The sequence below is a fragment of the Myotis myotis genome, unplaced genomic scaffold, assembly GCF_014108235.1.
Source record: "Myotis myotis isolate mMyoMyo1 unplaced genomic scaffold, mMyoMyo1.p scaffold_m19_p_7, whole genome shotgun sequence".
NCBI lineage: Eukaryota > Metazoa > Chordata > Mammalia > Chiroptera > Vespertilionidae > Myotis > Myotis myotis.
In genome coordinates, this window is record NW_023416379.1 from 42,126,465 (window position 1) to 42,198,553 (window position 72,089).

Here is a 72,089-nt window from a genome sequence, read left to right on the forward strand (position 1 = left end):
CTAACTCTTCCTTTTAAACTCCTCTCACTCTCACATTCTGTTTCTTCTTTATATTTAACTATTTTCCTGGCCTCACCCCATTTTAGCATCCTTCTCTTTCCTGCTTTCTTTCCCTCCCTTTCTTTGAACCCTTCGCAGCACCTCTCCCTCCCTCTCTCCTCCCTTCTCTCTCTTCATTCCCTGTATCAGTCTCCTTCTTACTCCTCCCCCCTTCCCACCATTCACCTTTCCCTTTTGAGCCTGAGCCCTGCCTCCCGTCCTCCTTCCCTATTATTAACCCTCCCCTCCCCACCCCCCACCATGTTCACTGGTTTCTCTTTTAAACCTTTCCCTTTCCTCTCTGGGACCTGCTTCCAGCCCCACCTGAGCACACGTTGATATTAAAGCTTCCATTCAGGGGGCATTAACCCCCAGTCTAGAGCCCAGCCCCAGCCAGGCCTTTGCCACATACCTCCCTTCCCCAGCCTCTCCACCACCATTCTCCTCCCATTTCCTGCCTGAGATACCCCAACTTCTAGTCAACAAAGTATACTTAATGCTCCACCAACCTAACCCTGGCCAGTGTCTTTGGGATCCAGTCCTTGGGGACAAAAGTGGTACCATCCTTAGTGTCTGACTCTGCCCCAGCTAAGCTGCGCCTCCCCTCCCAGCATGGGGTGCCTGGCCCAGCAAGGGTGGCTGAGGCCCATGTGGCCCAGGTGCTGCTGCTGTGGAGCAGGAATGCCTCCACCTGGAAGGCCTCAGACCGTCCACCCCTCCATCCCAATGGCCTACACTGGGGGCCAGAACCCTCCTCCTGTGTCTGGGCGGGGCTCCCCGCTCTGTGCCGCCTGCACCACGCCCCTTGCCAGTCCAACTGCTCTGCCCCCCTGCGGTCGCGCCGCCCCCCCCCCACACGTGCAGCCCCGCATTTTCTTCTCTTTTCCATTCCTGCATCTTTTTCTTGTTCCCTTTCTGTATTTCTGTTTCTCCTCTTGACCTGTCCGCATGCAGGCCTGCCTTCTTCTCCCTATCCTTTCCTATCTCCTCCTATTGTATCCTATCCTACTTACCCTGGGCCTTGCAGCTGCCTGAGCAGAGGGTGTGGACGCAGCCTGCTGAACACTTGTTATGTGATGCCATCCAGGTCAATTTGCATAGTTTTCTATTATTAGTATAGGTTGGCTAAATAACTGTAGGGCACTCCACAGAGATCAAGATAGGAATGTCAACTAATTTATTGCTACAGACAAGTAGTCCTAAATTGGCATTATCTTTTGCTTTTATAGCCCATAAAAATTCAGCTTATTCAACTATTATTTTCTATTAAAAAATCCATCAGTATCTTTCTTGTACAAAACAAGTAAGTACTTTATATTTTATAAATATGATGGAAGTCATGGCCTATCTAATTAAGATTTAATAAGGATCTTGTTTCTAAAGAGGAGCAATAAAAATAATTCTTATGATTAGATAATACATAGTTGATCATAATTCATACTTCTGAGTGATCATACATATACCTTATACAACCAGTAGCCTTCAAAAATAGTGATTGAATGTTTATAATTTCTCATGGCAATATCATTTAAATGTATGCCAAAAATGTATGTATTGCATGGATAAGCTATTGCTTCAGAAAATCCAGTGGCTTAATACTGAATTACTTATTATTATGGCTTATGTGACTCTGAATCTGTTGCTGATAGACTGAGTTATGCTATCCTGGTCTGGGCGGCTCTGCTGATTTTAACCAGGATTTTTAAACCAACGTAGGTAGGTTAGTTGGAGGTCAGAATTCTAGGCTGGGCTGGGTTCTGTGTGTCTCTCATTGATAGGGAAAATAAGACATTATTGGGAGCTAGAAAACTGACTTTGTGCTAGCAGCCTGAATGCACATTCCTGTTAGCCTATAGCAGTGATGGCAAACCTATGACACACGTGTCAGAGGTGACACACGAACTCATTTTTTTGGTTGATTTTTCTTTGTTAAATGACATTTAAATATATAAAATAAATATCAAAAATATAAGTCTTTGTTTACTATGGTTGCAAATATCAAAAAATTTCTATCTGTGACATGGCACCAGAGTTAAGTTAGGGTTTTTCAAAATGCTGACACTCCGAGCTCAAAAGGTTCGCCATCACTGCCCTATAGTCTAGTCACTGCCCCTTCCTTAATTATCTAGTCTTGCAAGACTTGTTTACCCTAAATACTCCCATTTTACAGAGGCCATAAACCATGAACAATACACAACCCCCAGAGGGGGTTATCAGTGCTGGTGCCAGGCCAGGCCTTTAGGTGTAGTCTCACGGCCCCCATCCCAGGAAAGACCACGAAAGGTCTGGAAGTTCCACCCATATTTGGGGAACAAAGAAACCAAAAGTGTATAAAGGGAGAGCTTCTTCCATATTGGTTTGCTCAGGATTTGGAGAGAAACAATCTCCCCTGAGTCACTGTACTAGTACATGCGAAACATATGAAAATAAATGGGTTTTTCCTGTGTCTCCAAGCACTGCGATAAATTTTTCAGGCGCCTGGTAAATTCTGTAACATCATCAAATAGCAATAGCATAATTAACAGGAAGCAAAAACATTTCAAGACTCTTAAGGCCTAGACTCAGAGTGAACACACCGTTATTTCTGCATCATTTTATTAGCCAAATTAAATTCATACGGCCATATCTAAAATGAAGTAGCAGATATACAGACTCCATTCTATTAGCAAAAGGAACTGCAAAGTTACATTGCAAAGACTAAATAGAGGAAGGGAAGAGTGGAGCCAGTAATTATACCTGAGACCTGGCTGGCCTGGTCAGTCATTATCAGTGTCATCTCAGAGGGGCTGGTTTAAAATACAGAATTCCAGGTGGTTCATATGTGTATTAAACGTGGAGAGGAGCTCATCTAAGAATATATCTATAATACTACTCAACTATCTCTCTCACTAGACTTCTTGTTGTTCCTTGAGTTCTGAAGTATGCTGTGGGCCCAGGGTTTTTGCTCTTACTGTTCTCACTGTCTAGATCATTTTCACCATGTATATATCCATGTAGTCTCCTAGCTTAAGTCTCTGCTCAATTGTCACCTTGTTAAGAAACCTGACCTAAAATAGCAGTATGTCTCCAATCTATCAGTCACTTTCCTTCCATCATCTTTTTTCATTTCCATAACACTTATTGCCACATCACCTAGTATGCATTTTTGCCTAATTTTAGTTTATAGTCATTAGGTTGAAGGTTCTAAGGGAGCAGGGACTTTCTGTTTTATTTTATGCACTGTTGAATCCCTGTTATCTAAAATAATTCGGGAATTTAATATGTGCTCAATAAATATAAGTTAATAAAAATGAAAGAACCATTTATGTAGAGTGAATTTTTTAATTCAAAAATATTTATTCTATAGCTGTAACTAATTATCAAACTTAACTGTATATCAGGATTTTATTTTTGGCTATAAATTATAGAAACATGCTCTGTTACTCAAAAGTAGCTTAAATAACTTATAGGTTTCTTTTCTTATAAAAAAATTCCATATTTTATCAGATCAAGGCTACTCTGCTGGTTCCATAATATCACCATTGCCCCAGGGTCTTATTTTTATTGTTTTACCATCTCTTTATCCAGATTTATAGCCTCAAGTTTGCATCCTGTTTGGAAATGGCCAGTGTAGTTCTAATAGTCATGCAGGATTTGCATGTAGGAAGAAGGAAGAGAAGAAAGCAAGACCTTGGCTTAGTCAAGTCAATTTTTTGTCACTTGCCTAAAAATTTCTTCCTATAATTGCTATTAATATTAATAACCAGGACTTATCAATGGCCATTCCTTACTTCTCTGGAAATGCAGTGTTTTCTTTGGACATTTTCTTTGGACATTTTGCCACCTCTAATATGTTATGATTTATTAATGTAGAAGAAGCTCTGCTATGGTGTTCTTGTTTTTAATGGTTATTGTTGTCTTTGTGGTAATTTGCAATTTTGCTCAAATTGTATATAAAACTGAATACATTTAGGTTTTGGGTTCTTAAAAAAATGTAAATTTGTTTTCTGGTGGACAATGAAACACTAGAATTAAAACTTGACTCATAGTAAAATCATTGTAGTCAGAAGGAATTGATAAGTTGCAATACACATTATATTCATATTGTTCAAAATTTTATGCAATGTTATTAGTTTTATAGTATGATTTTTCATTTCTTTCAATTGAGTAAGTTTTTTTAAGACTAGAAAAAAATTTAAAAATGTGCAAGTTTTGTAAACAGTGATGTTAGATAATGTAATTACTAGCAGATCATAGCTGCTAATTTTAATACTTGTTTTATGAAATTTTTATTCAGGTGAAATTATATGTGACTTTCACACTCTCTACTTAAAAATTGGCTTTCTCAGCTATACAGGGTCCTACATCAAGATACAGCTTTAACACTGGAATTATGTAACAGCACAGTCTTACCTGTGTTGTTACTACATATTCACTTTGATTCCCTCATTCTTCCCAAATTCCTCATGGTGCTCATTTAGAACTAGGAAGTTAAAGAAACTGGCTCTCTGCAGGTTTTCCAAATTTTGATCTAGAGAACCTCATCTATCTGGAAACAAAAGGCTTTAAATGGTCTAACTAATGAAGTGGCAAAGGCTGCTTCCCTGGGTGTGCATACTGGCAAAATGAATGCATCACTTAGGAGCTACTTGTCTTTGTCTTGCTAAATTTCCACAAGGGGCTATCTTGTCATGTTTTTATCCAGTGCTTGCACCAGACCACTGTTCACTATAAAAACAAAAATGTCAGCTCTTCTTCCCTGACACATTTCATTCTATTTATGTCTTACTCAAATAGGAGTATGAGTGAAGCTAGGCTCAAATAGAATGAAAATCAGAACAGATAATTTTTTTTTCTTTGCATCAAAGACTTTTCTTTGCTGAACATTTCAGCATAGTTCACTGAGATTTTGTATTTGTTCATTAATGATTGAATAGGATTTTCTAATGGTGATCCAAAGATATAACTATGAATGTAATTTCGAGTTCAGATCTTGGGTGAGGGATTTGAGATAGCCCCAAATACAATGGGAAGACTCTGTCGGCTTGTCTTCCTTTGCCTTTTTTCATTTAGGTCCTGCTTCTGAATCACAGCATTCTCTTCTACTTTAATTCCCCAAGGACTTGCACAGGTTTCTCTGGTTCTCTTAACACTTAAAAATACCTACATAGATGCCATAGTGAGGTCTCCTTCATTTCTGATATGGTTAATTCATTTCTTTTTTTAATAATATGTATACTAGTATATAAGATTTATAACTAAATTATATAAATCCATTCAAAATAAGATATTTTTATTCAACTGATTTTCTGTTGTTTGCCCATGACTTATTTTTGTTTTATCCTTAATGCATACCTCTTTTTGCCTCCGATGTAATTTGTTCTCTTTTAGCTTCTTAAGGTGCACAGTTAGCAGTGGGCTCCTACTCCATGCTTAAGGTTGATATTATCATTCCTTTTTTCAAGGTACAATCTTAAGAAGCATTCTCACATTGGTACATCCTATTTTCTTAGGAAAGGGAAAGAGCAAAAGAGATGATAGAAACATAAACGGCTTTTAAAGCATCTGCTTCTTTTCTACTCACGTTTTATTGCCCAAAGTAAATTGTGTGGTGAAGCTCTGCATTGATGGGTTGGAGAAATATATGCCTCCCATTGGAGGTGATCTAAGTCACATGGCCTTGGATAAATAACCCTTTAAAAGAAACAGGAAATACATTCTCTGACAGAACTAAAGCCTCTGATGATGCTACCATTGTATTAAAGCTGCGTTCAAAATTTAAAAAAAGACAGCTTCAGAAATTAATGGATGCATCTCAGTGCTCTGCTTTCTTTTCTGCACATTATTTCACTGTTGACTGTTAGCTTCTATTTGGAACTTTCTGTTTCCTTGTCTTCACTGATTTTGCAATTTTTCACAATAGCATTCCTGCAATGTGTACATAACTTCCCAGTAGGTTTAACTGTATTTTCTCTTTTGGTTATATTTCTTCCACCATACACAATAGCTATTCTTAGATTTTTTTTCTGATTATAGAACAAATTTTCAAATAATTAATATTTTCTACTTCACAAATAATATGATTTTAATCTAAAGTTCTTGAAAATTAGAGAAATACACAGACATGCTCTCCAGTTCCATCTATACTGTTGCAAATGGTGAGAATTCCTTCCTTTTTACCGCAGCATAATATTCCATTGTGTAGATGTACCACAGTTTTTTAATCCACTCATTTGCTGATGGGCACTTAGGCTGTTTCCAAATCTTAGCTATGGTGAATTGTGTGGTTATGAACATGGGGGTGCATATATCCTTTCTGATTGGAGTTTCTAGTTTCTTGGGATATAATCCTAGAAGTGGGATCACTGGGTCAAATAGGATTTCCATTTTTAGTTTTTTGAGGAAACTCCATACTGTTCTCCACAGTGGCTACACCAGTCTGCATTCCCACCAGCAGTACATGAGGGTTCCTTTTTCTCCACATCCTCGCCAGCACTTGTCATTTGTTAATTTGTTGATGATACCCATTCTGACAATAAAACTTAATAACTGATTTTAATATGTCTTTATAACAAATGATGAACATATTAACATATAATTACCCATTTATATTTTCTAATAAATTTTCTGTTTATTTTTTAAAAAATCCATTGTTCACTGGGTGGTTTTCCTTATATCCTTATATGTGCAAAAACTTATAAGTATAAATATATTTTCCTTTCTAGTTCAATTTTTGAATTACAAAAGTGATATAAGCTTTTTAGACATATTAGAATAATACAAAAAGTTTTAAAATAATACCAGTAGTCTGGATTTCATGGAAAATTTGACAGAATATACCTGAATCTCAGGGACTTTCTCCTCTAAAAAAAAATCTAAAGAGAAATGGTTGGAAAATATTTCAAATAACAAATAAAATAAAAGACACTAATTTTATGTCATGACTTGAAAACAGGAAGCCTACTTGAAACCAGTATCAGGACTAGAAATCTGACCATTTCTAATGCCTCCCAACATTTTCTAAAGTGGTTAAGCTACATCCTTGGAATCCTGAAGTCCCCTCTAAAATACACAGAAGTGAAGGAAAACATTTCAAAAACAGAAAAACTAAATGCACTTTAGAGAATCTGAAGGGAAGTGGAACAGACAATAACGTTTGTCATGTTACAGGAAACCACTAAATTTGAGGACAGAGCCATTAGTATTGGAAATAGCCTCACTGGATGGAGTATATACTGGTATAATTTGTTAATTAGAAATCTCAGGAGAGAAAACAAAGCCTAGATATCCAGGGAATACATGGATTATCAACAACTGTCTTCCCTTATGTTGTCCTATTCCCAAGCACATGCAATAGTGCTTTCATTCAAGAATGTGGTAGTTGATATAAAATGGGCAAATATATGGATAATTTAATTACAAGAAGGAGAAGATATGGTCTTTTTCTCCTTACTGATTTTTCTTTTAATTATTTCTAATACATCTTCTGCTTCTTTGCATATCTATCTATCTATCTATCTATCTATCTATCTATCTATCTATCTATCTATCTATCATCTATCTATCTATCATCTATCATCTATAAAAAGGTAACATGCAAATTAGGCCAGGACACCTAACGGGTTGCGATGGGACAGGAGGAGGTTGCACACGTAGGTGAGGCCCAGAGCGGAGATGGAGACAGAGACAGGGGGGCCTGCCCCAGCCGGCGTGGTGGCTCAGGCGACCCCGGAGCAGACAGAGGCAGGGCGGCCTGGGGACACTGGGCAGCCCGCACTGAGTGAGTCAGGGGTGGGTCCTGGCCATTAGCAGCACCAGAGAAGCAGGGTTTCAGATAAGGGGATGCAGCATTCCACTGCTATGTTGAGTTTGTGGTTTCCAAGGAAACAGCCAGAAAGGATGATAAACCCTCCGCAAGCCGCAAATGGCAAATGGCTCAGCCGGCGCCTGTTTAAGCAGGGGCTTCATTTAACTAGAGCCTTTCCCACAGTAAATGACCCCAACCTTCCCTGGATCAGGCAGGTTCCTGTGGAGCACAATCTCCACGCAATACGGGCCCCAGTTTTGTTCAGGCGATCTCATGCACGTTAGCTCCGGGCAGCGGGGAAGGAAGGGAAAAGGCATCAATGGCATCACGACCACAACCGGTCACCAGGAGGGGCATGGAGCACCTCTGGGCCCGGCGCCCCGGAAGGCAGGGCGCCTCCTCGCGCGATTTCAATTGCGCGCTGAGCCTCTAGTCTAGTATAATTTGACATCTGGACATTATGAGTTTTAACTTATTCTTTTCTTCTTGAAAGAATTTTTAATTTTTCCCCCCTTTCAGGCTGTTGTTGATTACCTGATGGCTTTTTGTTAAGTTTTGTTTGAGCAGGCCTAGTTTTATAATTAGCCTCACTGTGTGTCCCTTGTGTGATCTCTGATTTCCAAGTTGTCCCAAATTATTCTATGTGGTTGTTGAAAGAAGTTGAAAATGCTCCAGCTCTGGATGAGTTCTTCTATTTGTTCATCTTACAACTCCTCAATTGTACTTTGCTCAGCTTCATGGAGTATCACTTTATATATGTTCAGCTCACTGTTCATTAACAGAATCAGCAGAAATCCTGTGCAGATTTCTGCCCTACTCTTTCTGTGCAGCATCCTTCTCTCTTGTTCCCTGCCATAAAAATCGAGTATACTCAACTCCTTGAGCTCCTGTCTCCATTGCTTCAACTCAATGAGATTTCCAGGCTCTAACAAGGTTTTCCTGCCCTCCACCACAGTCCAGAAGGTGTCTTCAAACCCAAAGCTGGGGAAATTACAGGATTCACATACGCATTTCTTTTTTCGCAAAGAACAGTTTGCTTCTGCTTGTTATCTGTTTTCTGGAAACAATTAGTACATATAATTTTTAATTTTGCATTTTATCTCTGATAACAGAATAGCAGTAGTTCGTTCACCTCTGCTTATTCTGTAAGAGGCACAATTTTTAAGCCAGTAGGTTTATTCCCTGCCTTTTAAGTTCTGAGGAATCCATATTTTCTGGACTAATGCTCTGTGTTTTGAGTAGCTACTGGGAAATACAATTGGTTGTGAGTATAGACTTATTTGTTTGCTTGCATTGAGACAGGAGACATTCATAGTTTTTTTTTATTTTAATTTTTACTGATTTTTAGAGAGAGAGGAAGAGAGAAACATCAACCAGCTGCTTCCTGCACACCCCCTACTGGGGATCCAGCCTGCAACCTGGGCATGTGCTCTGACCTGGAAACAGACTAGTGACCTCTCGACCTCTTGGTGCATGGAACAATGCTAAACCTACTGAGCCACACTGGCCAGGGTGACATTCACAGTTTTTAACCCTACCTCTACCAGATACTATTATGGAAATTGCTCAAAGATATCTGCTTGTTGAAGGCTTCCTTGTTTTCTAGCACTCTTACATGGGTAAGCGTTTATTTTTATACTTTACTTGCAATGAGGATTTTGGAGGTAATTGAGATGTGTGAAATAAAAGTCTTCTACAGATTTATTAACTGATAAAGTCAATAAATACCCATTATATATAAGCATCAAGGAATAAAATTAGAATCAAACCCATGTAGTACCCAGAATTTATTTCATTGATTACATAAACAATAATGGGCAGCATGGCATTTTATAGAGAAATGTATAGTCTCGGTGGCAATTAAAGAGACGCATATTAAAAAATTTTTAAGATACAATTATAGTCCCCTTAAGCTGCCTAAACAAAATAAAATGTAAATACCACTTATTGGCTTTTCGGGTTCATGCTATTTATATGTCTCTTATGATACTTAAAATTTGTTCTTTCTAGAGTTAAATTTCACAATTAAAAAAGTGAACCAACAAAACTATCTGTATACATTAAAACTGTATTTTCCCACTAGGAATATTCTCCCAGAAAAGTATTTCTCAAGAAGACATTTTAAAGTAAATTAAGTTTAGTGTTTATGGTCTCAGTACCACTATAAAAAAAGTCAGAAATGAATTAAATGTCCAACAAAAATATAATTTCTGCACAAAGTATACAACGTTAACATAATGGAATAGTTTGTATATTTAAAATGTTAAATGTGTACCCCATCTCAAAGGATGAAAATCTTTACTGGAAGTGCTAATTAGTGTGAGAAACAAAGTAGTATAGATCCAAAGAGGTTAAATCATTTATATATCCAGATAAATATTACAATGCTTGCATTACATTTTAAAGACTATCAATTCATGATTAATATTCAAAAGGTCTGTCAGTTTATCTAATTTCTTAATGTTAAAGCTTAACATTATATATCTTTTACTAATATAAGAAACTTGTTTTCAAAAACAGAAATTTCCTTTTAATCATATTTGCTCAAATTATTACATACATTTTTAACACTGGACATGAATATTTATATAATAGTTTCCTTTTTCCAATTTTGTTATTTTGAAATTAAAAAAAATATATTTTCAGTAAAAAAAAAAAACAGTTGCAGAAAATTTCATGGGAAGAGGCAGATGTAGGGGATAAATCACTCTGAGCTGCTGTGTAAGGGAATTGCTGTGGCCTTTCACAGACAATAGATTTTCTCTTGCAATTACCATCATTTCCCCCAGTTTCTGATTATTTGCAAAACAATAACCATTTGGCCAACAGTTAATTGTTTCTCTTCAAACATTTGACACATTCTTCATTACTTTTAGTAGATGTGAGTCTTTTACTAAACCACAATTATAATTAAGACTGATGAAATCATTAGACTTGTTGTAAACATTCAGTTTATCCAAATAGAATTTGGCAAGATTGTAAAGGTTTTGTGTCAGGTTCATTCAATGTTTAATTATTTGTTGATTTTTGTCATTTGTCATTATTTTCTATTGAAGTAAGTCAACTAATTTTATTTAATGTTTCTGACCCATCTACATATAAAAAATAACAGCAAATACTACATTTTAAGCGTTAATTCATCTCTTTTTTTTTTTACTAATATAGTGAGTCCTATGAAGTGTTATTTTGCCCACTTTCTGATTAAGTAGGTATTACGCATTTGTTATGGAACAAGTCCCATTGAGACAAAATAATAAAATAACTGTCATCCTTGACCTCACGTCTCTTGTATTTTAGTTCACTGATAGTGTCATGTAGACAAAGTGGTATGAAAAACCCAAGAACTCTACCTATATCACAATCAAGTTAAGAGGTCTTGAGAGAAGTTTTGTTTCTCTAACTTTTATAGTATATGTCATAAAAATAGATTAGATTTTTTACACAATAAAACTTTGTGTTTGGAAGGTCCATTTGCCCTTGTCTAATATCTGTTTCTTGTGAATCTGTAAAGACTGCACAAGGAATATAGAAACTTGCTAGGAAATATTCCTTCTTTCTTAAACACATGTGGTATGCAAATTGTGGCAGCTTTAACTGTAAGTCTTTGCCTTAAAGTACTTTCAGACAGGCTGACTAATGGGTTTTATATCTCCCATGCAGGTCAAGTTAGTTTGAAGTTAATAAAAATGATAGTTAAAACACTAACAAATACTTTGATTCACTAAGACCTAAAATACTTGGTGAATTTGAGTACTTACTGAAGTTGGCATGTCTCACTTCTCTCAGTCGATGTTTAGATATTTTTATTTTTTAAATGTTTCACCTTGAGTAAAAATTCTATTAAAAAATATATTGCCCAACCCGGTTTGGCTCAGTGGATGGAGCATTGGTCCACGGACTGATGGGTCCTGGGTTCGTTCCGGTCAAGGGCACATGCCCGGGTTGTGGGCTCGATCCCCAGTACGGGCTATGCAGGAGGCAGCCAATCGATGATTCTCTCTCATCATTGATGTTTCTATCTCTCTCTCCTTCTCCCTTCCTCTCTGAAATCAATAAAAATATATTTTAAAAAAAATTATTGATTTTAGAGGAAGAGAAAGGGAAAGAAAGAGATAAAAACAGCAACTTGCTGTTGCACCCATTGATGCATTCATTGGTTGATTCTTGTATTTGACTTGACTAGGGATCAGTCCCACAACCTTGGTATATTGGGACAAAGCTCTAAGCAACTGAGCCACCTGGCAAGTGTGACAATGTTTAGATCTTTAAATTTCACAAAAGGGATTATAGCCTGGCGACATTAAAGACATTATGTAAAATATCTTTGAACGGTTAGTTCTTCCAAAGTATCCCTGGATTGATATAATTTTGCTATCCTACAGTTGTTAAAGACATTTTTAATAGGCCTTGTCTAGAGAAACCAAATTATTTTGTTATTAAATTTACAGGATCAACATGAAATGTGTTTTATATAACTTACTAGCAAATATTTATATTTAAACATAAAGAGAGTAATGTCATCTAAACTTACTGTGGATCAGGTAAGATGTTGATGCTTCATTCTGCTTATCCCTTAAGATCACCTAAATAATTTTTGAAAAATATACAGATGCACACCCACAACCATAGAGCAGTTAATCCAGATTTCTAGGGATAACGCCTTGGCAAGGGTATTTAAAATTCTTTAAATGTTTCAATTTACAGTTGGGAGTAGAAATCTCTTTGGTAAGTTAGCATCTCTGGTCAGGTTCCAGAAGACCACACTAAACCCTGGGTCTATAGACTAAATTTGGAGAAATAGAGTCTGTGAGATGAACACCAATCAAACCTTTTACATTAAATCCAAAAACGCACATCATTGACCATTATATAATCTTGCTCCCTACCCAAAACATGAAAATCAGTAGTTTTTGGTTTTGTTAAAGAACCAAGATTGTTTTAACACATCCACATTAAGAAAATTATGGTGTTTATTCAAATGTAAAAGGTGACCATAGTGGATATGTACCAGGCTCCTGAAAATAAGCTCCTTAAAGACTACAGAATGCATGCTTTACCTATGCTACAGGGGTATGGGAGAGGGGAAGGCACAGTTTGACACTATTCCATTAATAAATAATACTAATTACAAATATTAACTGTTTAGGTTGTTGGACTGTTAGTAATAATCCTATATAATAAAAGCCTAATATGCTAAGTGTCCAGCTATCTGGCCGTCCATTCAACCAATCAAAGCGTAATATGCTAATGATATGCCAAGGCACTCAACTGCTTTCTATGACATGCTTTGACCACTAGGGAGCAGACAGTCAACCGGTTGACCAGTTGCTATGACGTGCACTGCTGATAACCAGGGGGCAGACAGTCAACCAGTCGCTATGATGTGCACTGACCACCAGGAGGCAGACGCTCAACTGGTAGGTTAGCTTGCTGCTAGGTCCAGCTAATCAGGATTGAACGAGACGGCTGGACACACCTTGGAGCCCTCCCATGGTTCCTCCCTGGCTGGCCAACCTCCCGGCCCTGATTGTGCAGCAGTGGGGTCCCTCATCCAGGCCTGCACCCTCTCGTAATCCAGGACCCCCTCAGGGGATGTTGGAGAGCCAGTTTCAGCCAAATCCTGCTCCACACAGGAGCTGCCCCATGGTGGTTTAGTGTGCTCCCACAAGGGGAGTGCCGCTCAGCCAGAAGCCAGTCTCATGACTGGTGAGCGCAGCGGTGCTGGCGGAGCCTCTCCTGCCTCGCAGCCAACGCTAAGGTGAGTGGGCCTAAGCCATCAGACATCCCCCGGCTTCTCCTGGACTGCAAGAGGGCACAGGCTAAGCTGAGGGACCCCTTCCCCCGAATGCACAGATTTCGTGCACCTGGCCTCTAGTAATAGTAATAATCCTATATAATAAAAGGCTAATATGCAAATCGACCAAACGGTTGCTATTATGCACACTGACCACCTTTGGGCAAGCGCTCAATGCAGGAGCTGCCCCCTGATGGTCAGTGCACTCTCACAGGGGGAACGCTGCTCAGCCAGAAGCCGGGCTCATGGCTGGCAAGCCCAGAGGCAGTGGTGGCAGCCTCTCCTGCCTCCATGGGAGCGTGAAGGATGTCCTACTGATGGCTTTGGCCCTCTCTCCACAGGGAGTGGGCTGAAGCCATCAGTCAGACATCCCCTGAGGGCTCATGGACTGCGAGAGGGTGCAGGCTGGGCTGAGAGACACCCCCCCCCCCCGAGTGTACAAATTTTGTGCACCAGGCCTCTAGTCTATACTAATTTAAAAGGGTAATATGCTAATTAGACTGGATAGACTGGACTGGACGTTTTCTGGACATCCTTCTAGACCAAGGGTGGGCAAACTTTTTGACTCGAGGGCCACAATGGGTTCTTAAACTGGACCAGAGGGCCGGAACAAAAGCATGGATGGAGTGTTTGTGTGAACTAATATAAATTCAAAGTAAACATCATTACATAAAAGGGTACGGTCTTTTTTTTAGTTTTATTCATTTCAAACAGGCCGGATCCGGCCCGCGGGCCGTAGTTTGCCCATGGCTGTTCTAGACAAAGCCACGGTGGCAGGGCCCCAGGCAGAGATGGTTAGGGGCGATCAGGCCAGCAGAGGAGAACAGTTAGGGGCAATCAGGCTGGCAGGGGAGAGTAGTTAGGAGTGATCAGGCAGGCAGGCAGAGGCAGTTAGGGGTGATCACACAGGCAGGGGAGCAGTTAGGGACATCAGGCAAGCAGGCAGAGTGGTTAGGGGTGATCAGGCAGGCAGGCAGGTGAGTGGTTAGGAGCCAGCAGTCCTGGATTGCAAGAGGGATGCCCGACTGCTGATTTAGGCCCAATCCCTGTGGTATCAGGCCTAAACTGGCAGTTGGACATCCGCCGAGGGGTCCCAGATTGGAAAGGGTACAGGCCCGGCTGAGGGACCCCCTCCCCCATGCACGATTTTCGTGCACCGGCTACTAGTCTATATATAAAAGCTAAGTGACTGGACCAGTAGCTATGACACATACTGACCACCAGGGGGCAGACGCTTAATGCAGGAGCTGCCTCCTGGTGATCAGTGCACTCCCACAGCCAAGCTCCTGTGGTTGGCCAACCTCCCACAGTCCCTCCCACCCACCAGCCGGCCCCTTTCGGCTCCAGTCAAGACTGAATTCGTGCAATGTGCCTTTAGTCTTTTATATATAAGTGATTTTTAGCAGTTGAATTCTCTTTATATGTTCTTGAGCAAGAATAATGCCCTACACTATTTCCCCCAGAATTGAAAATGGTTATGAGTGCAGATGAAGATATAAGCTCTCTCGAGTATACAAATAGTAGGACAGTTTTTGTCTATGTTCTTGTTCTCTAAAGAGGACTCACAAATGTCCACATGGTGGTTTGTAAAGAGAATTGGTCTTGCAGGCAAACAAGCCTGTATTTCAATTATACCCCCATTTACTAATTGTGTGATCTATGACGAGGCCTGCATGTTGTAGTTAACTTCAACAATTATAGTTGCTTCTTTATAGCCACTGTTATCGTTCCTCCTTCCTTTTCAAACCCTTTAAAAATATCATCAGGCTTCAAAGTTTGTTAATTTTTTTTCTCTCTTTCCACATTCTGCCATTACATTCACCAGATCTTCTGGCTTCAGGTGACATCTCTAAACTGGAGATATGGTTACAGTTTTGTTATACCTATGAATACCTTTACTGAATAAGATATCTGATTATGTCTTAGACACATTTTCCTAAGTCACTTCCAGATATCTAAAAGCTCAACATATCCAATATTAAATGTGCACTGTTCCCCCAAAAGATTCCTTGTCATGTATTTCTATCTCAGTGAACAATACTTCTAATTTGATGAAAATTAAAAATCTGAAAAAGAAAAATATGCATATTCAACATCATCTACAGTGCTCAGCCAATCACCAATTCATGTCAGTCTTCCACCTAACATGCCTTTGATTATATTCATTTGTACTCCATTCTCATTACCAGTTTCTTATTTAAGGTTAATTATCTAAACTTTAATTTAGGTTAATTATTATAAAAGCCTTCTTAATAATTTTTCTGTCTCTTGCCTTGCAAATCTGCCTGAATTTTTGCTCTGTAACCATAATAATCTTCTTCAACACAACTCTGTGTCATTTTTGTGATCAACACCTTACAATAACTCTTTATGTAACTTCTTTCATGACCTTTTGATTTAGTAACCAACTGCTTCTTTTCAATTCTTAATGTTTTTCCATGAACATTATTCTAGCACATTAAACTCTCACTCTTACATGTGCAGATAATTTTTTGAATGTTTTTATTGGTTTTTACAGAGAGCTGGAGAGAGAGATAGGAACATTGGTGAAAGAGGAACATCATCAATCAGCTGCCTGCTGCACACACCCCTACTGGGGATTGAGCTCACAACCTGGGCATGTGCCCTGACCAGGAATTGAACCAGCAACCTCTTAGTTCCTGAGTCGATGCTCAACCACTGAGCTACGTCAGAAATAATTTTTAAGTTAATATATTTCTGGATTAAAAGGAGCCCAAACTGCATGCGAATTCAATTTTAGATCACAAGGTTCTAGATTTGAAGCCTGGTGCACTAGCTGCATAAGATTTTCCAGTCCTTAATGTAAGGGTGAGCATATAATTTGGGTTCACATGGTGACTAATATGACTTGAGCAACACAATGTGGTAGAAATGAAATTCTGTGAGTTTTGGACCCAGGCATTAAAATGCCTTGGACCTTCCTCCTGCTGCTTCTTGAGACCATAGAATGACATGAAAACAAACAAGACAGACTGCTGGAGGATTAGAGGACATGAGCAATACATATAAGCCATTTAAGCTGAGCAATGCCACCACCTCCACCACTAGGGAGCTATCCATCCCTAGGGGCTGACTGCAGACTCATGTGTGCAGCCATTCAGGATCAGTAGAAGAATCAACCAGTTTAGCCTTGCCAACCTAAAAGATTACATCATTCCTTGAAAATGCTCTCCATCTTACTCTGTGTAGAAGCCATCTCACCTGTGATCAAACAGTGACATGATATGGTCCCCTGCTATCACTCTGACTCACCTTTTTCTAATGATATTCTTGCCCTTTTACTGTTCACATTGGCTTCATTGATTACTCCTCAAACAGGCCAGACAAGGGAGCATTTACTGTAGTTATTACCTCTGCTCATAATACTTTTCTCAATAAAGCAAGGAACACTTTCACTGGATCAAGGTTCTGCTTTGTTATCACTTTCTGTTGTGGGCTACAATAATAACCTTTATGGAATTCTGCATCCTTTTCTCAATGTCCCTTTTCTATTCTACTCTTCCTCATAGAATTTCTGACTTTCTAACATAATTTATAGGTTTCTATTATTGATGTTTTACCGTCCATAAGAACCTAAGTTCCATAGAGCTTTGCTTGGTTTATGGAGATATCTCATGCAACCAAGACATAATAAGTGTACAACATACATTTGTAGAAAAAATAATAAATTTATATAAAAGGACATGTTCATAGCAGTGTTATTTACAATAGCCAAGATCTGGAAACATCTCAAGTGCCCATCAGTGGATGAGTAAATAAAAAATCAGTGGTATATTTACACAATGAAATACTATGCAGCTGTAAAAAAAGAAGGGTCTCTTACCCTTTGAGACAGCATGGAGTGCCCCAAAGGCTATTATACTAAGCAAAATAAGCCAGCTAGAGAAAGACAAACACCACATGATCTCATTTATATGTGGAATCTAATGAAAAAAAATAAACTGACATGTAAGATAGGTCCGGAGACATGGGTGCATGGAACAGAATAACAGATCTCGGTGCGAAGGGGGGTGAAGAGGATGGTAGAAGTTAAACCAAAGATCATATATGCATATATGCATAACCCATGGACACAGATAATAGTGTGGTAAAGGCCTGGGGTGGTGTGGGGGTTGGGTGGAAGGGGGGCAAAAGGGAAAATTAGGGGACATTTGTAATACAATACAAAAACATTTGAAAAATATTTTTAAAAAGGATATATTTATATGCACACTTATATTTTTACTTTTATTTAACATATTCTAGATATTTTGCCATGTTTTAAGATGTTGTTTAAGCATTTTAATATTTATAACTTTAATTAAATCACCCAATGATTATTAGAGTTAAGCTCTACACTATCAGATATAATGCATGATTGAAAATCTCTTAAATGAGTTTGTGTTTTAGAATAAACCCAATAAGAAAACGTGATGGATCAAAGGACATGAATATTTTAAAGTCATAATTTTTCTGAATTTAAATATAATTAACGCTCAATACTAATATTTTTAAAAGGTAAAAGTTAAATAGCAGTTAAGTGAATAAATGACAAGTGACTTTGTGACTGTTCTATAATTTATCTACAAAATAATAAAACAAATACAATCATTGAAATATATTTATGACATTATAAATATATACAAATATGACATCAAAATATATACATAAACTTTACATAAACTTGTGTATATTATAGGGCAGAATTTTGATTAAATTCTGACATCTGCATCACATTGTGGATAATTATGCCTGTAAATACTTTAATACATTCCATAAATAAGGAGCTGAATTACAGGTGGGATTCTGCATTTCAGTAATATTTTATATGAATATATTTAAGATAAAAATTTGGCCCAGAGGTTAGAGTTAATAATATTATTATTAAGTATTTTAAATTACATGATTCTATAGTGAATACATCTTTCTCTAAAAATTGCATTGGTTACTTTTTTCTCTAGGAATAAATGACATGGGTTGAATAATGAATATTCCATTTTAGCTTATTAATCAAAATATTAAATATACACTGCCTAGAATATTTATGTGACAATCTGGAAAATGTAGTCATAACCAATCATCTCAGCTTTTTTTAAAATTGCAGAACACCAACTATTAAAAGATAAACATAAAAACATTTTATTTTATTGTTCTTCGTAGTTTTTGATGATGTACATTTTGAAGAGATTTTTCTTTTCATAGAAGTGAAACCATTTTATTCATCTTGACCTGTCTCCTAGTTTGTGAGGCAATGCTGGAATATGTTTATGTAAAGGAGCTAATTTTTCCCTGATGATTTGATTCGCATTGATTTCCTCCTTCAAAAGTTCCTTTTGTAATTTTTGAATGAAACACAAAATTAGCAACTCATTACATGTTTTCATGTTTAATGATGGCTCCTGGAAAAAATGTGAGTTCCCTAAAGTTGTCTGACACCCTCCTTACCTCTACTTTTTATACACTTTTCCTACTTTGTAGGAGGCTTCTCCCTCAGATACTCAAATCTTTCTTAAAAATGGTTCAACATGAGTGTAAGTTATCATAAAACAATTATTTTCTTTTTTCAATATTAATAAATTTACCTTTTTAGGCAAAGTTTTCTGTTGCCTCAAACCACATCTTAAAGTAGGAAGTACTCAATGATCCCCAAATCATAAAATAGAGCTTTGCCTATTATTCCTTCTCCATAAACCAGATTTACAGATTATGTTTTTTCAGATAGTTAAGGTGTAGTTTGCACAAGCCACTTGTAGGTTCATAAGGAAAAAGAATGACTTTCTGCCTGCCTATGCCATATAGCACCTATTGTTTTTTATAACTCTAATGAAATTTATGTAGTTGTTTTCTAAGTTTAAGCATTCCTTTGATTTATGTTATTTTGTATTTTGAGATAGTATCTTTCAGTATCGTGGGTTTCTACAATACTTTTAAATAATTTTTGCACTAAGTGGATCCATATTTACTTTGAAAAATATCACAAAAATTTCATTTAATAAAATACTATTTTAATACAGTTGAAACCTATTTGTTTTATTGAAGACTTAGTGCCCACTCTATTCTTTTATTATTGTCATTTGACCACATTTTAAAAATAAATTTTATTTAACCTTTTGAGAATACATTTCTTAAGTAATCCTTAATTTTGTATGTATGCATATTTTTCTCACATATTTTTAAAGGACTTTATTTGGAATTATTTTTTTAGCTATTCATTTTTTTTAGTAATTTTTTATCCATTAAATAATTGAAATTTTCTGAGAGGTTCTATCTGTTTTTATAACCTGCATTATTAGAATAATCATCAATAATAATGTATTTTATTTAAAAAATATATTTTATTGATTTTTTTACAGAGAGGAAGGGAGAGGGATAGAGAGTTAGAAACATCAATGAGAGAGAAACATCAATCTGCTGCCTCCTGCAGACCTCCTACTGGGGATGTGCCCACAACCAAGGTACATGCTCTTGACTGGAATTGAACCTGGGACCTTTCAGTCTGCAGGCCGATGCTCTATCCACTGAACCAAACCGGTTAGGGTAATAATGTATTTTGTTATTACTAATAAAATTGCTGACCTGTATTTAATGTACTTGAAAAAACAATAGTCTGTTCAAATGATGTATCTTCTATGAAAAATTTTTAAAAAGTAATGTAATTTCTGGACAAATATTATTTCTATCCAACTATGCTTGCTTAAAAGATCAGGACACAAATTCTTTTTTATAGTGTTCTCTGAATGCTCTTCTTTGCCCAGAATCTTGAAAGCTACTCCATCTCCTCTGATGTGAGTTGATCCAGACTGACTTTGCTAATAATGACCTGATAATTTACGACTAGCTGTCTCCATGTTAGAGGACAATAATCCTATTTCACAAGTACTTCTATGTAGTTCAAGGAGATGACAATGCCAGGAGGTAAGAAGAAAACATCTTTTCTGATCCTAAGATTATAAAAGCTATCAATTTCGTTGTAATCTGAGTTTTGTATTAGAAAATTGAAATAAAATCTTGAAGTAAAACATCCAATTTATTGCTAGGTTACTGAACTGATAACTTTTTTGGTCAAACATCCCTGTAAAACACCTTAGCATCTGTTTTTTGCCCATATATTCAAGTGTACCTCAGCTTATTTAATTAATCTTTATGATAAATTGAAGGCACATGAGGAAGCCACCTGGACTCCCACACTTACCTTGTACTAGCAGGGTTATATGAAATTCCGCAATGCAGTTCTCTCATGCAAATCAGACCCTAAAGAGCAGTATTAAAAGATATCTCATTATAATTCAATAAAAATAAACAATAGTTGCCTAATTTTACTAATTTTCAAGATTAGTTTTTATTATTTGCTTTCACAATTACTATGTTTTCTAATTTTGGATAAATATCCCAAAAAGCAACTAAAAGGAAGAAAATAGAATCTTTACCATATCCTGATTCCCTATTTGTGTATGTGTGTGTTTTCTTGATAATGTTAGAAAAAGAGCTATATGAGTTTACAAATATTATTTTTACAATTTGCCTGATCATGTTTTTGTCTCATGTAAGATGACACTTATAGTGGATCATTTGATCCATCACCTCCTTTTTTCCTCCTAAGTAGGCAGTATTTTTGTTCTGTTTGCCGTTGCTTTCTTGAGTAAAGTCCAATCCTCACTATTCGGAACAAGGGCAGAAACTGCTGATGATCTCTCAACATTGATCTCACTCATAATAATGATAACATCACATCTTTTTCAATTGTCCTTGGCTCTTCTGCTTTTCTTTATGAAAACCTCTAAATGACACTAGTGAATAAACCTTCAGTCTGAACCTGGCAGTAATATCTCTGGATTTCAAGTTCATTATTTTTTTCTGGAAACACTGTCTGCACCTCTTTTTGAATGGCATTTGGGCAAACTTTCTATTACTCACAGTTAATTGCCATTGGAAAAAAACTTGTCTTTTTTCATTTTCTTTTTTGCTTAAAGCCTCTGATAGGAATAGCCCTTGTTTTTTAATAAAAACTCTATTTCCCATTTCAGAGACACTGAATGGGGCAATAAAGTATACTTAGATAATTTATACAAATAATTTTTAAAGTTTTCATTGAGGATATTTTGCTCATAAATGAGTTAATAAATTACCTTTCTTATACTAATTATTATACAATATTAAAGATTCTCACAGTGTACTTTGTTCTCTTACACTATTTCTCAAAAGTTTTGCTTAGCTGAATTATACTCAGTAATGCCAACTTAACTGATCTATTTAATGAACTAGCCAACTGAAATCCATTTAAAATTATAGTTTACTACAAATTGGTAAGCAGCTTTTCTTTTACTTTTAGTCCTGTATGAACCACAAAAATGTTGCCTATCAAATATAATGGAGATATGTTAAATAGCAGTAATTGATTTGTTTTTCTGAAAATGCAATATTACATTTTTACAAACTATCATAATAATGGTAATTTCTGTTCTGAAACAAATGTCCAAGTCTTTGGAAATACAAATTATATTAATTAGAAGGTAACTATGACTTTCCTTGAAATAATTCATTTATTCATAAATATGTATTGATCATCTAGTATATTCCTTTCATTAGGGGCAAAACTATGAGATAGGATTACTATTTATTCTCCGAAAATGTACTACTGAAGTGCCAATCACTCCTAGCCTCTTAATTACTAAAATAACTATCTTACATTGGGTAAGTTACTTAAAAATAGTTTCTTCATCAGTAAATAGGCATAAGAGTAATGCCTTCCTCATTGTATTGTTGTACTATATGGTGTATAATAATCCCTGATTTGTAAGTTTTATGATTGTTATACATTTGCCAGAAGTATAATGCTAAAGAAGTTAGATGAGGTTCTTAATGTCACAATGTTTATAGTTTATTTCAGGACACAGATAAAAATAATTTAAACACTAAATTAGTAAATGTGAGAAATGTAAAGAATAAAATGAATAGGGAGTTTTGAGAAGCCAAGCACGTGTGTGTGTGTGTCTGTGTGTGTGTGTGTGTGTGTGTGTGAGTGAGAGAGAGAGAGAGAGAGAGAGAGAGAGAGAGAGAGAGAGAGAGAGAGAGAAAGAGAGAGACTTTGACTCTAGGAAATAAGTCGTTCTTGGGAAAAGATCTTTCCTGTTGGATAAGAGAGGACTTCAAAGCTCAGGCCTTCTTTCCTAGATAGGAGCGCCCTTGCCCTTATCAGTGTCAGTTGCTTCTTAACTTAAGTTGGCATGGCAATCAGGAGTGCTAAGTCCTGACTTCTTTGACACCAGGACAGGACTGATGAATAGCCTCAGTCAGAATGCTTTGTTTATATGTTTTCATCAGTGCTTGATGGGTGGTCTGCAGATTAATTCTGATCACTATCCCTGGTATAGGGTGTGCTTGACCACTGATTTTATTTTTCTCTAACCGATAGGTTTTTAAATTGTTTGATTGTGATGATGTAAATTTCTGACCCCTAGAAATCTGGGGATATAGTCCATAAGCATGAATTGGGACTTCTTGTGAATGTTTATCAAGACCTCTGATTCACTAACCTAATCATTCCATGGCCTACTTCAAATGAGGAAGGGGAAGAGATTTTAAAAAAATTAACTGTTTTAATGGCCTGGACTTTACTTAATAGAGTTCAAACAACAACAGAAGTCCTATTTATCTCCTCTCTCTCTTTAACACTACTCTGTATCTACTCTTCTCTGCACTTGAGTAAAGTGTTAGGCAGGTACCATAGTTTTTCTCAGTAATGTTAGATAATAAAAAGTCCTACAGACATTTTGCCTCTGAAGAATAATCATATTATCCAGGGTAATTATAAAAAATGCAAAGCATGTTATACATCAGATATTTTCCCTCTCTCCCTAATTTATGCTAGAAAGGCTGCAATAGCATAAGAAATCATGGGATACTTCTGTTATATTTCTCCATCATGCATTTTTCTCCCCTAGCTTACCATGGATTCTGATCTATGGAGGGTTGGTGCTGGGAGAGAATAAAGGAAAGGACATATGGCTGCTTGTATAGTCACCATTGCCATGTTTAGATGCTAGCACTTGGCAGATGTTTAAGGTTAAGTATTTTATAGGACACTACATTTTCTTAGAGACTTCCCGAGGGAATATTCAAGAGCAATGCTTGTGGTATGGGCTGGCTGGTTTGTGATGCAATCTCTCAGGTTCAGAGAGCTACAACTTGCAAGATAGAATGGAATGCCACAATGATATTCTTGTTTGTACTTCACTATGTGAGTCTCTCTCTGTTGGAGCCTCATAGCTACCCTCCCCCCACCCCGGTAGGATTCTTGGGCAAAGTATTTTAGGAGATGACTTTCAGTGTGCATCTTTGCCCTTGTCATCTGAGGACAAGCCGTGTGCTTTCAATGAATCTCTTTTTCTTGGATAGACTGTCCTGGGCTTGAGTCAGACTTCAGTCACTTATAGATTCAGACCCTGGGAGACAGACACAGAACAAACTCTGTTTGTGATCCATGTGAAGCCCCTTTTACTAGACCTGAAGGAGAAGAAAGCAACTATCTCCTGTGTTGACAGGGAAAAGGGAAAATATTCATAATTCTACATAATTTCAAGAGGGAACATTCATAGGTTTGAACAAATTTTAAAAAGAATGATATACTCTATAAGGTAGGTAACTTTTATTATCTGAACACAAATATCAAGGTTTATTTGTATCATTAATTGTATAATAAATGTAGAGCAGAGGAGAAACAATATCAAGAAATAGGAAGTAGTCATAGCTGGTTTGGCTCTGTGGTTGGAGCATCTGACCACTGACTGAATGGCTAGGGCAGTGGTTCTCAACCTTCTGGCCCTTTAAATACAGTTCCTCATGTTGTGACCCAACCATAAAATTATTTTCGTTGCTACTTCATAACTGTAATGTTGCTACTGTTGTGAATCATAATGTAAATATCTGATATGCAGGATGATCTTAGGTGACTCCTGTGAAAGGGTCGTTCGACCGCCAAAGGGATTGTGGCCCACAGGTTGAGAACCGCTGATTTAGGGTTTGATTCCCAGTCAAGGCTATGTACCTAGATTTACAGGCCCCAGTCGGGATGCAAGTTGGAGACAACCAATCGATGTGTCTCTTTAAAATTGATGTTTCTCTCTCCCATGTCTCTCCCCATCCTTGCCACTTTCTATTAAAAATCAATGGGGAAAAAATATCCTCAGGTGAGGATTAACCAAAAAAAAAAAAGGAAGAAATGAAATACGTTTATGTTGAAGGATTAAACAGAACTATCCTATTTCCATAAGAGTATTTCTTAACATCACTAGATATATAATCATGTTCTTGAATTGAAAATACACTCATTTCCCTAATTCTTTCAAGTTTTTCTGTGTTTAGAGCCAATGGTAGTCAACTTCAAGTGTGATGATTATCAAAATGCACAGCTCAAGCAAGTAGTTCAAATTTGCAGAAAACAGAAGCTATGATACAATTTAAAGTAGGTAACGCTAGTAACACTTTGTTTCAGAAATTGTGTTTGAGATCTTGTGAAAAATGCAATTGAAGCTAAGGGCGGGTGTTTTTAAAAGTATATAATTGGTTTCCTTAAGTAATCTGGATAATAAAATATCAAAATTCCAAGTGATATACAACATAATTATTGGGAAATTACTATGGAAATGTTTTGAGAAATAAAAAATGCAACAAAAGAAAAACAGAAGATTTTGACATTGAAATCACCTTTATTTTTTATAATTGAAGAAGATGAATGCTGCAAAGTTATAAGCATAATATGAATTTTGAGAAACCCAAAGGATAAGTTATAAATAAGAAAGTCGTAAGCACTCTGAAATACAATCTGGGGTTGGATGAGATGATTACTACTCGTGGTTTTGTTGTTTGTTTGTTTGTTTTTTGAGGTTACTACCCTTATACTTGTGGAAAGTAGTGCAGGCAATTTGTATCTGTATTTTACTAAGCCATTTGACGGAGGCCTAGGCAATATTCTTGGAGCCAAAAAGAATAGTGATAACTTAGATTTTCTATATATTCAAAAGTGGCTGGCATATTATGTTTATCAGTCTCTAATTATCTGGAGAGAGGTGACTAATGGTGTTATTTTGCAATTACAGTGTATCTGTCCTGTTGATTTAATTTTAAAACAATAATTTATACAAACACATGGTTTTGTAAATAAACAGAATTTCAAATAATTGAATTTTATGAAAGAATAATAAATATTTAGAAGTTGACAATTTAATAATTTTCCTTGTATTGGAAAATAACAATAAAAAACAAACCTGCAGATTAGGAATCTCAACACTGTAGGTGATTTTTCTTTAATTTTGACTTTTATCCCAAAGTTAATAAAGTAAATATTTCACTATATTAAGTGAAAATAAGATTCACACGTCGATTATATTATAGTCTATTTATAAATGCAGTATTTACAAAAATTTTTTGAGTACACATATTTTATAATGTTATGCATTTTATTTAAGGATAAAACATGGTTATAAGAAAATATAAATATTTTAAATGAAAAATTAATTAAGTTACTAAGTTATTAAATGCAATATAAATTATTTTAAAAGAACAAGTAATAAATGTCTTTTATACTTGTAGATATTTTTAGAACACTTACAATACTGTACAGATAATAAATAAAAGTAAGAATATGTGGATCATTTAGATATTTAAAGGAGACTGTGAAAAGAAAAAATTTATTATCCTTGTGGGTTGAAAAGATTATCAGAAATGCTAAGATGCTGATACTGCAATATTCATTTAACTAATAATATATGTTCTCTCTCTCTTTTATCATAATGAAGCTATCTAACTACCTTTAGGGGATGTTATAAAGATTAATTACTTCATTTTTGCAAGAGTTCATAAAGTTTAATAATATTAAGTAAAAGGACAGATGAAAATTGAAGGAAGAACTATTAAACATTGTTACAAACCCACTGATTATTATTACTTATAGGAATGAAGGTCATCATTTCACTTGCAAGATCTATTAATGTACAGTCAGAAAATATGAAAAAAAAATCATTAAAAATTTTAAGAATCTACCTTATACATTATGTGAATAAAATGTGTATGAATATTTTAATTAAACCTTGACAAACTCCACCCTTTTTAATGCTTAACCTTTCTTCTCATTCATGACAGTGTGCTCTGCCTCTTTTTCTAGCTCTATGGCCCTTTTTCATTCTCTCTCCTTCTTTGACCTTTCCGTAAAAGAGGGTATTTCTCAGTGTTCAGACATTTTGAATTTATCTAAGAAGGTATGCATTCTTTACGGCATATCAGCTTTTATACCCATTTAAGTGACTTCAAATCTATATTATTAGGCCTTAAATATCTTTTTCATTTTTCTATATTTGTCTGATTATTCTTTTAGCTAAATTTCTGAAAGAGTTCTCAGATGTTTTGGGCTTTTGATCGGGTTGACAACTTGAACGCTCGGGGAAATGTACTGAGCTGCATCTGGAAGGAGTTGAATGAAGTGACAAAAATATTGTTCTAGAGAGTGGAATCAGTGAAATAAGTTGTACTTAAAATTATAGCTGAAGGGAGTAGGGAAAAAGGGGACATGACCTTAACCCAGAAATTGATTTCCTTGAAAAGTGGAAGCATACCGAAGTGGGAACCTGGAAAGGTGTGATGGATTGGACTGCTGTCAGAAATCGTGGAAGTTTGAGCTTTGAGACTAAACTCAACTGCCTCCTGGGAGATAAATGATATTAGCTGTCTGTTTAGATTGGGAATCTAAACTGGATTAGCTCCTGCTGCAATTCCACTACGTTTCAGACAACTCCCACCTCAGTGGCTCAGAATAACGCATGTTGATTTCTCATTCATGGCTGCAGGTCAGAACCAGTGACTCCCCTTCAGGCTGAATATGGGTTTCAGGGTGCAGATCTCTCCTGCACATCTTCTTCCAGGATTCACCCTGAAGGACCATGGGCTTCTGGAGCGTGACCTCATGGGGTAACCGGCAAAGCTCCTGCAGCTGGTGCTCGACCTGTCATGTGGACTTCTTTGTCCACATCTCATTGGCCAAAGTGAGTCCCAGGAGAAAGCCCACTGCTTGAAAAAGAGGGAAGCAGACTCCGGCATTCACTATGTACTCTTCCACTTAATCCCTTTGATTTCACTTGCTTTTAAATGATTTTTTAAATGTCATTGGTTCCTGAGGTCAGAGGTCTAAAATGAGTCACCGGGGCTGCATTCCTTCTGGAGGGTCTAGGGAAGAATCCATTTCCTGGTCTTCTCTGCCTTCTAGAAGCGACCTTTACTAGTTTTTCGTTTGTAGCCCCGGATCACACCAACCTCTGCGTCTTCTCTGGTTTACTACTACATTTGATGATATGCTCTGTAGGATCTAGACCAAAACTTATCATTGATGTACAGAATAGTGTCCAGTATGTAATTTTAGAGAATATTTGTTAAATTTTAATAATATTTAAACTCTCTGAAATGCTATTTGTGACTTTTCATAATAGCAGTTTAACAGATAAAATTCCTTCTCTCATAGATGCACCAGTCAACTGGAGGAAGAAGGGGTTGAACATAAACACAAAAAATACAATCACACTATGATAAACTTTATAAAGTAACATACAGAGTGTTACAAGACTCTATAATAAGAAGCTTTGGTAGCTAAGGAGAAGTGATATTTACAAGGATGAATATCATGGCGAAATTGATATTTAGGCTAAGTACTGAAAAATCATTAGCAGTTGGCCATGTGAAGTGGGTGATCTATTCCAAGCAGAAAAATCAGCATGTTTATGAATTTTTGCAGTCCCCCATAAACTAAAGTAGCTACAGAATTAAGTAGAGTGCATCTCTATTTCACTGATACATTTTAACATACATAATAGGGTCAATTTTCTACTACTTATGGAAGTAGTAAACATAGAAAATAAGTAACACCCCAGTGAATGAAGGCCCTAGGATTTCTTTCAATGTTCATATTATTTGCTAGACTTCAGATGGGAGAATATAAGACACTTATCTGAATAGTTAGCATAAGATTTTAAGTTCCCACATAAGGATTTTTCAGTGGAATAGAATATTTGGTTCATGTTGATTTAAATTCTAAATGAATCACTCAACATATATATATTAATGATTGGCTCATACAAGATATTCTGGACTTGGAGTCAATCTCTAAAATTTATTTACTCATAAAAACTTGCATATATTCAAGAAACGATGATAATTGTGAAATTGCAGATTCTGTCCCAATTGGCATAGTTCTGTGCTTATTTTTGTACCTCAAGACATCTTAAAATGTAACTCACGTAGGCAAGGAGTACATATTACAGGGAGGAAAGTAGAGAGGTTATGTAAAGCAAGGATTTTTTAATCAGACATATTCTGTATATCATGGCAAATTATTTAATTCATGAGTGCTTCATTTCCCTTTTAAAATGCAACTGATAACATCTGGCAACTCCTCTAGTTAATACTATTCTGGCCTTTGAAAAGTTCGTTGTTTTGGCTTAGGTCCCATTCTCTCAGTGATACAGTGCTTTTGGGGTCCTGAAGTAATAAAGAGAGCATTGTGAGGACAGAATTTTATGTTTTACTGGAGGCCCAGTGCATGAAAATTCATGCACAGGAGGGAGGGGGTACCTCAGCCCGGCCTGCCATCCCTCTGACAGTTCAGGAGCCCTTAGGGGTGGGAGATGACGCCCCCATCACACCTCTGCTGCTGCCACTGCCTGCAGTGCAAGCCTCAGCCGGCCCTGATTACCTGAGACTCAGGCAGCCCTGGGCAGCTGGGGGGCTGAGGGGACTGGGTGCCACCATCTTGTGGCTGTGGGCACCGCCATCTTTGAGGGCGGGGCAGTCAATTAGCATATTCCCACCTTATTGGCTATGGGTGCAACCATCTTTGTGATGGTGTGAGGGTCAATTAGCATATTCCCTCTTTATTAGATAGGATTAGTCACAGTATGTTTTGGATTACCTGAGAATCTGTTCAGTGCCAGTTAGAGCATAACTAAAAAATATTCACAAATCTGTTATAAGCCAAAATGTTCCATTTCTCTTCTTCAATTTTTCTACCTCTAACTCAAAACCATAATTACCAGTATTCTGTGCTTGGGTGAAAGAGAGCTGAAATGGGCAATATGTTTAACTTCATCTTTTCCCTTTGTCTGAGAGGTATTCTTACAGTGTAGTGCCCCCTTTAAAAATGTTATCATATGTAAATGTGTTATCATATGTAACATTAACTCTTAAAAAGCTTAAGAATCAAGAGTGGGTTTGAGTGTGGGTGGGTGTGTTCACCCGGAAGTGGGGTAATGGATATAAACATATACACTGAAACACAATGAAGCTTTTCTCTTTGTAGATCCCAGCTTTTCTCTATTTTTGAAACTGTCCTGAAACAAGTACATTTTCTAGCATTTGTTCCATTATCATCTTGAAGTTCAACTACCTTAAAGTTCAACTACCTTTATTTTAGGTTTTGAAATAACACACAGATAATAATATCAAATGAGAGTCTCATGGATCAAAGATCCCACCCAATGTCAAGCTTTAATATTACTGTGAAGAATATGATTAATCAAAAGGCTCAAAGCAGACAGTTGTAGGACATCAAGGGTAGCTCCTCAAACCTATTCCCTGCATTGGGTATGTACCTCTGTTCCAGAATAATACACAGGTTCTGCAGGTAAGGCTCATGGTATTCTTTCCCACTCTGGGAGTAATTCCATTGTGAACCATTTCCATTCTTAACCCCCCAGGGTTGTGTCGTTCCACAGGGAAACATGCCTAGTAGATTCTGAGTTCTATTTACCAAAGGGAATTCTTAGTCAGTGATATCTTGTTAAGGACAATTCAACTATAAAGTCTCTTCCTCTAGCAAATAGCATTAGTCTAAATTCCCAGAGATCTGGTTGACAAAAAGATTGCACCAGGTTATCTGCTTATTTCCCCCACCCTGCAAGTGTCACTCCTGTAAAAGAAGTGACTGGATCCCGGACCAGAAGCTTGGAAACTTCTTCCTACCAGGTGTTAATACCATTTTTCATTCTCATCCTCTTCTTTATTTTCCTCTGAATTTTGTGCAGTTTGCTATGACTGTTGTGCAGCTCAGTGTCTATAGTGCAATACTGTATCTGCTACTGATAGGAATTAAATATTGCTTAGTTTTTTCTTGCATCTTCCTCTTTATTTCTATGAATGAATCATTTCTTTTTTCCATTTGTTTAAAAATCATATTATGTAATTTATATTAAATATCTTAGAACTTATAGGCAGGTATCACTTCCTTCTTTTTTTCACCCTTTTCTTCCTTGAACACATCTTCTGCCAAGCAAACTCTTCCAAATTATCTTGCTACCATTTAATTTTTCTAAGAATTTTCACATAAGCTCCATAATATTTACTTTATTGTTAATTATATTTTAAATTATTTGTTTTACTTTTCATAGTATTTTATACAAATAGTTTTAGAAGTCAAATATTGCTAAACGTCTTATAATAAAGTTCACTGTATCTCTCTTTCTGTGCTCAGTCATATCCACTAATGTAAAAACTTGTCACTGATGTTGGTATTAATCTTCTAATTTTAGAAATGTATGTTTATTTATGTAAATGTATATTTGATATCTTATTACTTATTTTATTATATAGATCCTATTCCCATTATTACTTCATCCATTTATTATTATTTCTATTCAATTACTATGTTGATCTGGTATCTCTTTTAGGGAGTCCTCTCTTAAATAGATTGTATGGCTTCAATATCTAAACCCATGCCTGTTATATTTCCTATCTGTATTTAGAAGTTCTTATTTCTCTTTTCAATTCTAAGCAAATTTTCTTCTACATCTGAAATTTTAGTACCCCATAAATCACACATTTATTGTGATGTCTAAATGTCTTTGGTTTATGGTAAAAAAGAATCTGTTTCCTATCGTGGCAGTTACTGTGATGCTGTGAGCTAGCCCCTTTCTTGGACCCCCACTCCAGGGGAATATTTACAAAGCTGAAATTTGCTTGTTGCAGATTCTGATTGTCAGGATGAGCTCAGAGGTTCAGGTTACCTGCCACAGTGCCTCTCCAGTTTTGGTGTCTCTCACTCTGGGAATGAGACGTGCATCACTGACATTCTATATTTTTCTGGAAGATAACTGCAAGAAAGTTCTTCCACTACATCCATGTTTCTTGTGATGATAGCTCTACCTTCTAAGACAGTGATGGCGAACCTTTTGAGCTCGGCGTGTCAGCATTTTGAGAAACCCTAACTTAACTCTGGCGTGTGTCACATATAGAATTTTTTGATATTTGCAACCATAGTAAAACAAAGACATATTTTTGGTATTTATTTTATATATTTAAATGCCATTTAGCAAAGAAAAATCAACCAAAAAAATGAGTTCACGTGTCACCTCTGATACACGTGTCATAGGTTTGCCATCACTGTTCTAAGATCTAAAAAGAGCTAATTGCTTTACTTGCATTATTTTACCTATTCCTCATAACACACTCATAAGGTGGATACTTTTCTAGTGATTCCAGTCTTATATAATAAAAGCCTAATATGCTAAGTGTCCGGTCGTCCATTCAACCAATCAAAGTGTAATATGCTAACGATACACTAAGGACACTCAGCTGCTCACTATGACATGCACTGATCACCAGGGGGTAGACGCTCCGACTGGTAGGTTAGGTTGCTGCTGGGATCCGGCTGATGGGGACTGAGCGAGATGGGCCAGACACATCCTGAAGCCCTCTCGCAGTCCCTCCCCAGTGGCCAACGTCCCACACCCCTCCCTGGTCCTGATCGTGCGCTAGTGGGGTCCCTCAGCCTGGCCTGTGCCCTCTCGCAATCCGGGACCCCTCGGGGGATGTCAGGGGCTGGTTTTGATCTGATCCTGCAGGCCAGGCCGAGGGACCCCACTGGTTACAAATAAGAAAACTGAGTTTAAAAATTTAAATTGCTGTCTGGCTGGAGTGGCTCAATGAGTTGGACATTATCCCGTGCAGTGAAAAGTTGCTAGTTTGAATCCTAATTAGTACACAAAACTGAGTTGCAGGTTCTGTCCTTAGTTCAGGAGCATGCAGAAGGCAACCAATTGATGTTTCTCTCTCATCAATCTCTTTCTCTCTCTCTCCTCCTTTTCCTCCTCCTCTGTCTCTAAAAAATAGATAAAAATTTATTTTTAAAAAGTTAAACTGAGAATCACTCTGTAGACAACAGAATTTGGATTCCAATCTCAACTTGCCTTATTGCAGTGCCCTGAAATAGTAGGTGTTCTATTAGTTTGGTTGTAGGGTTATAGGCCTGACTGTAGAGCAGGTGTGGGAAGTGGGAGGGGCGGGGGAGGCGCTTGTCTATAATATGTTGGTTCATTAATCATCCACTTTCACCGGAAGCCTTGCCCTGAAGGCTTTTTGCTTACTGTAGTCATTTTCTTAATAAAAAAATTGTCACACAACACTTGCTAGTTGCTATTTCTTATCCTGCATACTCCAGAGCTAAGCTCACACTTCCAAATAAGGGTTCAGGATATGATTTGTTAAGGTGCCCTTCCTCTTTTCCAAGACCTTCTTTTACCTCAGTGAAAATGAGAGTTTATCTTATGTCTCTTCTACTCTTTCCCTCTATGTATTCTAACAACTAAATTATTAATGTTTCTGTCATATATATGAAAATATTTCTACTTTTTGTGTGGATGAAAATATGTATCTATTTATGTGCTTGGTTGATCTTGGATATCCTTCAATGGTAGAGTTAGATACCAGTTTTCATATCACTATTTTAATCCACCTGATGTGTGTTTCATTAGGAATGGTTGAAATGCGGCAAGGGGCAGATAGACTCATCTGGTTTTGTCACCTTATTTACCTGTTTGTTTCATAATTTTCAAATGCACATACTCTAGTCCAACTTGTCTACTTCTTTTTTATAATGGTAAGTTAAGTATAGTCAGTGTACTTGTCATCTGTCACTATTATAACCCTAATTTTTAATATCTCCTTCATCCTTCTCTGAATTTACCCAAATCCATTCACAACATCCAGTCAGATATTCTCTATAAAGCCTCCTCAGGTTCCCAACTTAATCGATTGTGTAACCAAGTTTGAGAACCCCTACCATCACATTATGTTGAGAATTTGACAGTGTTTAGTACACTTGTGATTAAGTATGCATCCCAAAACATCCATGGATAAGGAAAGTTTACAAGGAAGCACATTTTAGACATCATCATGAATAAGTGGGCCATAAATTGTGACGGTAGCTGATTGAAGCAAAAGTCACAATTGAAAGATAATTGATAAAAGAGGTCTAATAATGGAGACTTTCATGTGTTTCGAGTAAAAGAACTAAAACTAAATTGGATTTTTATAAACATAAAATAAAAGGTACCATAGATATAAAAGTTAATTCAGACTGTCACTTTTGACTCATCTGAGTAAGGAAAAAGGGAAATATGCCATGTTGAAGAGTAAAAGATTGAAGTGTCAGAATATGAAAAAGGTCTTTAATAATTACATGAAAATAATACAATAGAGAATAAGTTGTCAAATGAAGAGCTTATTTAGGATAGCTACAGGCACCTTCTCCCCCTTGGATAATTGGAGGTTTAAGATGTTGGAAGGAGTTAAATGGAATTTAGATAATTGTGGCTGAAGGAAAAACTCTGTACTGATCCTACTCTCTTTGATGAATTTGGCAGGCCCAGCTACTGGTAAGCAATACGATAAAGAATTTAAAAAAGCAAACTTTCCCAAGAGAATGAGGAAATCAAGAAGTAGACTTGCTCTGTCTTCAGGCATTTAGGATACCAGGCTAAGATGCAATATTAATTTGATACCCCACCAGAAAGAAGCAAGAGGACTTTTTTTTTAAATGTCCTTCCTGCATTGTTCAGGACTCACTCAGGTCCTGCTGGAGCTCATCCTGGCCTGGCTGCTCATGTACAGAAAAAATAAAAACTCATACGTGTCTAAATTAGTGTGCTTGTTGGAATGCAAGTCAAGGCACAAAGTAAGTGAAGGGGCTGCGATAGAGCTAAAGGCAAACTTGTATAAGAGAAATCCTTGGAAAACAACATAGGTAATACATAATCATTTCCTTTCAATGTAGCCAATTTTATTACACAATTATGTCTTTCATTTGTAGACTTAAGATTTAATACATCTAGTTATATTGTTAGTTTGCACAGATATTATACACACACGTATGTGTATATACACATATAAGCACACACTTTTTTTTTTTACTTTTACAGAAAAGTAATCCATTTTTGTAAGAATAAAAATATTTTTTCCTTCCTGACAGTGTAATCTGCTCTTGATATTCATTTTTATTATATTCTGTAACATACTGATTGTCTCCACAGTATAGCCTTAACCAAAGAACAAACCTTCAGGGAGGAAAAAGACATTAGAAATATCTCCACATCTGCTTTCAGCCTCTCCATTATTACCAAGAATGCTCTAAGTCACCTTGTGTCTGATGGCATTAAATCAGAGAGACCAGGCAAAGGAGGCCATGCCGGCACACTGACAGCGCATCCACTGTACTGCCTGGTCGGTTTGTGCCCTGTCACTTTTCATTTAAAGGGCACTAAATAGAGCAATTTTTATCTAGGACAAGTTTGTAAAGTAATTCCACATCTTGTGTTCTCCTCTGAAACAGCAATTAGTTTAAAATGACAATTGCAATGTCATAAATGTCTGACATTTTTCGTTGAATTCATTTCATTGTTTACTTCTTTCATACTTATTTTAAGCCTTTTAGAACATACTGCATTAAACTGGGATGACTAAAGAAATTCTCCCAAGCTAAGTTTTTTAGAGTTAAGATTCTCAATATGGTTTAAATACACTGGATACATTTTAATTTGCTACCTTTAGGAGAGTTTACTAATGCCTTCTAAACATTGTTCTCTGTTTTCAGATTTTATAAGTAAGATGTTTGTTGTAAAGAATTTAGACAATAGAAAAAATACAGAGGAGAAAATAGAGGTCATCCTAAAGCTGGGCCTCTAGAAATAGTTACTGCTCTCTCAAACATAACTTTCCAATCCTGCGTGTGTGTGTGTGTGTGTGTGTGTGTGTGTGTGTGTGTGTGTGTGTGAATAATGTTCCAGTCAGGTGAGAGAAACTTGAGTTTCTTTCTAATCTGAACAAAGGGAAAGCTACTATAAGGATTAAATAATTATTTATAGGAGATCACTAAGAGGGAATAAAAGAGAACTGGAATGAAAGGCTTAGTGCTGAGGGAGAGTAACCAAGGATGGCATAAACTTGAAAGGGCCCCAGATTTCTAAAGGTGGGTAGAAATTACCAGGCATACTATAAAGGAGGACTGTCGGAGACTTACCATGGTCATGTCAAAGGAGGCCGTAATAAGAGTAGGAATTGAAATGAACCTAAGACCGTCAAATGTGCTTACATTCATTGCATAATAATATTGCAAAAAATAATAATTGGTCACCCTTTTAAAATAAGTAACAAATTGATTATATAAAAAACTGGTTAAATAAGTATTTATTCTCCTTTTAATGGTATCATTGAGTAACTAAATAGTAGACTAGAGAAAGCATTGCCTTGTAAATTCATTAAAACAAAATGAGGTAATTTGAATATTAATATTTCAGAACCCCTAATATTTTAATAGATCTATGTGTTGAGGAACAGTGGATGCTAACACCATAAAAGAAAAAAAAGTGGAAAACAGACATTAATTGTGAAAGAAGGAGGTCACCACTATGGTCTTGGTAAAGCAATAGAACCCGATTCTGATCAAGCATCCGGATCCCAGTTGTCAAGATGCAGGAAATGTAGATAACAAATGAATATAGTGAACCCTGAAAAAAGTCTATAGTCTGAATTCTTCAGGATCTTCAAGAGACATACTGTAATTAAAGAAAAGGAAGGAGGGAAAATCTGTAGTTTAAAATAAATGTAAAAGTAATATAACCTTTTATTATTTTTTTCCTTTATTAAGGTATTACAAATGTGTCCTTATCCCCCTATTGTCCCCCCATCCCACCACTCATGCCCTCACCCCCTGGGTGTCTGTATCCATTGGTTATACTTTTTAAAATGGAGGAAAGTACTCTTGGGTGATAAAATCATAGGGAAAAGCAAGGAAGTAATTATTATAAAAGCATATTGGGTAGTGCTTTTGGAAGAAGAAGAGCCATGATTAAGACAGGAACTGAAGGGGCTTTGGGGATGCTGCTAAAGTTTCATTTTTTTTAATGTGGGTGATGGTTATAAGAATATACACTGTATAACAATTCATTACTCTCCACTTTCATTTTTTTGTGTTTTATTTTACAATAAAAGGTCCAAAAAGCTTTCATGAAAATAGCTGATATATATATATATATATATATATATATATATATATATATTTCATTTTAGATAAAATTATGCTTATAACAATATTTGAAATAGTATGCCCTAAATTGGAGGTTGTTTGGTGGGGGGACAGCAAAGGAAAATAATTGTTCCTTGTATTTTCCATTTTTACCATTCTTTTATGTTTTAATGTGTTGGAAAATTCAATTCCATGTCAAGAAAAAATGAAAATGCAAACCATTATACCTAAGTTACTACCAAGCAAAGCTAGTTTAAATTCTCTTTTCACAATGCAGTTTTAAAAAATTATCTTGACCAAGTGTTATTCTTCCAAAAGGAAATACCTGAGAGTATAATTTTTAGTTGTTAAGGGTGGTCAGATGTTAGTCAAGAATATGTAGGGATCCTGACCTCTATTTTTAAAAATATATCTTTATTGATTTCAGAGAGGAAGGGAGAGGGAAAGAGACATAGAAACATCAATGATGAGAGAGAATCATTGATTGGCTGCCTTCTGCATGTCCCCTAATGGGGATCAAGCCCGCAACCCAGGCATGTGCCCTTGACCAGAATCGAATCTTGACCCTTCAGTCTGCAGGCTGATGCTCCATCCCCTGAGCCAAACCAGCTAGGGCCCTGACCTCTATTTCAGGATCCCTTTCTTAAATGATGAATTCCTATTTTAAAATAATTTTCTTTCCTGACTTCAATAGTGGCAAATAAAACCAGAACTCTAAGTCATACTGGGGTTTTCCAATATTAAGTAATACCGTAGACTTCATTCCAAGAGAATTAATACAGCCTCTTTAAAAGAAGGAAATATCACAGACTGCATCCACAGTGCAAACAGAATGTGCTCATAAAGAGCCATTTTCAGTATAGAAGGAGAATAATGTTGTAATATAGATTCAAAAAGTAGGAAAACAATTTTTACATTACTATTCAATCCTGATATTATTATGACAAAAAAAGGATAATAATTGACAAGCATCCTTCAGAAGTTACTAAGCCTGCATTTTATAATATTAAATTATAAATATTAAAATAATTATAATTTAATATCATAATTAAATATTATAAAATATTTAATTTTATAATAAAACCCTAGCTGGTTTGGCTCAGTGGATGGAGCATCAGCCTGCGGACTGAAGGGTCCCAGATTCAATTCTGGTCAAGGGCACATGCCTGGGTGCGGGCTTGATCCCCATTAGGGGACATTTTAAAAAGTATAACCAATGGATACAGACACCCAGGGGGTGAAGGCATGAGTGGTGGGATGGGGGACAATAGGGGGATAAGGACACATTTGTAATACCTTAATCAATAAAGGAAAAAAATAAAAAAAAATAATAAAAGGTTATATTACTTTTACATTTATTTTAAACTACAGATTTTCTCTCCTTTAATTACAGTATGTCTCTTGAAGATCCTGAGGAATCCTGGATCAAATATTAAAAAATATTCCTTCTACACATTTTTCAAGTTTAAGAGTTTTTTCTTTCTCTACATCTAACGAGACAACAATATATACTGTGTACAGTTATGGAGGCCGTTCTACTATTTTTCTGCTTCTCAAACTGAGATTCAAATTCACATCTTTACAAAATGTGCAACATGCTGGGATCAACACAACCTCAGTATTAATAGGATTTATCTTCCCAGAATGCAACTTTAGGTGTTTACTGACAAGTAGTTAAGGGATTTGCTTATACCATTTGTCATGTGCCTTCTCCGTAGGTGGTAGTGCGCTAAATACTAGGGATACTCTATTGCACAAGGGGCATTGTCCTTATATATGCGCCTTTCATTCCAGTAGATGATACTAATACATAAGTAAATAAATTAATAAGATATATCCAGACTGTCATAGGTGTCGTGAAGTCAATGAAAATGATATCAGTATTAAGATTGGGCATTTAGAGGGAGTAAAATTATGCGCTGTCATTTAAGCTGACACTTAAAGAGTGAAGAACTAGTCAAGTGAAGACCTGTGCAAGCAAGGTCCTAGGGAGAGGAGGTGCATGTCAAAAACCTTAAAAACAGTGGGACTGGAGCTTAGTGAGCAGGGGGAGAATGTGATGACGAAGGAGAGGTTGTCATAGATCAGATCATGGGTGTTCTTTTTTCTTGTTTTGTGCTAAAGGAGTGTGACATGATGCTACACTCCCAGGGTACAGCAACTCATTTCTAGTGAACAATAACTTAATGTTATATTTATACTAAGATGCCACAATGTTTAAGTAATAATTTATGTGATTCTAGTAAGTAATTGTTTACTGTGGAGTTAGAGATTGGGTAAGCAACACTCCCTTTCTCATCCCCCAAAGATTCCCCACCACCAGCCACATACGTTGCCCTTTGAGTCCCAGGCTCCTTCAGGCTTTGTATCATAGAAGTAATGAGTTGCCAATCCACAGAATAGTATATATTTAGCATTTCTAAGACAGTGAGCAAAACCAGACCAAAACCCTAATATGTATTCTCTCTCATGAATTAGTAAAATATATTTTCTCACAAAATGTATGCATATATACATATATTCTAACACATGAAATATACACACACTCAGATAGGGGGAAGGGGAATTGGGGTGAGGGGCAGGGAAGTGGAGTGTTTAGAAAAAGCTTTACTGATGGCAAGATGCATAAGAAAAGGTATGAAGAAAGTAAAGTTACAAATCCTGAGGATACCTAAGGATCATAGGGCAGAACAAGTACAAAGACTAGGAGGTTAGATCATTCTTTATATATGGAATAGGAAGGTGTGGGGTGAGGAAGTGAGAGAGTAGGACATGAAGTCAAACAGGTAACTAGCTTTAGAAGTAAAGGGTTTGAGACATCAGAGTATATATAAAGTTCTCAGCCAGAACAGCAACAAAAAATAAATGAGGACATTATTGGTGGTCAAGATTTGCTTTCATTCAATATAATTGTGTTTTTTACATACCAAAGTGAAGGTGCCAAGTAACCATTCTGATTTTGCCTTCTTTCTCCCTGAAAATGAGCACCAGGCATGTTTGGCACTGAGGGCTGTGGTAAGGGAGCAGTGATACACTCTCTGGACTGGGGTTGACCCTGAATACATGTTTGTGCTTAGGAAAATCATACCTGAGTTAGTCGTAGATGAGCTCTGGGCCAACAGTGTCCAAAAAAAATACGTAATTTAAGTTTTCTAGTAGCTACATTTAAATGTGTAAAAATAAATGGGTGAAATACATGTTAATACAATTTTTTATTTCACTCAGCTTATCCAAATATTATCCAAAATGCAGATTCACACCTTTTTGGAGAAATGTCTATTTAGGTCCTTGCCCATTTTTTAATTAGATTGTTTGTCAACCTGGTTTGAGTTGCGTTTTTTTATATAATTTGGAAATTAACCCTTTATTCAGTATGTGATTGGTGAATATGTTCTCCCATACAGTGGATTCCCTTTTCATTTGGTAATGGTTTCTTTAGTTGGATGTAGCCTCATTATAAAAAAATTTTTCCATTATTTCCCTTGCCCTAGGAGACATATATCGGCAAACATATTGGTACCAGAGATGTCTGAGATTTCACTACCTTTGTTTTCTTCTATGATTTTTATGGTTTTGTGACTTTACATTTAAATCATTTATCCATTTTGAGTTTATTCTTGTGTACTCTTTAATTGTATAAATCCCTTGATATTTCTGAAGATTTTGATTCAATAATACTGATGTTCAACTTAGTTATCTGTATATTTGAAAAGACTCAAAATTAATGTTAATTCCCAGGTAGATTGAGAAACACAGATCAAATAAAACCAATTGTACATGTGTGTCAACCCTAACTATGCTCTTTGATGCCTCAGGGTATTTATTCATGATGCTTCTGATGCCCATAATTCCTCAAATCAGACACCTGTGAATATTTAGGTGGACTTCAGTTTAATACCAGGATACTTACATAGTTCTAGCTGGCTCAGCTCCATTACCTGATCATAGACTTTTGGTTTGAAAAAACTCTAACTTTTTTAGCCAGAAGACAAAGGGGAAATGCTTGAATATGTATGGTTTCTAATGATTCAGAGTAGGATCCATATTTATTTATTATTTTTTATTTAAAAAGTAGTGGCAATAAACTTTACAACATAATTTTGTTGACTAAAATCCCTAATACACCTGTATTAGTATGCATGTGGTATCTCTGGATTTTCTGTGCCATTATATACCTATGCCATCTGTATCTAATTTGTACCAGCTTAGAATTACATAAACATATTCACATCGGTATTTCAATAAAAAATGAATACCCTCTATTAGAAATAACTCAGTTTAATTTTTTAAATTAAAGCATTGGGTATATACCATAATTCTAAAATAAATCTTTAGGACAAGTAGCTATTATCACATTATAACTGAAGATGTGTGCCTTGAGAATATTTTTTCATGATTCATTTATAATTAATTACCTTCAAACATTTCCCATATAATGATTATTTAACTTTCTAAGATATTGAAACTAGTCAATATAATTTTACCTCATAATACTCAACTGGTTCTGAGAAAATGCAAATTAAAGAGCAGAGTATTAGGCAAATTGAATTTGCATGAATATGGTGTATATGCATAAAATGATTTAGAATATTGGATATCATTACCCAATTATTACATTCACAGACCATAATAACGAACAAGAGGAATTTGCCACATAAAAGATATTAACAAAATGGGAAATTTTATAGGCATACAATTTATATCCTAAGTCCTAACATGGACCTGAATGCCAATATCTATACAGATAAGAAAATAAAGGTAAAAACATTTCTTTCAACGTTCTGAAGAATATCTCTATAGGGAATATGCTTAATGAGGTTGCATATTTTTTAGATCTCTTCTAAAGGACTTGAAAGTACACAACTATATTTTCTGCTCTATTTAAACATTGGGAAACTCACTAAAGTGAATATGATTATGCAGTATAGTAACTTAGAGATTAAGAACACACTTTTCAAATTAGATAGCGGTACTTTGATTTGTGGTTTTGCTAGTTATATCTTGCATGTATTCTTTAACCTAAAGCTATGCTTTTCTTTCTACAATATAGAATATTATATATTATAGGAATGTTGTTAATATAAATACTATAATAATTAAAATATTAATACAGTGTCTGCATATATGTGTACTGAGTGCTAAGTACACATCACCTATTATTTTTTTCCATTGAAACAAATAGAAACACACCCTTTCAAATTATTTTTTAAAATATAGTCTAAGCTTAACTCTTCTCATCTTAAATGATAAATACATTTACTGAAAAATCTTTCATATGAACAAAATACATTTCATAACTGAGATATTTAGAATGCTTGATAAATTCTACTTTTAATATTTTTCAAAAGTAGAAGTATTAGAATACCTAATGCTAGAATACAAAGAAATCACTTAATATTTATTGTTAAAAAATCAAATGTGTAAAAAATAATCTACAGCAAGTTTGGAAAGAAAAAGTTTTGCATTTTGTCTTGGAATATTAAGGTGAGCCTTTAATTTCAGCTCCTGGTTTTTACTTTTTGTGTAATTTTGAACAACCTCTTTAAGGCTTAATTTCCTTATCTGTAACCTAGAAATAGTAACAAATTATAGCTTATAATTTTTAACTTACCTTAATTATAGAAATATTTGTGTTAGGAGAGCTGTTTAAATATTACCATATACTTTAAATGTGCTCATTAGATATATAATAAAATATACATTATTTTTAAAATTTATCTTTATTGTTGAAAGTATTACAGATGTCAACATTTTTATCACCATTATCCTCTTCTACCCTACTCTTGTTCCCACCCTAGACCTTCCCCACACTATTTTCTGCATTCTTTTCTTGATCTACAATTTATTTAATTTAAAATAGAAAAAAAAAAGAAAAGAAGAAACAAATGTAATGCTGGAATTCCCTTCTACAATGGAGGTATATTTCATTTCTACCTTAAACTTTTCTAAAGGCTTTGTATCATGTTTGTTTCAGAAATTCAATGGAGTGAAAATATTCCTTGTGTTAAGATAAAGTTCAACTTTAATATATACCCATGTGTATGGAATATTATATGTTTCTAAAAATATCTGAAGTCATTGGTAAGTGAAAAAAAGAAAACTATCAGATTTTCATAATAATATGTTCCATATGAATTAATCACTTAAAATATGCCTGTGTATATAAATAATGCTTATGCCACTATAGAGGAAAAGAACATGAGGGATACACACCAAACTATTGATAAACTACCTCTGAGATAAGGACATAAAAGGAAAGAATTTTCACTTTTTATTTTACATATATCTAAACTGATTGATATTTTCACTGAGAATATTTACATGTATTATTTGCATAATCTAAGCACCAATTCAGAGAAAAGTAAAATCACTATTAAGGAAGAATAGTCATTTGTAGTTAATATCTACATGATGGAATATCAAGCCCAAGCTTCTAATATTTGTCAGACTAAAATCTCTGATAGACCTGAAAAATCTAACCTCAAAGCTGAGCAGTCAAATTAAATATAGATATTGAAGAGTTTAAACATTCCACTAATGAATCAATATCAGATCTTAAAAAATAGAAACTGATTATTTTATTATTTTTCCATGTCTACATGAACACTGTGGCAGGGCCAGAAGCAGTACTTAGTGTTGGAACTATTAAACATTAAACTATGTCTACTTGCAAATGGAGCATCTGATCACATATCCTGATAATAATTGTTTTACTCCAGCTCAAATATGTATCTGCAAACATATGATTTCCTAATTCCTTGATGTTTATCTACCTTTGAGTCTGCAGATATATTTGTTTTTATAAATGTATGGTAGCTATACATCTAGTATAATATATACATATGCATTTGATACATATTATGTGTGCATATAATATGCATCAAATATTTTCTTAAACAAATTATTACCAAAAAAGTAAATGGTGATCTGGTTTACTTTGTATGTGATTATATATCAAGTTCATTAAATTAAATGTAGTTCAGGTTTTCTGCCTCTCTACATAGGTATGATTTATGTATGTGATTAAGTGCATATGTGTATTGAACTTTTAATGTGTTTCTACCTAAAAATTGAGGTAGGAGAATGAAAAATCATAGAAGAGAGATGGCCTGTTGGATAGAAATATGAAAATGATGCTTTAATAATCCTATCCTCCTATCTAATAAAAGAGAAACATGGTAATTAGCCATACCTCTGCTACCCTTCCCATTGGCTAATCAGGGCGACATGCAAATTAACTGCCAGCCAAGATGGCGGCCGGCAGCCAGGCACTTGAAGCGAACATGAGGCTTGCTTGCTTCAGTGACAGATGACTCCAACGTTCCCCCCCTGCCGCTGCCGGCCTCTGAGCTTGCAGTTTGAAACATTGTTACAAATATAGAAGCTAAACAAAACCCCAGAAACCTGCTTTCAGCCAGCCGGGATCTCAGAGCTGGAGTTGAAACAGTCTTTTGATTATAGAACCCAAACAAACCAGATACCTGCTTTCAGCAGCGAGGCCTAAGAACTGGAGCCAAGCTTCAGAGCTAAAGCTGGCCCAGAATAAAAGAAAAAAGAAAGAAAGGAGCAGTTGGGAGCTTCAGTCACCCGCCAGCCTGAAAACAGCCCTCAGCCCCTCACCCAGACAGGCCAGGCACCCCAGTGGGGACCCCCACCCTGAAGGGTGTGTGACCAGCTGCAAACAGCCATCATCCCCTCACCCAGGCTGGCCAGGAACCCCAGTGAGGACCCCCACCCTGATCCAGGACACCCTTCAGGGCAAACCAGCCGGCCCCTACCCGTGCACCAGGCCTCTATCCTATATAGTAAAGGGGTAATATGCCTCCTGGCACCGGGATCAGCATGACAGGGGGCAGCGCCCAAACCCCCTGATCGCCCTGCGGCTCTGTGTGTGACAGGGGGCGGGGCCACAACCTCCCTATCTGCCCTGCTCTGTTCCTGACAGGGGAAGGCGCCTCAACCCCCTGATCAGCCCTGCTCTGTGCCTGATGGGGGGGGCTCCCCAACCCCCTGATCATCCTGCGGCTCCGTGTGTGACAGGGTGTGGCGCCCCAACCCCTGATCGGCCCTCCTCTGTGTGTGACAGGGTGTGGCGCCCCAACCCCACCCCCCATGGGCCCTGCTCTGTGTGTGATGGGCTAGAGCCATAACCTCCCCATCGGCCCTGCTCTGTGTGTGACAGGGGGCAGTGCCCCAACTCCCGTATCGGCCCTACTCTGTGCATGACATGGGGGAGCTCCCCAATACCCTGATCGACCCTGCTCTGTGCATGACAGGGGGCAGTGCCCCAACCCCCTGATTGGCCCTGCTCTGTGCATGACAGGGGGTGGCGCCGCAACCTCCCCATCGACCCTGCCTTGAGTGTGACAGGGGGTGGTGCCCCAACCCCCCAATCGGCCCTACCCTGAGCGTGACTGGGGGTGGCATTGCAACCTCCAGATCCGCCCTGCTCTGTGCATGACAGGGGGCGGCACCCCAAATCCCCAATCAGCCCTGCTCAGAGCCCGACCAGGGGCTGTACCTAGGGATTGTGCCTGCCCTCTGCCACCCAGGAATAGGTCTAAGCCAGCAGGTCATTATCTCCCGAGGGGTCCCAGACTGCGAAAGGGCACAGGCTGGGCTGAGGGACCCCTCCTCCCCCCCCCCCAAGTGCACAAATTTTTGTGCACCTGGCCTCTAGTATATAATAAAGAGGTAATATGCAAATTAACCCTCACATCTTCACAAGATGACTGCCTGTGACCAGGCTGGCAGGGGGTTAGTGAGAGATGACCAAATGACTGAACAAGCAGGCTGCGTGGGACGACCAGGCCAGTGGGCGGGCCGTGAGGGGATACCAGGCCAACAGCGGGGGCAGTTGGGGGTGACCAAGTCGTCAGGCAGGGCATTTGGGGGCAACCAGGCCAGCGGGGGGGGGGGGAATAAGGGGTGACCTGGCTGGCAGTGGGGGGCAATTAGGAGCGACCAGACCGGCAGGGAGGGGACAGTTAGGGGTGACCTGACCTTGGATCGGGCTTAAACCGGAAGTCAGACATCCCCTGAGGGGTCCTGGATTGGAGAGGGTGCTGGCTTGGCTGAGGTGACAGCCTCCTCGGGCCTCTAGTATAATAAAAGCCTAGGTGGTGTCACGCGTGACGTCATCACAATATGGCCACCACAAGTTGGCCACCACAAGAGGGCCACCCTCATGTCGTCACAAGATGGCTGTCACAAGATGGATACCACAAGATGACCGGAAGGGGAGGGCAGTTGTGGGCAATCAGGCCAGCAGGGGAGGGCAGTTGTGGGAGACCAGGCCAGCAGGGGAGGGCAGTTGGGGGCGATCAGGCTGGCAGGGGAGCAGTTAGGCATCAATCAAGCCAGCAGGGGAGCAGTTAGGAGGTGATCAAGCTGGCAGAAGTGGTTGGGGGCAATCAGGCAGGCAAATGATTAGGAGCCAGCAGTCCCGGATTGTGAAGGGGATGTCCCTGTGGGATCGGGCCTAAACCAGCAGTCGGACATCCCCCAAAGGGTCCCAGTTTGGAGAGGGTGAGACTGGGCTGAGGGACACCCCCCTCCCACCATGCATGAATTTTGTGCACCAGGCCTCTAATATATATATATATATATTTTAAAGCATCATTTTCATATTTCATATTGCTGACAGATTAAGCAACTAGAATAATTGTGCATATGTAAAACCCTGCCAGAGGTAGTTTTCTGATAACTAGGGACTTGCTGAGTTGACATCATGACATATGGTAAAGAAATTAAAAATTTTAAAGCTTCTAGGAATCTCGCCTTGTGTCACTGAAATAGACCTGCAGCCTTTTTAAGTGGTAATAAACATTTTGATTAAATTATTAAAACTGTAATTAAGTTACATGTAAATTGACTTTTTACTCTTCCCAAAGCACTTTTATTAAAGTTTCAGTGCAAAATTTCAGAAACTAAGCTCAAATATTGATAGTCTCCCTATTTGTTTTTTTCTCATATTCATTCACCCATATATTTTTTTCCTTATTCAGTCTCCAAGATAAAACATATTCTTGACTGTGTCCATGTGCTAAGAACTGCTTTACTTACACAAATTAAAATAATCTTTTAACATTTCTGCATTCTAATAAAGTTAGGCAGCCACTGAATATAGTTAATTTTTTAATTATAAGGTAAGTTAAAAGGAAACAACTACAAAGAAAAACTATACATATAAGCCTAACCAATGGACACAGACACCAAGGAGTTGATGGCATGAGTGGGGGGATGGGGAGCAATGGGGGTTAAGAACACCTATGTAGTACCTTAATCGATAAAGAAAAAAACCAAACAAACTAAAGAGCCAGGTGTAGCCAAAGAGTCCTGCATTGCAATTTTAACTAGAATGATCAGGATATACTTCCAAAAGAAAAGGTGTCAAATGAGCAAGCCTTGAAAGAAGAGAGGAACAAGACATATACATATCTGAAGGAAGATATCTCCAAGTAGAGCAAGAAGCCAGTGCAGAGATCCTTGAGACTCGAGCATGAATGTATGTTAAGAGAACTCAAGGAAACCTTGTGTAACAAGTGTCCTTTGAGAGGAAAGAAGAGTTAGCAGATGAAGTTAGCAAGGAAACTGGAGCTAGTTAACGTATGCTCTTCAGGACATTGTAAATAGCCAAGCATCACTTAAATACAGGGATACATTCTAAGAAATGCATTCTTAGGCGACTGCATCATTGCACAAACAACATGAAGTGCACTGGTTGCTGTCTACGGGGTGATCAGTCAGGGCTGGGCCCCCTGCCAGGCTCCCTCAGCGCCTGGGAGCCAGGTGGTGCCCCTGTTCCCCGCCACCACTGCTGGTCGCTGTCTGCAGGGCAGTTGGGCCCCCACTCGTACCTTCTGTGACCTAGTGCCGCCGCTCACCTGCTCCACTATCCCCCAGCAGTCCCACTCTCATCAGGGCCCATTGGGGCTGGCAGCACCTCCACTGCCACCAGCTGCCAGCGACCTGTCACTGATGCTGATGTTCTGTGCTGCCCTCTGGTGGTCAGCGCATGTTGTAGTGAGCAGTCAAATTCCCAGTTGAACAACCACCCGAAGGGACAATTTGCATGTTAGGCTTTTATTATATGGGATATGATTTATAGTCTACTTCATACAAAATCTCTGAAAATGTATTTTATTGGGCTTTCAACATTACAGATAGAATTTTTTACTGTTTTCAAAACAATTTATAATAATGTAATAGGCCAACATTTCATTTAAAATTGTCTCCATTTTCCAATGTTCCTTACAGACTTGCTCTTCAGAAATGACAATTGTTATCAGCTTCTTTTATTTTTTTGTGTATATGCAAGAATATATGTATATGCAAGCATATATATCTGTATGCTTGAATGTTTCTGTGCATATTATTTCTGAGTATATTCAAGCATATGTTGGTGTAGTTGATGATATCAGATTATATCTATTATCATGACACTTTTAAAATCACTTAATTTTGTAGAATTTGTAGAATTTTGAACATCCATAAAAGTAGTTGATAGTACACTGAAGGCTTATATAAGCATTGTCCTATTGTCACCCATTCACCTCTCTTCTTCCCATGTTATTTTGTAGCATATCCCATACACTATGCTATTTTACTTACAAATATTATAAATATTTCAGCATGTATCTGTCTGAAAAACAGGGATTCTCTCATGTTATTTTTTAATAACACAAATGCAATACTATTAGTGTATCTTGAAGTAAATGGACAGTAATTTGCTATTATTTTAAATACTAGAGGCCTGGTGCATGAAATTCGTGCACTTGAGGGGAGAGCCCTCAGCCTGTCCTGCACCTTCTCACAGTCTGGGAGCCCTCGGGGGATACCCAACTGATGACTTATCCATCAGTCGGACATTCTTAGCGCTGCAGCAGAGGCGGGAGAGGCTCCTGCCACTGCCACTGTGCTCGCCAGCTGTCAGCCGGGCTTCTGGCTGAGTGGCGCTCCCCCTGTGGGAGTGCACTGACCACCAGGGGGTAGTTCCTGCATTTAGCGTCTGTCCCCCGGTGGTCAGTGCACATCATAGCGATTGGTCGTTCTGCCGTTTGATCTATTAGCCTTTTATTATATAGGATTAAGTGTGGTTTGACAGCTGCATCACAAACATTATAACTTCATCTTAATAATTAATTTAAAAAATCAATATTGAAATAATATAAGCACAGATCAATTGGTTAATATTGCCTATGAAGCCATTAAAAATCTAATGAGCTACACTTCATCTTTTATTATTCTTTGTACTTTATTAAAGAAAAGAGGCCTTCAGTATTAATTTTAAGCAGCAGTATTATCTGGCAGTTTTTACAAACTGAACATAGGCTATGAGATCCAGCAATCTTGCTCCTAGGTTTTTACCCAAATGAGGTGTAAACTAATATACACACAAAAACCTACAATGAATGTTTGCAGCAGTTTATTCATAATTGTTAAAACTTGGAAGCAACCAAAATATTATGTATGATACTGTGGACATTGTGCATCTGTCAAAACCCATAGAACACAAAGAGTGAAAAGAGTGAAGTCTAATGTAAATGATAACTTTAGTTAATAATAATGCACTGATATTGCATACAGTTATAGTAATTGTACCACACTAATGCAAGATGTTAATAATAGTAAATGTGGGGGGCTTGTGAAAGTTTATATAAAACCCTGCAAATTCTTCATATTTTTTCTGGAAACTTAAATTTTTTCTAAAAATTATTCTAGGATTTAAAAGATTAACATAGAATTATAAAAATATTAAAAGAAATGGAGGGATTATTTTCTGATACAAATAGAGATCTTTACTAACAGATGGAAGATTCATGCATTCAGAGTAGGTGCTGGTAGATGAGAAGGACTCTGGATGGAAGATAGAAATTATGTTTTGATTGTTTCTTATTTCTTAGTAAAATAAGAACAAAAGTTTTAATTTCAGAGTGAGGATATTTAAGTGTTAGAACTTTTAGATAAAAAGACTGTATATGTATATATTCAAATATTTATATATATAAAAAACCTAGCAACCAGAAGGGCAGAACAGCCAGAATGACCAGAATGACTGGTAGCTATGATGCACACTGCAGCAGCCAACCAGCCTGATCTGGGCCCTGATCAGCCCTCCCAAATTGGCCCCCAACACCCTGATCAAGGGAGGGGCCAGCCGCCAATTGCCTGTAGCCCCTCTCCCTGCTGGCCCAGTCCAATGGGCCCCCATCAGGGTGGCCGGCTGGACTCTACCCATTCATGAATTCATGCACTGAGCCTCTAATTATTTATATATATATATATAGTGGTAATATGCAAATTAGCTGGGCGTCACGACTGGCTCAGGAGGAAGCTGCATCACGACCGCTCAGAAGAGCTGCACATGCAGATGGGTGGGAGGGGACTGTGTGCTGTCCTCAGCCCCAGCGGACACACACCAGGGGTGGGGACGTGCCGCAGCAGGGCTCAGAGCACGCCCTCGGTGTGTGGCAGTGGCAGCTGGAGCGAAGCAGCCTAGGTCCCGGATGCCTGGCAGGGGCAGGAGGGAAGCAGCCCGGGTCCTGGGTGCTGGAGGGAAGCCGGTGCCAGCAGCCAGGGGAAGGAAGGCCTATTCTTGCATGAATCTTCTTGCATTGGGCCTCTAATGTATATATAAATATATTCAAGTATTGGTTAGCCATAAAAAAATAAAATCTTGCTGTTGGTGACATGGATGGACCTTGAGGGCATTATGCTAAGTGAAATAAGTCAGAGATAAAAAGAAAAATACCATATGATCTCTCTTACATGTTGAATCTAAAAAAGTCCTCTAAGATTAGAAACAAGTTAAGAATGTCCACTCTTGCCTTGAGTTATTTATATATATAAAAGCCTAAGTGACCATTGCAACTGAACGGACGACCGAACAGGCTGCATGGGGCAACCAGGTCAGCAGGGGAATTAATGAGGGGCGACCAAACCACTGAACAGCAGGCTGTGTGGGGCGACAAGGCTTGCAGGGAAGGCAGTTGGGTGTGACCAGCCTGGCAGGAAGACAGTAAGGGGCAACCAGGCCAGCAGGGGGGGCAATTAGGGGTGACCAGGCCAGTAGGGATGGTAGTTGGAGTCTACAAGTCCAGCAGCAGGGGTAGTAAGGGGTGACCTGGCCGGCGGGGGGTGGGCAGTTGGGGGCAATCAGGCAGGCAGGCAGGTGAGCAGTTAGGAGTCAGTGGCCTCGGATTGTGAGAAGGATGTCCAACTGCCGGTTTAGGCCCAATCCCCAGGATCAAGCCTAAACCTGCAGTTGGATATCCCCCAAGGGGTAAAAAATTGCAGAGGGTGCAGGTTGGGCTGAGGGGACCCCCACGACCCCCGTGCACGAATTTCATGCACCAGGCCTCTAGTACTCTAGTATATACATATTCAGTAAAGGGATTGACTAAAAATCCATGTTCTGATCTAGATAGCCTCCATTCTCCCAATGACACTATTTTTTTCTGCAAATCTCTTTTTTAAATTTCTCTTGCTGTTTTATTACACATGTATCTGTTAATAGCTTTAACCATCATTCTCCCCTATATTTTTCTAAATAGAATAATGAGAGGGGAAACTCCAGTAGAGAATAATAATAGGAACAGTGAATATGTCTTTCTCCAGATTAATTCTAACATTTTGTAAGTATTAAGTTTGAAGAATTAGACTCATTATATTAATCTACATAAATATTTCACATTCCACTCATTATTTTGAACCATGAATTGTTTTATCTAGAAATTTTAATATAGTATTATTCTAGTAGTACAATTAATATTCAGTTTTAAAATTTTTACCCTTTATGAAATTGCTGTAAGTTGCAATTACATGGCTTGTGTAGAGTAATTAATTAATCAGCTGCTTTTGAATCCATATTATAGTATTTGACTTATAATCTCTGATAATGATTATTCTATTATCCACCATGAACAATGTTTTCTTCTAGGTCTAATTTTACTTTTATTGAAATTTACTCGAACTCTTCATTATTCTATTGTAGTATACTGTAATAACAAACATGATAAATTTTTATTATAATTTTTAGTAACAATGATAAAGCCTTTGCACTTTTTCAAATAACATAATCAAATTGCCCTATACAGTATTTTTAACAGAAAAAAAAGCTACTATGATAGAATGAGATATATTAAAACAGCTCCCAGAATATTATTTTATTGTATTATAAAATTCTGAGCACTAGTGAACTCTCTCTACCATAGAATATCTTCCCGGGGCATTCATGTCCATCTAACCATATATAAAGTCAAATTGAGTCCACAGAGTCTTATCACATGGCTTGCATTATTCTTTTGATGTTTTTGTATCCACACTTAAAATAAACTAGAATAATATTAATAATAATATCAAATAGCATTTTTGTGAGCCTACTATGTACCAGATGGTGTGTTAAACATTTTACATTTATCATTTTACTAGAAGCCCGTTGCATGAAAATTCGCGCAATAGGCCTTCCTTCCCCTGGCTGTTGGCACCAGTTTTCCTCCAGCACGGGACCCAGGCCTTTGGTCCGGCCGCAGTCTTCAGTCTTCAGTCTTCGGTCTTCACTCTGGCCGGAGCCTTCAGTCTTCGCTCTGCGCCTGCGTATGCAAATTAACCGCCATCTTTGCTGGGTTAATTTGCATAGTCACTCTGATTGGCTGGCGAGCGTAGCAGAGTGAAACTAATTTGCATGTTTCTCTTTTATTAGTGTAGATTATAACACCTACTATGAAATAGGTCTTGATAATATCTCTATAGTGTAGAGAAGAACAGGAGCCTATGATCACATAACTGACAAGTCATATATAAACGGCATTAAAACTCAGGAGTGACACTGTGTTCTGTAATTACACCTACCCTTTATAGCCAGGATGCAATCTAGGTGTCCAAGTATTCATTTATCATCTAACTAAGTCTAATTCTTAATTTTGGCCTTTGAAATTTTCAATGAGATAATAAATTTGGTTTAATGAAAGGAAACATTTAATGAAAAGAAAGTTATGTCTGGATAACTCAGGTTTTAAGCACATAATAGTAATGACGCTATTGTTGATTTTTGGTTAACAAATGAGTTGAAATTTGTCATTTATATATTACACAGAATAAAAATGTACATCATTCACTGGGTTTGGATGAATCACTAAATTCATCCTCGCAATTGTAAAGTACAGTTTTTATTGTTACTATCATGACAAATCAGATTACATGGAATTTTTAGGAGTGCATGAAAAACGTTCTGTTGCATAAATTTGTGCATTTTTGTACCAATATTTGGTATTCAGCATTCCTACAGTCATGAGGATCCTTGGAATAAGCTGTCATGACAATATTCAGAGCTTTCAGTGATTTGAATTAAAAAAACCATTCTATTATTAAAAAATAAACATTGAAGTGGCTTATTTATTTCAATCCTGTCATGTTTGGCCACCTCCAAAAAGGAAGCCTTTTTTTCCCTATCTTCTTTCTCACTTCTTCTGTACAATGTTATAGGGTAGGTAACATTATCTTCATTCTACACTGAGTGGCCAAATTAGCTATAATTTCTCGCTGAAGTTGCTAGAGGGCCAGACCATTATAAATAGGGAAGCAGGTTGTTTACCATGACAGTAGAGTGATTTTTTTCTGAAGATATGGGTAAACAATGCAATTTAACAGCCTTTGAACATGGGGTACACACACACACACACACACACACACACACACACACACTCTGAGTGGCCAGATTATTATGACTACACCATAAGTACTTCGTTGGGCCATCTTTTGCCTTCAATACTGCGGTGATTATTCTTGGCGTTGACTCCAAGAGATGTTGAAAGGTGATGCGAGGAATCTGACACCATGCCTGATTAATAGCACTGTCCAGTTCTGAGTTTTGATGGTTGTAGAACCAGCTGCCTGATGGCTCTTTTAACTTCGTCCCACAAATGCTCAATTGGATTGACATCTGATGATTGTGGGGGCCACCTAAGCAAGGTAAAGTCTCCCTCATGTTCTTGAAACCACTCCTGCACAATACAAGCACCGTGGCATGGCACATTGTCTTGTTGGAAGAAGCCATCTCCATTGGGATACGCCATCAAGATGATAGGATGAACTTGACCAGCAACGATACTTAGGTATGTTGTGCTATTCAGACGTTGTTCCACACGAATTAAAGGGCCCAAATCATGCCAGGAAAATATGCCCCAAATTATAACACTGCACCCACTAGCTTGAAGGGTTGTACTCATGCATGTGGGGTGCATCCTTTCATGCTGTTTCCACCAAATTCTCACTTTGCCATCTGCATGATGCAACTGGAAACGTGATTCATCGGACCACATGACTTTTTTCTAATGCTTGACTGTCCAATCCTTGTGTTCCTGTGCAAATGGGAGATGTTTTATCTTGGTAACTGCAGACAGCAAACGTGTTCTAACAGGCCTTCGGCTTCCATATCCCATACAATGCAGTGTATGGTCAATTTGCCTACAAACATCAGGTGGTCATAATAATCTGGCCACACAGTGTATGTATATCCCATGTTCAAAGGCTGTTAAATCGTGTTGTTTACCCATATCTTCAGAAAAAAATCACTCTACTGTCATGGTAAACAACCTGCTTCCCTATTTATAATGGTCTGGCCCTCTAGCAACTTCAGCGAGAAATTTTAGCTAATTTGCCTACAAACGTCAGGTGGTCATAATAATCTGGCCACTCAGTGTAGAATAAAGAAATTTTGGGTTTAAAATATGATGTGCATAAAGCTTTCCAATATTTCCAGAACCATTTATTGAAGAGGCTTCCTTTTCTCCTTTGTATGTTTTTAACTACTTCATCGAAAGTTATTAGCCCATATACATATGTGTGTTTTTTTCCCTGATTTCTCAGTTTTATTCCATTGGTCTTTGTGTTCTTTTTTTCTGCCAAGACCATGCTGTTTTATTATTGTTGTTTTTAGTATAATTTGAAGTCAGAGAGTGTGATACCTCCATTTTGATACTTTTTTCTCAGGAATCCTTTGTCTATTTTGGGTCTTTTGTGGTTCCATTAACAACAACATGGATAGATTCTGAGAATATCATGCTAAGTAATATAATTCAGACAGAAAAAGTCAAGAACCATATGCTTTCACTCATATGTGGAATATAAATGAACAAAACAAAAACTCATAGACATAGATAACAATATTGTGGATACCAGAGGGAAGGAGAATAACGGGAGAGTAAAGAGTAAAGAGGGTCAAATATAGGGTGTCCCCCAAGTAGTATATATACTTTAACAACTGATAAGTCTTAATTTTCACTGCTTTTCAGGTTTAACAATGCCCCCTCCAACCCTCACCAATTGAAAAGGTATCTCCAGGTATAAACCTGGAAATGTTAAATAACAGGTGAAGCCAGACTAAGCTTTGAACACAGAAAATTTGTCCTAAAGTGCCACTACACTTTTCTTATGGGTATACATAAAATATAAAGTTTACAGTACAAAACTGACTACAGCCAAAGAATTGAGGGCACACAAATATTGAATGAAATGATTCTCTCTTATCAGGTTTCTATCTCTCTCTCCCTCTCTCTTAATCTCTAGGAAATAAATAAAAAATATATTTAAAATGCTTTAAATTTTACAAAGTCTTGCTTTATTATTTGGAGCTGAAAATACTACTATAATGGAGACAGAATAGATACTGGCATCCCTATTTTTCAAATAAGCATCCAGAGATTTGCATAACTAAAAGGACTTACTAAATAAAACATGATTAGCAAGTGGAACAATTATTTGACTTTTTGCATTTTTCATTCAACATCTGAGTGATATAAGAGAAACCAACTTTTTATTCCACTTGTAACATAGAAGAAGAGCAATAATATAATATAGTTCAAAGCATTCTTATTTAGTACCACTTAGTTGTATTAACTTAAGAAAATCCTACTCCATCTCATTTCCCATTAGTTTTAGATTTCCTTTTCTTCCCTTCCCTTCTTCCCCTCTCCTCCCCTCCCATCCCCTCCCTTCCTTTCCCTTTCCTTCCCCCCGTCTCCCCTCCCAAGTATGTTTAGTCAATGCTTAGACATGAAAGGTAACACAGAAGACTTAAATTTAAGTAAGCATTCTCTGAATGCTAACTAGTTTTACCACAATCTCAGTGTTATGAGATTTTCCTGAATCATCTATCCTGTAAGAACTGGCCCTAGTTACACAGTGCTCTGCTGATTCACGTGCCCTCTGGCTAACTGTGATTCAGAGAGTCTGGCAGTAGGACCAAGTTTTCCTAAATCCTGAAGTATGAACAGTAATAATTGTCATACCTGTGGATTTCAAAGAGGATTCTGTTAACAGTAGTTTCAGGTAGTTACTGAGTGGGCCAGCAGTTTCTCTTCTGCCAATTGCCAATTTCTTTAGGTGCCGGAGAAAAAAGGAATGAAAATTCTGACATGTATTTGAATTTTGCTACACATAGGCTTAGTTTGTGAATATAATTATAAAATAATATAATTTAGTTCCATTTAAAAAAAAACACACATTTGTCCTGTGTAAACGCTTTTTTCCTTTAATCGATTAAGATAAATTTTTTTCAGCCATCATCTGAATAGCTCAATAGTTGTGAATTGTCACAACTCCCAAATAGCTAGTACATCTAGCATTTCCAAATGACTTTAAAATGGTGCTAAGAGTTTCAGACACCTTGTATAAAAGCCAAATTGCCTTCAATTGCATAAAACAATATTCATGGTCTTTTTAAATTGTATTTTGAAGTCTATAAAGACCCTTTGATCTTTGCCCTAAAAAATGATCCAGGACTGTATTTCCTCGGGCAGGTTATGTTCTTCAGAAACAGATGCTGAGATAAAAATAGAGGCACCTGTTGTTCATTTGAAATCAACACTTGAGAAAGGAAGGGGGCGAAGCAGGGTTGGGCGAAGAGGAAATCAAAATGTAAAGCATGCCTGACAAAGCCTGGGCCACTCCTGTGAGGAAGCTCTAGAGCAAATATTATTGATCAGAGTTGACATGCATCAAGTTGGAATGGCCAGACCTTATTACCCCTCCCTCTCCAGGAATCCTGGTGCAGGCTGCCCTCTGCGGAGGTGACCTCCAGTGAGCTGGCATCTGCAGAGCAGACCGCTGGAGGCTGTCTGCTGACCACACTCCTGGCAGCTGGGCAACAAGTCTTTCCTTGAAGGAGGATCTGCATGGCATAGCTCTGTGTCCCAGAAATGGTCTTTGGAGAGAGACAGATGAATAGTAAACATTATAATGTATAGAGACAAACATTTAGTGTGCCATTTTTCATTAAAAATAATTCCACAAAGGAAAGAGTAAAACATATAGGATATATAACTGTATTTGAACTGGAAGATTAGTTCTTAGGGGGAAAAAAACACTGATTTTTTCTGTCGGAAGTTTGAAAATCTAACTGATGAAGCTGCCCTTTAATGCCCATAGCTGTAAATGTGTGAGACAGTTTGCTTCTTTCATGACTCATCAAATTGTAGTCCGGTGTGAACTAACTTTCCAGCCCAAAGATTTGTTTGAAACACACACACACACACACACACACACACACACACACACACACACACACACTCATACACACATACACACACCCCTGAGAAAAGGACTACCTACTAGTAGACAAATGTCAAAACACAAGTAGCTGGAGCTGTTTGTATCCTTACAAACTCCTACTCTCAAATGTTATTCCCATGGGTTAGAGTGGTGTCTCTATAATAGAAAATAAAAGTTAGAAAGAAAAGATTTTGCTTTATATGTTAGAAGACAAAAACATATTTGCCTATATATAATATTAAATATTGCAGGGGATAAAAAAGAAAATATTTTTCTGCTTATATTATGAACATTAAGTTGTAGTTCTTTAAAAATCATAAGACACTGAGGTAGAGATGGAGAATATAGGATCTCAAATAGCAATGATTAATGTAACACTACAAAATTACATTGATTGTTGATTACAGATCAACATATTGTGATTTCTTATACTTCTAACTTTCCTATTAGATTGACATTTAAAACAAATCTCTTTGATTAGGTGTGTATATGTGTTTACACTTTTATATGATGCTGTAATTTTAGGTTGAAATGCTACATCAGAGTATTACAGGATGTCACACCAAGACAGGAAATATTAAGTGTTCTGTTATGTTTGAAAGTTTAGATTACTAGAAGTGTTAACTTTGGGATGTAAAAAGAGCCAGTTACTAAGGACTATCTCCCTTCCTATAAGAAGGCATGATCAGTTAGATGAGTTAGTGCTAGCCAAGTGCAGATGTTTCCATTTTAACTCTAGATTTCTAAAAACTAATAATTTTGTTTAAATGTGTACACACAAACACGTACTTACAATAACTATAGAATACTAGTTCCAGATTTGAAATATATATTTCCATAGCCTGAAGGTTTAAATCCTCCTAGTCTTGGAAAGAAGCTCGATGTCGCTGTACCTTAGTTTTCTTGCTTATAAAATGGAAGTACAAATGCGGTTGTTGTACTAGTTGGTTAGTGACAAGTTCTTAAAAGAAGGGTAGGCCTTGCTTACCAACAATATGCTACAAAGTATTCTGGTATCATTTTATTGAGTTCTGCTACTATTATTTTAACATCTTTAATTTCTATATGCATTCTACTTCTTCAGATGCCTATGCAAGAAAATAATTAACTTTCCAGTAAACAAACTTTATTTCTTTAAATATCTTACTTTTACCTGCATTTTCTATGTTGCGTTACAATGTTTTAGGCTTCCTTTCCCTGAGATTCACTATCCACAGAGATACACATATTGTCCTTCCTTCTTTCCAGTTTTCTTTCAAGGCTGCTTTAGTATTGACTGCATATTCCCTAAAATATATGTAATAGTCTTGGAACAGTTAAGTTTTGTACCGGCCCTCCGGTACATGTACCACCTATAAATAACTGTTTATGTTTTTACTTGTTTACTTAAAGGAGCTTCTTTGAATGAAAAATGCATTACATAATTGGAATTATTTTTAAAATTGCCTGCAATATTTATTTATTTATTTATTTATTTATTTATTTATTTATTTATTTATTTATTTATTTATTGTTAATCCTCAATGGTAGCTATTTTTTCATTTATTTTATTTTATTTATTTATTTTTTTCATTGATTTTAGAGAGAATGGAAGGGCAGGGGGAAGGGGGAAGGGGTGAGAGGAGACAGAGTGAGAAACATGGATGTGAGGCAGCCACATCAATTGGTTGCCTTCTGTATGCACCCCAACCAGAGCAGGGAACCTGCGACCCAGGTACTTGCCCTTGCCCTCGCCCAGAATTGAACCCGCAACCCTTCAGTTCATGGGACAACATTCTAACCACTGAACCACTGAGAACACTGGCCAGGGCTCTTGCAATATTTAAAGTAAAATAAACAAAGATAATTTAAAAATTAGTTTTTATTTACTATTTAGAACAGGGGTGGGCAAACTTTTTGACTCGAGGGCCATAATGGGTTCTTAAACTGGACCGGAGGGCCGGAACAAAAGCATGGATGGAGTGTTTGTGTGAACTAATATAAATTCAAAGTAAACATCATTACATAAAAGGGTACGATCTTTTATTTCAATAGTTTTATTCATTTCAAACGGGCCGATTCCGGCCCGCGGGCCGTAGTTTGCCCACGGCTGATTTAGAATCTTCAGTAGGCTAAGAAACAACTCTGTTTGGTTTTCCAGTATATAATCTTTAGTTGTTTCTGTGCATTTGATGACTTACAAAAATAAAAATATTAACCAGTCCTTAGGCATTAATTGTCACTCAGATATTTACAGGTGAAAGTTTGAAATATGGCAATAGAAATCAAAAAAAGAAAAAAAAAAACTATGAGCTAACATAATACTCAATGATGTAACAGGTACATTTATTAAAATAGAAATTTTCTAACATAAAATATTATGTAAATAATCAATTCCCTAATCTATAGATTTGCAATAGGTAATATTTTAATAATGAATTATGTTGTAACTAGAGGCCCAATGCACGAAATTTGTGCCTGGGGGTTGTCCATCTGCCTGGCCTGTGCCCTCTTACAATTCAGAACCCCTCAGGTAGGGTCCGTAGGCCTGGCTGGTGATGAGGGCCTCTCGGGGTTTTTCTTCCCTCGGCTGCTGGAAGCTGGCCCTTCCCCTGCAGCTGCCACTGCTTGCCATCTGTGCAGCACTGACCCCCCCCTCCTCTGCCACCGGTTGCCTCCTTCTGCAGGCAACAGGTGTGGGGTGTGATCAGTTGGCTGGCCTGGGCCTCCATCTGTCAGGCGATTGATTGCGGGTCCCCTAGATTGAATGCCCGCAGAGGGGGGCCCTGCCCACCCGCTGCAGTGCCACCAGCGGGGTGGCCTGGACCTCCCTCTTTGGGACAATCAATCGTGGAGCAACCCCATAGATCGCCTCGCAGAAGGTGGCCCGGGCCTCCCTCTGTGGGGTGATCATGGGGTGATGGCGGGATCCCCCCAACAAATCGCATTGCACCTGCCTTGGCTGGCCTGGCGCCAGTGGTGTTATAGCGTGGTCATCCAGACATTCCTTCTGCTGTTCGGTCATTTGGTCGATTTGCATATTACACTTTTATTATTATAGATGTGATTTATTTATTTCATTCAATGACAAAATATCAGGCTGAATCAAAACAGAAGAACTTCGGAATAGACTACATTAAATTTGTGATCCCATTATTGTGTGAAAATTTAGACTAGTTGGAAAAATGCCCATCATATTGCTATGTGCTACAAACAAATGGTTTGGTGGTTATCAAAAAGCTCTGTTTTGTTTTGACATTCCATCACCTTCAAGAGCTATTTATTGACTCATATATTCAACTACTGTACGCATAATGCCTTATTTAGAAAATGTGTTGTGACAGAAAAAAAGAGAGCATTAGTCAAAGAATGATTTATAGCATGCAATAGCTTTATCATATAATTCACTGTATAAACACATTAACATGTCTATGTTAAATAAGGAAATGTTAGGGGTTTGCTTTTTGGTTTATGCATTATACTATAAATTATGTAAATAGATTTAAGCATATGTGTCCTTAAGTTTTCAAGCAATATATAAACTGTAGATCACCTACCCTAAGATTTAATTACCACTCATATGTATATGACATTTCTACATCCTGTGGCAATTTACAAGAGAAAATGCTTTAAAGATAATTTTAATGTCATGCAGGATTATTCTTGTTGTTTGAAGAATTAATGATGTTATTTATTTTATTATTTTTTTGTATTTAATTTTTAAAAGATTTTCCCATGCTCTCATCTACAGGGGTATGCAATGAAAAAGAGATTTTTAATTAAGACATTTATATTTGTATTTTGTAGGAACCCTGAGGATATTTTAATCTGTTCCCTTGAATGCTCTATGACAGTGATGGCGAACCTTTTGAGCTCGGCGTGTCAGCATTTTGAAAAACCCTAACTTAACTCTGGTGCGTGTCACATATAGAAAATTTTTGATATTTGCAACCATAGTAAAACAAAGACATATTTTTGATATTTATTTAATATATTTAAATGCCATTTAACAAAGAAAAATCAACTAAAAAAATGAGTTTGTGTGTCACCTCTGACACCCATAGGTTTGCCATCACTGCTCTATCAGAACCAGATGGGTAAGGGAAGTTGGGCCTTGGCATCCTGTAATGAACAGAATCACACAGGGACAGTAGCAACCCAGCCCAGCCAAAGGAGGCTCTCCAAGCTAAGAGGATCTACACAAATAAGATTTTATAATTTCTTCTGAACAATGGACTCATTTCTACTTGCTAACAAGTAGTAGTATGAGGATATTAGTCCTTCTGCCTGAAATATGACACGTCATTTATCACATCTGCTTGTCAGTCATCAGGGAAGAAAGTAATTGATAGCAGCTGTTGTAAACAGTCCATACTTGATTTTGGGTTCACCAAGATTTTTTGTTGGTATTTTAAGTTCTGGAAAAGTAGCAAATACAAAACATCAAATATCTTGTGCTACAATTCCACCCTTAAGATGCATCATTTTCCGCCTTGCATACTATTCTTTCTGGGTAGTTTTTTTCACATTAAAGCGTACAAAAAACTGGTGTATTCAGAAAGTGTATCAAGTGTGGAACAGTTTTGAGGTGAAAGGGAGTTAAGCAATGACATATCTATGTGACATGTATGAAATATATGCTTAATTATGATTATTAAATATTTGATATTCACATTGATGCCAAAATTTCCTGTTGGGTCCAAGTTTATTGTCTCATAAAATTGAAGAATGAGTTCATGGACAAAGATGATAAGGGAAAACAAAGTTTATTGAGAGATAGATGGACTCCATGCAGCAGGGAGCAGTAGGGGGGGGGGCCCAAAACGGGTTACAGGTTAAGATTCTTCATCGAGGTATAGATATATGTTTTGTTGGCTTTTGATTGGTTCTTTCAAAGAATTCCGCCTTAGCAATATCCTTACAATATCTGCTGGCAAGATGGACCTGATTGAGGACTGCCACTTCAGGTCTGAGGTGATGTCACTGTTCTTGTTTGGCCAGGTTGATTTAGCAACTCCCACCTAGCTGGGTTCAGCTCTAGGTTACTTTGTTTTTCTCTGCATTTTTTTTCTTAGAACAAGACACAGTCGGCAAGCTGCATTCTGCCTGCCTCTGCAATACTCCACTCTCCCCTCCCCCCCAAGTCTCCTCAACATTATATTTTTTCAGAATTTATTGACCCACTTGTCAAAATCATGTTCTTGGAATTTTAAAAATACTTTAACTATTTAAATTTAAACTTTCAGAAAAGTTTAAAAAAATAATATAGAGCTTTTATATTTATTTCATAGCACAAGAAATTAACTGCTCTGGAAACATACTAAAATATGTTACATAAAATATATTAATTTATTCGAGTAATGTTTAGTTAAGACTGCAATGTGTTTTGTAATGTATTTTCATGGACTTTTCTTGTATGTCAATATTTTTGGTATGATTTATCTCTAAATCACAGAGATTGACCAATGCTTCCAAACCAAATAATTGAAATATAAAATTAATGATAATATGTAACAAAAATCTATGAGTAAGCATGTTATCTACAATAAAGGCTTAATCTCCAAAATTTATAGGGAACTCATACAACTTAACAAAAGGAAGATAAACAATCCAATAAAAAAAATGGGCAAAGGACCTAACTAGACACTTTTCAAAAGAGGACATACAGAAAGAAGGCCAAGAGACATATGAAAACATGCTCAAAATCACTAATCATCTGAGAGATGCAAATCAAAACAACAATGAGGTACCATCTCACACCTGTCAGAATGGCTATCATCAACAAATCAACAAACGACAAGTGCTGGCGAGGATGTGGGGGAAAAAGGAACCCTTGTGTACTGCTGGTGGGAATGCAGACTGGTGCAACCACTGTGGAGAACAGTATGGAGTTTCCTCAAAAAATTAAAAATGGAACTCCCATTTGACCCAGTAATGCCACTTCTAGGAATATATCCCAAGAAACCAGAAACACTACTCAGAAAATATATATGCACCTCTATGTTCCTAACAGTACAATTTAAATAGCTAAGATTTGGAAACAGTCTAAGTTAAATGGATGATGAAACAGCAGATGAATGGATTAAAAAACAGTTTATGTTATTCATTATATTCCACAAATTAGTGAGACCATGTGATATTTATCTTTCTCCAACTGGCTTATTTCACTTAGCATAATACCCTCTAGGTCAGCCGTGGGCAAACTACGGCCCGCAGGATGGATCCGGCCCGTTTGAAATGAATAAAACTAAAAAAAAAAAAGACCGTACCCTTTTATGTAATGATGTTTACTTTGAATTTATATTAGTTCACACAAACACTCCATCCATGCTTTTGTTCCGGCCCTCCGGTCCAGTTTATGAACCCATTGTGGCCCTCGAGTCAAAAAGTTTGCCCACCCCTGTCTAGGTCCATCCATGCTGTTGCAAATGATAAGAGTTCCTTCTTTATTTACAACAGCGTAGTATTCCATTGTGTAGATGTATCACAGTTTTTAAAAATGTATCTTTATCGTTGAAAGTATTACAGATGTCCCCTTTGTTTGTATGTGTGTTTTTCCCCATTGACCCCCCCTCCATCCAGTACTCGCTGCTCCCAGGCCTTCACCACTCCATTATCTGTGTCCATGGGGTATACATATCCTATCTAATAATAGACAAAGATTGAAATTTACCATGCCTTCGCTACACCTCCCATTGGCTAATCAGCAAGATATGCAAATTAACCGCCAACAAATATGGTGGTTAATTTGCATACGTAGGCATGAAGGCAGAGTGAAGACTAAAGGTGGCTCCGGCTGGAGCAGCGAGGGCTGTGAAGGCGGCTCTGGCTGGAATGGCACTGGCTTTCCTCCGGCACCCGGGACCCAGGCCTATTGCACGAATCTTTTCGTGCAACAGGCCTCTAGTATGCATACAAGTTCCCTGGTGAATCACCCCCCACCCCCAGGACAGAGGAATTTTCTTTCTATTGTAACTCAGTATATAAGTTGTCATTCCCTTCATATTCTCAAAACATACTTTTTAACGTATAAAGTCATATTTGGCATAAAAGAAATTGTGAACTGGTTATATGTGTCTCTACTCATCTATCATCTATATCTACTTTAATCACTCAATATGTGAGAATCAAACTCTTATTTTCCATACTAATAAACAAAATTTTACCCTGACTTCTCACAATAACTCAGGCTTTTCAAATTATTAAACTCATGTAAGATAATTTTTTAAAAAGCCATATTTCCTGCCCCTTGTATAATCAAACTGTCAGCAGTATGGACTCCACAGCTATTTGATTAGAATATGTTCTTATGTATTGTCAGAAATGGAAAGGATTTTATAATGTATATTTTTCACATTCTTTATTTAACATTCTATCTTTGTAAACAGGCTGTGTTCTTAGTAGTTGATAAATGAGTTCTGAGATTTTTAAAATTCTACTGTCATACTCTCCTGAATGGCTATTGCTTAATTTATGGTAACCTGCCATTCCTTATCTAACAGCTTTGCATTCAGTGTTTCACTTAATGGACTCCATTTAGCTCAGGAAATTTATGTTTCACATTATCATGGGCTTTGTTTCTCTGGTAAATCAGCATCAAAATATCATAAAAGAGAGAGAAAGAGAGAGAGAGAGGAAAGAAAATTCAAACTGAAAATGTACTTGCAGTCCTAAGAGAGATTACTGGTTTTCTTTTCCATCCCACTTTGGATAAAATGGCTAATATTGTCTTAACTTTGGAGGTGACCTTAGTATACATTAAATAATGAAAGGGAAATGATTTATGATGATGCATTTTATGCTATTACAATTGGACATGTATAAATGATGTGCAGAATTTCTATAATGCATCAATTTACCTATTTTATCTAAAAGTACAGTACCTCTCTCTTTTTGGCAGACTGTGTATTTCTGCTGTATTAAAAAAAAAATGATCTCCGGCTATATACAGAACAAAGAATCCTCAATTTACAATGAAATATCAGTAGAATATGGACAATATAGATTCAAATTTATTTAAGTAAAGCTTCTGATATATAACTATGCTTCATATAATTGTGTAATAAACATGTAGAAAACAAAGTTCTTGTCCATATGACATACTTTTCATAAGTTATTATCCACATGCTAATTTTATTTTCATATTATATTACTTCAAATTACTCATTCTTAGTTCAATTAAAACTTGACTTCAAGGGTACCTCTTTAGTAAAATTTAAGCAATATTTCTTAAAAGTCTAGATTATTCCTTCTATTACTAAAATAATAAGAATAACAATATATTTCAGTAAATATTACTGAAGTATATATAATTCTGTGATCTCACTATTTAAATTAGACATAAGTAAGCATGATATACAGACAGCTGGGGATAGTCAAAACCCATAATAATCAAGCAGCTTTACTCTGTTATTGTATAGGATAAAAACTATTATTTAAGGACATTCTAGGGATAGTGAGGATCATCAAGCCAGAAAAAAATAAGGCTTAAATGTTCTGATTACAAAAATGTAATGGTAATTATGTGACATGATTGAGGTGTTAGCAGACCCTATGGATGGTTTTGCTTTGCCTTTGTGTATTGTTTTTCTTATGAAATTTGGGAATACTAAAAATTTACATATAATATTTTGGTTTAATTAAATGGTTTAAAAAAGTTATTTTCATTCAGAATTCCACTTATATATACCATAGTCTTCTCAATCCAGCTTTAAGTTGCAATTATTACCAAATATGATCAATGAATTTTGACAGTCCTCTGAAGTTAACATTCTGTATTGGGAATTTTTTCTCACTAGAGATTATTTGGAGACTATATAGAAGATATAAAATTGCTTAAGCTAAAGAACAAATGGATTGGTAATTCGGTTTACATAAGAATATTATGCAATCAGACGTAATGCTATGGCCTGTGCTAATGGGAAGGAGAAAATTCAGATGTCTGTGCTGGATTTATTTATTTATTTGTTTATTTGTTTGTTTATATTTGTCTTTCTCTTCTCTACTCCATTCTCCCTTTGGAACAGGATTATAAGCATCTTAAATTTATTGGCTGAGGTTTTTACTTACCACTGACATGCAGGTGACTCTGGTTTAATATACTATACTCTGGGATGATCTTTTGGATTTAGCTCCCAGAATTAACTGACTATAACTTCTATGTCTTTTCTCACAACATTATTCACAATAATGTAGTCAGATTAGGTCATCCTGTGGATTTCTCTTACTTTTATTTAATATTTCCAGTCTATTCAGCTATGTTTTGGTTAGCTTTTCATGTTATAGATAAATTTGGATCTACATAATATGTTTTGTTTGTGGCTAAAATGACCTTCTGTTTTTTTGTTTGGTTCTGTTTTAATAGAGTAGATTCTCAATTGATACCCAGTAAGTCTATAGCATGGTAAAGAAATCAGTTTAAAGTGAAAGGATTAAGGAGTATTCAATGAAAAGAAGCCTTTTATACACAGAAAGTGAGCTTGGAAACATACTCAGTTCCAGACTTGGCCACTTTTATATAGAAAAGGACGAAAAAGGAAGCAACAGCCCAGAGGACAGAGTCAGGAGACATAGAGAACTCTGAGAAAACACAGCTAAGTTTTAATCAAGGAATAAAAACATGGTCTTGATTGGATTTTTAAATTGCTATGAACCAGTGACTGTAGTGTGCTTTCAATTTCTCCCTTTTTGGACTTGATGTGTTATGTATTAAAATTTACAGAAAATTCGTGTGTTAGACTGCATTTGGAGATAAGGTCTCTAAGGAGGTAATTATGGTTAAAGAAATCATGAGGATGGGACCCTAATCCAATACAACTGGTGTCATTCTAAGAAGAGGAAGAGACACAGGGATGTGACTGCACTGAGAATAGGCCATGTGAGGACACCGTAGAGAAGGCAGCTGTCTATAAGCCAGAAAGAGAGGTCTCTGGTACCTGATCATGGACTTCCAGCTTACCAAACTGTAAACAAATTTCTGTTGTTTAAGCTACCCAGTCTATGGTATTCTGTTATAGCAGCCCAAGGAGTGTAATGCAGAGTATGTATAGTTATTCTACTATGCAAGTCACACCATTGCATGTTGCCTGTAGGAGTGGTAGATATCTTGTCTTTTTAGTCTACCAGAGGAACGACACTTGAGAAGTCTCTTCCACATGGAGACCTGATACAGATTAAAAGTATTTGAACTTTGGGCACACAGTCTTTGAGCTAATGTTGTAATGAGCTTCTGGTCTTAAGGGAAAGACTGAATATATTTTATGTATAGAAGTCAGGTGAATTGTGGCCAACAAGCAGACTTTGGCAGGTTGTATTTTTCATTGATGGTAAAAACAAATTCAGCCAGGCCACATGCTTTCCTGAGATGTGACCTTTAAAGTTCTATCAAGAGGTGGATCTATGTTCTGTCTTCTTGAATCTTGAACAGACTTGTTACTTATTTGTAACCAAAAGAATGTGAGATAAATACTGCTATATTTTGAGGTTAAATTGTAAAAAACAATGTAGCTTCCATTTCATTTGCCCGTATATTTCCATTTAGAGTCCTGAATTGCTATATAGAAACATGCAACTATCTTGGTCACAGAGACAAGGCATTCCTTTTTCAAACTCTTCTACCATGGATTCTGGGAGAATAGCAAATATTTTAACTCACTACATAATAATTTACTACAAAAGTTAATAGCTTAAAATATAACTAGCAGAAAGAAATATTTCAGTACAATATGAGGAAAAACAACTGCTTGTAAATAGGTATAAGGAAAGAGTCATGATTTTAAATGTGGATGACTGAGATAATTATATCATTACTAGAAATAGAGAAATTTTGGTAGGAGGATGTTGTTTTAGAAAATTGAATTCTACAGGCTGGAAGGAGATGTAGAGGTTATTGTCTGACAATTCTTAAGCTTAGGATAAAAGTATGAAAAATAAATGGAGGTTGAAACTGAAAATAGTAGGTCATTTGTCAGATACATTTTAGAAGCTGTGGCATGGTTTCCTGAATTTTTCCTGAGAGAGTGCATGAAGAGAGAGGAGTGAAAGTATTCTAATATATAAAAAGCCAGGGGCCATCACGACCGAAACAACTGGATGGATGACTGAATAGCAGGATGCTTAGGGCAACAAGGCCAGCAGGGGAGTTAGTGAGGGACGACCAAATGACTGAATAGCAGGCTATGTGGGCAACCAGGCCAGCAGGGGGGTTAGTGAGGGACAACCAAACAACTGAACAGCAGGCTGTGTGGGGCAACCAGGCCAGCGGGGGTGGGGGGCTGTTAGGGGTGACCAGGCCAGCAGGGGGGGTAGTAAGGGGTGACCAGGACAGCAGAGGGGAGAGTTGGGGGTGACCAGGCCAGCACATGGGCCAGTAAGGGGCAACCAGGCTGGTGGGGGTGTTAGTTAGGGGCAACCAGGCCGGAAGAGGGGGGAAGTTGGGGGCGACCAGGCTGGCAGGGGTGGGGGGTTGGGGGCAACAAAGCCGGTGGGGGGGGGCATTAGGGGCGATCAGGCCGGCAGGCAGAGGCAGTTGGGGTGATCAGTCTGGCAGTGGGGCAGTTAGGGGCTATCAGGCAGGCAGGCAGGTGAACAATTAGGAGCCAGCGGTCCCAGATTCTGAGAGGGATGTCTGACTGCCGGACATGCCCCGAGGGGTCTCAGACTGGAGAGGGAGCAGGCTGGGCTGAGGGACACCTTCCCTGTATACAAATTTTGTGCACTGGGCTACTAGTATTTATCCTATCTAATAAAAGAGAAACATGGTAATTAGCCATAAATTCGCTAACCCTTCCCATTGGCTAATCAGGGCGATATGCAAATTAACTGCCAACCAAGGTGGCGGCTGGCAGCCAGGCAGCTTGAAGCGAACATGAGGCTTGCTTGCTTCAGTGATGGAGGAAGCCAACGTTCCCCGCCTGCCACTGCCGGCCTCTAAGCTTGCAGTTTGAAACATTGTTACAAATATAGAATCTAAACAAATTCCAGAAACCTGCTTTCAGCCAGCCGGGATCTCAGAGCTGGAGTTGAAACAGTGTTTCGATTATAGAACCCAAACAAACCAGATACCTGCTTTTAGCAGCCAAGGCCTCAGAGCTGGAGCCAAGCCTCAGAGCTAAAGCTGGCCCAGAATAAAAAAAAAGAAAAAAAGGAGCAGTTGGGAGCTTCAGTCACCCGCCAGCCTGAAAACAGCCCTCAGCCCCTCACCCAGACTGGCCAGACACCCCAGTGGGGACCCCCACCCTGATGGGGGTGTGACCAGCTGCAAACAGCCATCAGCCCCTCACCCAGGCTGGCCAGGCACCCAAGCGGGACCCCCACCCTGATCCAGGACACCCTTCAGGGCAAACCAGCCGCCCCCCACCTGTGCACCAAGCCTCTATCCTCTATAGTAAAAGGGTAATATGCCTCCCAGCACTGGGATCAGTGTGACAGGGGGCAGCGCCCAAACCCCCTGATCGCCCTGCTGCTCTGTGTGTGACAGGGGGCGGGGCCACAACCTCCCTATCCGCCCTGCTCTGTTCGTGACAGGGGAAGGCACCCAACCCCCTGATTGTCCCTGCTCTGTGCCTGATAGGGGGGAGCTCCCCAACACCCTGATCGCCCTGCAGCTCTGTGTGTGACAGGGTGCGGCACCCCAACCCCCCCCCCCCACGGCCCCTGCTCTGTGTGTGATGGGGTAGAGCCATAACCTCCCCATTGGTCCTGCCCTGAGTGTGACAGGGTGTGGCGCCCCAACCCCCTGATCCGCCCTGCTCTGTGTGTGACAGGGGGCGGTGCCCCAACTCCCCTATCGGCCCTACTCTGTTAGTGACAGGGGGGAGCGCCTCAACCCCCTGATGGGCCCTGCTCTGTGCATGACAGGGGGGAGCTCCCCAACCCCCTGATGGGCCCTACTCTGTGCGTGACAGGTGGGAGCTCCCCAACCCCCTGATCGACCCTGATCTGTGCATGACAGGGTATGGAGTCCCAACCCCCCTGATGGGCCTTGCTCTGTGAGTGACAGGGGGCAGAGCCCCAACCCCTTGATTGGCCCTGCTCTGTGCGTGACAGGGGGTGGCGCCTCAACCTCCCCATTGACCCTGCCTTGAGTGTGACAGGGGGCGGTGCCCCAACCCCCCAATTGGCCCTACCTTGAGCGTGACTGAGGGTGGCATCGCAACCTCCTGATCCGCCCTGCTTGTGCATGACAGGGGGCGGCGCCCCAACTCCCCCAGCAGCCCTGCTCTGAGCCCGACCAGGGGCTGCACCTAGGGATTAGGCCTGCCCTCTGCCATCTGGGAGCAGGCCTAAGCCAGCAGGTCGTTATCTCCCGAGGGGTCCCAGACTGCGAGAGGGCACAGGCCGGGCTGAGGACCCCCCTCCCCCCCGAGTGCACAATTTTTTGTGCACCTGGCCTCTAGTATAATAATAAGAGAAGGGCAAGCTGTTGAAGATTGGAAAACAAGGGAATTTACAAATCATTGAAAATAAGAAATCAAAGAGTTGTAAGAAAGGGTGATAATTAGTGTCCAATACTATGAAAAGGGCACTTTTATTTGTTTCACAGGCTGATTTAAGATTGAAATTCATAATAGTAAACTTTCACATAACCTAAAATATATAGAAGTTCTATTATAATGCAAGAAGGTAATGATGTCTTTCTGTGGTTTATTGCAACCAATCCTATATAATAATCCTAGGTGGTGTCGTGCGACGCCCTTGTGCGATGTTGTCACGAGGTGGCCACCATGAGATGGCTGCCACAAGATGGCTGGTAGGGAACGGCAGATGTGGGCGATCAAGCCAGCAGGGGAGGGCAGTTGAGGGTGAACAGGTCAGCAGGGAAGGGCAAATGTGGGTGATCAGGCCGGCAGGGGAGGGCAGTTGGAGGTGAACAGGCCAGCAGGGGAGGGCAGTTGGGAGTGAACAGGCCAGCAGAGGAGGGAAGTTGGGGGCGGTCAGGCTGGCAGGGGAGGGCAGTTGGAGGCCATCAGGTCAGCAGGAGAGGGCAGTTGGGGGTGACCAGGCTGGCAGGGGAAGGCAGTGGGGTGATCAGGCTGGCAGGGGAGGGCAGTTGGAGGTGATTGGGCTAGCAGGGGAGCAGTTAGGCATCAATCAGGCTGGCAGGGGAGTGGTTAGGGGCAATCAGGCAGGCAGGCAAGTGGTTAGGAGCCAGCAGTCCCAGATTGTGAGAGAGATGTCCGACCGCTGGTTTACCGGTGGTCTGACATCTCCTGGGGGGTTCCAGTTTGGGCAGGGTGCAGGCTGGGTTGAGGGACACCCCCCACTCTGTGCATGAATTTCATGCACCGGGCTCTAGTATTAGTAATATTTATGTGGTAGTTACTCTGATCAGTACTGGTGATACAAAGACAAAGAAGAATCTATCTTTCCTTTGAGGGATAAGCATTTAATAGGAGAGAGATATATAGGAATAAACAGATCTAGTAAATTACATAGGTGTGCTGGCACATATATGTGAATTCTACCATTGGATATTTTAGAAATTGAATTTAGACTGAAACATGAATCTGTTAAAGAAATGGGCATGTGCTGGAGGATGGGAATGTTTGGGGAGAGGTCAGTGGGGGCAAAAAAGAAACATATGTAATACTTTCAATAATAAAGAATTT